The sequence below is a fragment of the Gossypium hirsutum genome, chromosome D03 (assembly GCF_007990345.1).
Source record: "Gossypium hirsutum isolate 1008001.06 chromosome D03, Gossypium_hirsutum_v2.1, whole genome shotgun sequence".
Lineage (NCBI taxonomy): Eukaryota > Viridiplantae > Streptophyta > Magnoliopsida > Malvales > Malvaceae > Gossypium > Gossypium hirsutum.
The window spans coordinates 17,162,284-17,234,372 of NC_053439.1; the positions used below are offsets into that span (position 1 = coordinate 17,162,284).

At 33.6% G+C, this 72,089-nt stretch overlaps 4 protein-coding genes and 1 long non-coding RNA gene across 10 annotated transcripts; 1 reads left to right on the plus strand and 4 right to left on the minus strand.

Moving 5' to 3' along the window:
- The first annotated feature begins 7,237 nt into the window (after nucleotides 1–7,237).
- Nucleotides 7,238–8,882, plus strand: LOC107903979 (1-aminocyclopropane-1-carboxylate oxidase 5). Its single transcript, XM_016830216.2, has 3 exons — nucleotides 7,238–7,639; nucleotides 7,725–7,936; nucleotides 8,015–8,882. Exons 1-3 carry the CDS (start codon nucleotides 7,538–7,540, stop codon nucleotides 8,610–8,612), a joined length of 912 nt encoding a protein of 303 aa, XP_016685705.1. The 5' UTR covers nucleotides 7,238–7,537; the 3' UTR covers nucleotides 8,613–8,882.
- A 974-nt stretch (nucleotides 8,883–9,856) lies between these two features.
- LOC107903980 (NAD kinase 2, chloroplastic) lies at nucleotides 9,857–15,847 on the minus strand. 2 transcript variants are annotated; one of them, XM_016830219.2, is made up of 8 exons: nucleotides 15,515–15,847; nucleotides 12,689–14,611; nucleotides 11,949–12,070; nucleotides 11,727–11,868; nucleotides 11,406–11,630; nucleotides 11,113–11,187; nucleotides 10,904–11,005; nucleotides 9,857–10,344 (listed from the first exon to the last, which is right to left on the minus strand). In XM_016830219.2, the coding sequence occupies exons 1-8, from the start codon at nucleotides 15,731–15,733 to the stop codon at nucleotides 10,141–10,143; spliced, it is 3,012 nt and encodes a 1,003-aa protein (XP_016685708.2). In that variant the 5' UTR covers nucleotides 15,734–15,847; the 3' UTR covers nucleotides 9,857–10,140. The 2 variants fall into 2 exon arrangements, with proteins under 2 accessions (XP_016685708.2, XP_016685707.2); XM_016830218.2 differs by having other exon boundaries at nucleotides 12,689–14,614; nucleotides 15,515–15,801.
- Nucleotides 15,848–17,008: 1,161 nt separating this feature from the next.
- On the minus strand, nucleotides 17,009–24,098 carry LOC107903981 (DNA topoisomerase 2-binding protein 1). Of its 4 annotated transcripts, XR_005911229.1 has the most exons (18): nucleotides 23,768–24,098; nucleotides 23,619–23,661; nucleotides 23,406–23,527; nucleotides 23,194–23,301; nucleotides 22,353–22,497; nucleotides 22,183–22,274; nucleotides 21,770–21,863; nucleotides 21,145–21,640; nucleotides 20,795–20,937; nucleotides 20,268–20,599; nucleotides 19,453–19,620; nucleotides 18,907–19,197; nucleotides 18,326–18,757; nucleotides 18,190–18,234; nucleotides 18,009–18,094; nucleotides 17,835–17,881; nucleotides 17,656–17,749; nucleotides 17,412–17,462 (listed from the first exon to the last, which is right to left on the minus strand). XR_005911229.1 is itself a non-coding variant. In XM_016830220.2 (17 exons), the coding sequence occupies exons 1-17, from the start codon at nucleotides 23,954–23,956 to the stop codon at nucleotides 17,385–17,387; spliced, it is 2,958 nt and encodes a 985-aa protein (XP_016685709.2). In that variant the 5' UTR covers nucleotides 23,957–24,096; the 3' UTR covers nucleotides 17,009–17,384. The 4 variants fall into 4 exon arrangements, 3 of the variants coding, with proteins under 3 accessions (XP_016685709.2, XP_040945771.1, XP_016685711.2); XM_016830220.2 differs by lacking the exon at nucleotides 17,835–17,881 and having other exon boundaries at nucleotides 17,009–17,462; nucleotides 23,768–24,096; XM_041089837.1 differs by lacking the exon at nucleotides 17,835–17,881 and having other exon boundaries at nucleotides 17,009–17,462; nucleotides 23,406–23,490; nucleotides 23,768–23,849.
- A 10,038-nt stretch (nucleotides 24,099–34,136) lies between these two features.
- On the minus strand, nucleotides 34,137–37,234 carry LOC121215381 (uncharacterized). The gene is made up of 2 exons (XR_005911231.1): nucleotides 36,978–37,234; nucleotides 34,137–34,596 (listed from the first exon to the last, which is right to left on the minus strand). It is a non-coding gene; the product is annotated as an uncharacterized lncRNA (long non-coding RNA).
- Nucleotides 37,235–60,868: 23,634 nt separating this feature from the next.
- Nucleotides 60,869–67,808, minus strand: LOC107903983 (ubinuclein-1). Of its 2 annotated transcripts, none has more exons than XM_041089839.1 (13): nucleotides 67,235–67,808; nucleotides 66,860–66,949; nucleotides 66,680–66,772; nucleotides 66,463–66,539; nucleotides 65,342–65,951; nucleotides 64,662–64,761; nucleotides 64,447–64,559; nucleotides 64,237–64,320; nucleotides 63,489–63,614; nucleotides 63,075–63,209; nucleotides 62,932–62,979; nucleotides 62,161–62,262; nucleotides 60,869–61,751 (listed from the first exon to the last, which is right to left on the minus strand). In XM_041089839.1, exons 1-13 carry the CDS (start codon nucleotides 67,493–67,495, stop codon nucleotides 61,281–61,283), a joined length of 2,310 nt encoding a protein of 769 aa, XP_040945773.1. In that variant the 5' UTR covers nucleotides 67,496–67,808; the 3' UTR covers nucleotides 60,869–61,280. The 2 variants fall into 2 exon arrangements, with proteins under 2 accessions (XP_040945773.1, XP_040945772.1); XM_041089838.1 differs by having other exon boundaries at nucleotides 64,237–64,323.
- Nucleotides 67,809–72,089: the final 4,281 nt, after the last annotated feature.

Here is a 72,089-nt window from a genome sequence, read left to right on the forward strand (position 1 = left end):
CCATTAGCTTGTTTTTTTTTCTCAGAAAATGACCATCCTAACTATATTTAGGATGTGAAGTCAATCTTAACTCCAACTCAAAAATCAGTTTTTTAACTGAGAATCTATCAAACAAGATTCCTTAATTTGAGCAAACAAATTAGTGGTCATAATGACACGGGTGCGTTGTTGCAACTAAGAATGACCAAACTTTAAATTCTAAGATGGCACATCTTTCACCACATTGCTAGTACCCTTCATGTAGAAAACTTCATAGCCATAACCAAGCATCTTAGCAACCCATTTTTGTTGAAGTGGAGTAACGGCCTGATTATCATATAAGAATTTTAAAATCTGATGATCAGTTTGAATATTAAAATTTCTTCCAACTAAATATGCACTCTAGTTTTTAACAGCCAGCAACACTACAAGCATCTCTTTGTGATAGATAGAGAGGGCTTGATGCTTAGGTCTAAATTCCTTGCTAAAATAAGCTAATGCTCTCCCCTACTACTGTAAGGCAACTCCAATGGCACAATCATATACATCTCTCTCAATTAAAAATTCAGAAGAGAAATTGGGCAAGGTTAATTACAAATTCAAAAGAGAAACTGGGCAAGGTCAAGTCTGGGGAATAACACGCAGCTTGCTTTAACTTGTCAAAAGCAACACCAGCTTCCTAAGGCCAAGACCATTCACCTTTCTTCAACAAGTTAGTTAGTGATTTAGCAATAATCTAATACAACTTAATAAAATGTATGTAATAACTTAAAAGCCCCAAAAACCTCTTAACTCCTTTACAGAAATAGGAATAGGCCAATTAAGCAGACAATAACTTTTGACATATCCATAGATACCTTCCCTTGTGAAATAATATGACCAATATATTCAATTTTAATAGCCCTAAAGTTTTTTAAACACTGAATTCATCAAAAAAATACTAAGACTAACTTCCTTAAAATCTTTTTAAACACCAAATTCATAAAGGCTTGGAAGCTAGATGGAGAATTTGTCAAACCAAAATGTATGAAAAGAAACTCATAGTGCCCCTCATGGGTTCTAAATGTTGTTTTATGGATATCGAGCTCCTACACCCTAATTTGATGATAGTTAGACCTAAGGTCCAATTTAAAGAAATAAACAACTAATTCATCCAATAATTCATTAATAACAAGGATGGGAAATTTATCCGTCACGGTAATCTGGTTCAGTTGCTCATAATCCCCACAAAGTAGCCACCCTTCTTTTTGACCATGACTATTAGGGAAGCAAATGACCTATTACTTTCTCGAATTATGCTCGCAGTTAACATGTCTTTGACTATTTTATCAATTTCAGCCTTCTGAATGGATGGATACCTATAAGGTCTGATCTTGACAACTTGTGCTTTATTCACCGATGGTATTTTATGATCATAGAGTCTTAAGGGAGGCAGACCAGTATGTCCCCAAAACACATCAACAAATTCATCCAATAATGTTTGCAAATTGTAATAAAGGTGTAAATCTGGTTCTTCTGTTAATATAAGTTGTGCATCACTAGTCATGAAATAGGCACAAGGTTGCTACCACTTAGCCTCAATTGCAGATAAAACTTTAGAGCTAAGCTTGACATCCATCAACTGTAAGGAGCTAGGAATTAATCCTTGCAATACACAAGCTTGATTACCCCAATTGAAATTTCATGGTAAAAACTGTTAGAGTATGCCCAAAGATCAATCATGAGATGGTTGTAATAACATACTTGATTTATCATGTTTATTAATATAAGGCGTTACCATTATTATTTCAGTTTCTTTTCTGTGTATATAAATAAACTGTTTTATAATAATGTCCTGAGAATAATATGATTATTCTTAAAAGTTCCTTAGTCAAGTATTATTGTTGGATAGGACAACGATAATGCATTAAGACTAACGTGTAGTTGATTGATGATAAAGAGTTGTCATTGATATGGAATGTCAGAATCATTACATGAATATGTGTGTTAGAGAACAACATATTGGACTGACCCGTTTTGAGTATGTTTCTTGGATTATTATGTAATTGTCACGACATTACTCATAATGATTAATATTTATATGATCCTCAGGCTTGAGATCATCATAATCCCAACATCATGAGTTGTATATTTTGATACAGTCAAACGTACACCGTAACTGGTTGTGCTATAAAGACTGATGTTGGATATACCACAATCTATGTAGAGGGATATGGTTGGTCGATATAGGATAAGTCCCTCCTACATAATGGGAGTAATATCTTAGGCCACTTGATTAAGTGAGACTAGAAATGCATGGCCATACTCAAATAAGTTGATATTAGATGTCATACTTATTTGTATATCGTAGTCTGCTCAAGATATCAAGGAACATGGAATGGACAATGCAAGTGTGACTATTCCATGACTTGTGTCCAATCCAGAGATAAAGGACTTAAGGATTATTGCATAAAAGGTTAATCATAAAAAGGTTATGTCGAATCATGATCCTTTATGACTTAGGTAGCAATGATGCATTGCTAGATGCCACTCATTGTTCGTAGCATTAGAATCGTTCTAGTGTTACTGCTAATGTTACAAGAACCTACATGGTCACACCCTATAGTTGAAATGAACGGAATAAACCATAGTTGGTATTGTTTTTGGGGTCGCTTGAATTAAATTAATTATAGAATTAATTTAATTCGGTAATCAAATTTCCAACACATTATGTACAAGGTTGTTGTACATATAGTGAGGACATGAATTTGGTTAGCATAAGAATTCAAATAAATATATGGTTTACCGAACTTATATTATAATTAATGTAATTATAATTTTCGAATTAAAATATTATTATATTTATTTAATTCTTAAAAAACCCTAAAACAAAAGGATATATATAATCCTATTTTTCTTTCTTTGAGTCTAGCAGCCTTCAAAGAAAAATAACTCTCAAAACTGTTTTGGGGATTCCTTTCACTCATAGTCAACTGGGTGGATTACGTAGAGGCCGGAATCACGATAGATTGCAATTTGGTTCGACAACAGATCAGACTACTCGTTGTTGAGGTGTTGCTGTCTACTCTGAATAAACATTAGGTAATTTCGCAACCTCTTTCACCCCGATTCGTTCCTCACACATGGATCCCTGGTTAGGATCGCCGAATTTTTATTTTTCGCTGCGCCATAGGGGTGCCGGCGATCCAACAAAAACATGAAAGTCCCACACAATTAGCCCCAACTGTCCCAACCATTGAACACTTAACACCACATCACACCCTTTTAAAGGCAAAACTATGAAATTAGTGGAAAAACAATTACCTTGGGACTCCTACTCTAATTTTTTGCACAACCTTCTAGTACATAAAGCCTCCATCAGCTATGACCACTTTCGACTAATATTGCTTCCAAACCACAACCCCCGTGTTCTTAACAATGGAACTATCCGTGAAATTATTGAAACTACCCAAATAAATGAAGGCTACGACCCATAATGGACAAAGCTTAACCCTTATTATCATAGTTTCACCACTCGTGCCCTGTCGTATGGCATGAAGAAAAAGCATTAATGTTTTCTCTCTAGGTGTCTCATACTCTTGGTGATCCTCACAGTCATGAAATTCATCCACATCACTTTATCTTAAGCAGATTTCACCAAAATATGATAAAGTTATAACCTCGTACATTTCTGGTCAGGAACAAATTTGGCACCAGACCAATAACATAAGCATTTTCTTTTCCTATCTTCAATTTTAGTATGAGAAAGAAATTTGTGAGTTGATTTATTTGAACCTGAAACAGGCCAAGCACTACCAACAATCTGATTGGTATGTATAACCATTAGTAAAGAGGTCTTAGGAGCAAGCATTAAGGTTTTAGGTTTAGTATAGAAAGACATAAAGGGTTTCCTAAGACCAGTAATCATAATATTCTTAACATGTGTGACCATATGAAGCCCTTTTATGAGATTAGTTAGCCTAAAAAATTTAACATACTGAGCTATTTCACCTTTCAAATTGCTAACAAAAATGCTAAAAACATACAATTCAGGTAGTTGCAATTGGTTGAGAATACTTACAAACTCATCATGATACTGCTCAATTGAACTGCACTATTTCATAACAACCAACTCGACCATGGGGTCCTAAAAATGAATATGAGTAAACCTCTCTTGCATGCTCTACCAATAAGTATCCCATTCCAACAAATGTAGAGCTCTCTTCTACTAAACATAAAAATGATGTCAATCCAAGGTTTTTCCCTCCAACTAAAGCATGACTATGTGCACCTTGACATTATCAAGCATGAGCTCACCCTTAAAAAATTATTCCATCTTAGCTTGCCAACCACGAAAATTTTAACCATCAAACTTAGGACACTTTAATTTGTACGCGTGGTTAACTCCATAGATGGAACCACCTTTGCTACCCCCTCGAACCAACATCCTCCATCAAAGCCAAATGAGCATCAACGATAGTCTCCTTAGGTGGAAACCCAGGAGGAGCGCCCAAGATGCTCTTAACCTTGTTCTTGGAGACTGGTGGAACCTTGGTAACAACATCGAATTTGCCCAAGAAGCACTCAAAAAGATATGTCATCATAGATTTAAGTTCAGCACAAAACTCCTCACGAAATCTTTAAAGTTTTGCATCCAGCTTCTTGTCCCATTAGGAAACCTCAGCCTACAACTTGGCCACATCTTAGTGCAGCTGTCTGGCATCCTTTTGGTTGCAAGTAGTAACGTCATCACCAACCATAAGAGAATAATCGAAGACTCTGATACCCAATTGTTACAACCTTAACCTGGAAAAGAAGTAAGAAAGACGAATTGAGAGAAGAATGAATGAAATTCTTAAAAATTTTGGATAATGATCATTAACGAACCCTTTCCTCTTTTATTAACTGAGTAGAAATTTGTTATAACCAAATAGCGACCAATATAACAAAAATGGCAATGTTTTCATAAACCCATTATGACAGCGTTTCACTAACCCCATTTAAGTTCTAAATGACAGTGTTTCCTACCCCACATAACAATTTAACATATATGTTCTAAAATAGTTAGATATAAAATAAAGAATAATTAGTACAAATTGAAACATACAATTAGAACTATGAGTAAAAACTCTTGTAAAAAAAAAAGACCTCTTCAAAATAAGCAAAAAGTTTTCATTCTCTTCATCACAAATAAGTCATATAAATAGTTAAAAATTACCGATTATGATTAGTTTATAACTATCTAATGAATGTAAAAAAGTAATATTTCAGTTAAACGTAACATAAATCTTATCATGTATTGACTTCAAGATTAAAAATATAAGAGAAGTACTAATTGAATTCAAAGTCTATAATACATAAAGGCGTCAAGTAATTTAACAACACCAGCAACAAAACTTTTCTCAATTAACAATAACAACTATAAGAAAAATACAGGAAAAGAAAAAGGGAAACTAGTTAGAATATAATAAGATAAAAGGAGTTGACAAATGCAATAATAAAATGATGATTAATATAATACAAGTGTTTATTGGGTTTGTTTTGCTTAACCCTTATACTATGGGTACTACAACATGTACATTTATAAGAGTGCATTTGGTTGAAGAGCAGCAATTGAGGTGTGGGAGATGATGAGACGGTGATGGATTGGGGGGCTACACCCTTCAACATCTATGCCTAATGTTGGGGAGTCGGCAATGATTTAAATTACAAGTAACATCCTTCCAAAATAAAATTTACAAGCAAGCAACAAATACAAAATCATCTCTAACTTTAATATAGATATAAATCTAGATTATTTTAAGATTAAACTTGAGATTAATATTAACTGAAAATTTAAACATAATTTTTTTATCATTTTATCTATGATTAGTCGACGAGTTTAGTTTAATTGATTCATAAGGATATTTAAAAAAAGAAAAGAAAAGAAAAATATGATATTAATAGATTAAGTGTATGGATCCTAATAATTATAACATTTTTTTATATTATAATCTCTAAATATAGGATGCATATTTTTATTCAAACAAAAGGAGTGTAACTTGAATTTTTTCTCTTAAAAATTTATAAATATTGATATTTAAACTCAATATCTATTAAATATATTTTTTTTAAATTGAAATTGCACGAATGAACCAATATGACTAATCTCAAAACTAATAAAATTGTATATGCCAATTGAATCACTTATGGAGTAGCAAAAAAATATTTTTTTTAAACAATCCTATACCTTATTCCTTACAATAAAAAAAAAGTGCACATGAATGATGAATGGGACTTGGCATGGATTATTTGGGTGTAAAATTCCAATTATGTGGCAGATGAATGAAGCAAGCAATAGCCCATAGGTTCTAACTTATGGAAATCGGAGGCTTATTTGGTGAAAATAACACTTTGGGGTTTAATTAATTGAACATGATTTGGGGGACTAATAATTGAATATTTGAAAGAGATGAGAGCTCATCATCTCATTTGTCTCGAAATTTGAAGGATGATTGGTACGTGGCAGCCATACCAATTAGAGTTTAATTGATAAGTAAAAGAGAGATAACTTTGTTTAATGGAGATCACTAAAGAAAATTGGTTTTTAAGTTATGAAATTTGAACAAAACTCATGCTCCCAATCTTCCAATTCTTTCTATTATCAAAATGTAATAATAAAATTATTAGAAATTTCTTTTACTCTCAACAAGTAATACAAATTGAAGGAATCTGAGCATGCTTTTACTAAACTAATCTAAGGGTAAATTATAAAATTAGTCACTAAAATATTAGTAAATTTATATTTTGGGCATTTAACTTTAAAAAATTATAAAATGATCATCAAAATATTCAAAAATTTTATTTAAGTCACTGGACTGCTTTTTTTTTTAAAAAGTTCGGCTAGCGAGCTCCAAGAAACGATTCATCAATTGATACGGTGGATTAGTACCCATCGACAATTAAACAACATACCTTAAATCTAAGTCGAGCTGATGATCAATGTTGGAGATCGAAGAAGAAAATTTTTGAATTTTAACCCGTAGATTCGTGACGTCCAAAGTTATTGTTTCATGAAGAAAAACTGAACTATAAAAGAGAGAGAAAAGGAGAGCTTTCGATTGGTGTATGCGTTGTTAATAGAAAAGGCCATACAACAGTAATTTTAACAATCCAGTGACTTAAATGAAATCTTTCAAATAATTTAGTGATCATTTTGTAACTTTTTGAAGTTGAGTGACCAAAACATAAACTTACTAATAGTTTAATAAACTTGGGTTTAGTTTACCCATTAATTAATTATCCATAGTTTCACCGTCCCATGGCTCACTCCAACGGCTACTTCGAGAAGCAGGAAAAAGAAAAACAATAAAAAATAAAAAGGTTGACAAATCCATAATGGCGGGAAAGCTTGGTTGTGATTTGCTATAAATAGGGCCAATCCTCTTCCCTTTCTCAACCACAATTAACTGCAAACTTTGCTAACCATTCCCCCACTACTACTCATTAGCTTTTCTTCTTCTTCTTCTTCTTCTTCTTCTTCTTCTTCTTCTTCTTCTTCTTCTTCTTCTTCTTCTTTTTGTATTTGTTTTAGTCTTCAATGGCAATTCCAGTGGTTGATTTCTCTAAGCTCAATGGTGAGGATAGGGCCAAAACAATGGCTCAGATTGCAAATGCATGCCAAGAATGGGGTTTTTTTCAGGTACCCTTTTCTTATCTCTAACTGTATTATAGGAATTAAGATTGTAAAATGATGCAATTATACATATATATATTTGGTGGTGCAGCTGGTGAACCATGGCATCCCAGTGGAGTTGCTGGAGAGGGTGAAGAAGGTCTCATCAGAGTTTTATAAGGGAGAGAGGGAGGAGAATTTCAACAAGTCAAAGGAGGTAGACTTATTGGATGAGAGTAGTGAAAAGTTGGAGAATGTGGATTGGGAAGATGTTATCACTCTCTTGGATGATAATGAATGGCCATCCAAAACTCCTGGCTTCCAGTAAGCTAATTCATATTCATTAATTTGATTGAATATATATATGTATATGGTCTAACTAGTTGTTGATGTTTATGACAGGGAAACCATGAAGGAATACAGGTTTGAGTTGAAGAAATTGGCAGAAAAGGTGATGCAAGTTATGGATGAAAACTTGGGATTACCGAAGGGATACATAAGGAAGGCACTCAATGATGGAGATGGTGATAATGCCTTCTTTGGCACCAAGGTTAGCCACTACCCACCATGTCCTCACCCTGAGAGGGTGAAGGGTCTTCGAGCCCACACAGACGCTGGTGGCGTCATTTTACTCTTCCAAGACGACAAGGTGGGGGGACTTCAAGTCTTGAAAGATGGAGAATGGATTGATGTCCAGCCCTTGCCTAACACCATTGTCATCAACACAGGTGATCAGATTGAGGTCCTCAGCAATGGCCGCTACAAGAGTGCTTGGCACCGAGTCCTGAGCCCCGTCCATGGGATCAGGAGATCCATTGCTTCATTTTACAATCCAAGTCTGAAAGCCACCATTGCTCCTGCACCACAGTTGGTGGAAAAAACAAACCAACAAGTGGAACAAACTTATCCCAAGTTTGTTTTTGGGGATTATATGTCTGTTTATGTTCAGCAGAAGTTCCTTCCCAAGGAACCAAGGTTCCAAGCTGTAAGGGCAGTGTAATACCAAGAAGAAGCTCAAAACCATGAATGATGTTTTTGACTGAAAGAGTAGAGCCCTTTCTTTCCTGGAAAATAAAATTGCAGGGAAGGATATGAAGAGCTCAAGTCAGTATACAAAGTTACTAGGGTGTTTGTTTGTTTGTTTGTTGTGTTTTTTACTTTTTTTTCTTTTCCTTTTTTGGTTGGAGTTTGTGGTGATGAACATGATGAGATGCTCGATCAAATTGCTAAAGTTGGGTGTGTAAATTTGAATCACATATATATTTTATTATGAATTTTCTACTCTTTTATTTTACGAAACAGCTGAGCTTTTGACTTCTTAAAAGTATATTTTTATATTATACATCAGCAGTGCTTGTCGTCCATTTTTATTCCGATTTTCTTCTGTTTCCCTTTATTTTAATATTTAACATTACTTCAGTGAGAACAGGTGCCTCCCTAGAACATGCTCCACATGCATCTCCATACACAATATAGAAAAAGAAGAAAAATCTTTCTGGTTTTTTTTATATAGAACTGGAGTGCATGTTCTGTTCCTATAGAAGAAAAGGAACAAAAACTTTTATCAATCTAATCTCAGATTTTCTGGTTACATTATAAAAATGGAAGACAAAAACACCGAAACATTATTAAATATATGGTGGATGCTTTTCACTGTTTTTTTCAGTCCATTGGCCAGAATATTGATCAGGCAGCAAGATGACATGAAATCCAAGTATATGCCTATAGTCCTTGTAAACTTAGGTGCCTTTATCTGTTTTTATCATTCATAAGTAGTAGAGATAGAAAGCCCTATCAAACATGCATCAATCTCAGTCACTAACAAAGTCATCATATCATATGTCATAAAGCGGAGCTCTGCGTGGACCTTGGGATTATTTTCAACATCAGGAGAACTTGCTCTATAACTTTATACATACTACTACCAGAAAGTAACAGAGAAATACAGGACAGGGGCGAAACTGTGCCCCTAAAATGAAAAATTTTCTATTTAGGTCCTTTAAATTTTTTAAAATTTTAAATTAATAAAGGTAAAATTACATTTTGACCCCCCTAAAAATATAAAAATTTAATTTAATCTTTTAAAAATTATAAAGATATAGGCTATTAAAATGGTGAAATTATATTTTTACTATTGTAAAAATTATAATTTAATTTCGACCCCCTAAAAAAATTTTCTAGTTTCGCCCTTAAGGATAACTTACAGCCTTGATACAGAACACTAACTGATTAGATTCTTTCACAAAATAAAATACTATGAGATCTTTCTTTATTATTATTCAAAGCTGTTGTGAGTACCGTATCTGACAGTATTTGTACAATCTAAGGGTAAAAATTGACCAACACTACTTTTGTGGGGAAGCATATGTTGGTAATGAATAGCATTTCACTCTTTGTATATTAAACTCTTTTTTTCTTTTTCTTTTTTTTCTTTTTCTTTTTTTTTCTCTTTCCAAGTTATAATTTTATATCTGTACATCAATTTACATGAAGGTTCAACCTACCTTGAGAATGAAGCTGTGGGGGCCTTAGAGGGCTTTTTGATCCAATCTCTCATTCCAGTTAAGGCAGCGAATCAAGCTGTGGAACCAATCACCTGTTTGGTCAGATTTATTGACAGTTGGAAGGGGGTGCTGGCTCATAGATATTCTGACAGAGTGCCCTCGAGAGAGTTGTTGCCTTCTCTTCCCATCGAAAGAAACCCATGCGTTACTTCGAGCGTCATCAGGGATCTGTGAAACCAACAACAGCAATGTTCCAATGCTTTATGTAGTGTACATAAAAAAAGGTCACGTAGATAAGAAATTTCCTTCAGATTCCAATACAGTGATGTCATCTCGAAAAACTTATTCGTTACAATTTTTTTATGCTTGGTTTAGTAACAAGTGACCTCAGCTTGTGCAAAAGAAACCCACAACTCTCCACCAAGCTACAAATTTTATGGCAAGATGGGAAGCAGTTTCAGAAATACAACCGCAAACCTAAACCCTAAACTTTAAACCTGAAAAACTAAGATTAGCATATCAAAGAACATAAATTTATTCCTTCCCCATCGACATCTTTAGATGAGCAATGAACCATAATGCACAACAAAATTGGTAATGATTTTTTTTCTAATATATAACATGAGAAATAACATGTCCATCAAAGAAGTAGACTGTTAACCTCGTTTGACCAATTAAAGAAAAAAAACAGTATCCTAGTTTAAAGAAGAATTCCACCAGATTCTTATTAGATGAAGAAAAGTTCTACTACAATGAACTATGAATGGTCATATATGAATAATTTTACCTTCAACTCAAGCTTTGCAGAATCTGGAAGTATGACTGGTCTAAATGAGAGGGAATGAGGGCAGATAGGCGTAAAAAGCATGCAAGGAACATTTGGATGAACCTGCATTAGCAATGGTATGTTGTTACTTGCAAAATAACCATGATTCAAAATGGTCTATATAGAATAAACCTCATATGTATCTCTGAAAACTTGAAAGGACAACCCACCATGGAACCTCCAGCAGCTGTAGAGTAAGCAGTACTTCCAGTAGGTGTAGCTACTATGACTCCATCACCTTGCACCTAAAGGCATATTTTAAGTTAAATAAAAGCATGGGAAAGCAACAAAAGATTTGAACACCTCTAGAGCTATATGAGAGAAGATATTTTAACAGTCACAACCTAGAATAAACTAAGACTTTGTCGGTAACAACAGGTGTGACAGCTAGAACTCACTTGTATCTGACAATGGAGGCTAAATTTTCTTTTTCCTTTCTTTTCATAGAAAATAATTAACTAACCTTTGTTATAAGTCGGTCATGCTCATAACATTCAACCTTAGAAAGGTATGGATTAGAACCACGGTCAACAACAACCTCATTTAGGACATCAAATACTTTTCCTGGAACTGCTTTACCATTTCGAAAAATCTCACATCGTAGGCGCATTCTAAGAGTTATATAAACACCATCTGCTGTATTGTTACCATGGATGACCTGTTTCAAGTCTTCCCTGTAGTCTTCAAACTATCTCAATCAAAAAAGGCGGAAAAAAGTTAAACAAATTGGAAATTGTAAGGACATCCAATATCCAAAACAAAGATCACATACTGAGTAACTTACCGTGTGGGAAGTGAGAAATCCAAGAGATCCAAGATTAAATGATACAACAGGTGGCACAGCACCTCTAAATAAATTTGATGCATGCAATATAACCCCATCTCCACCCAAGCACGCCACGAAATCAACCCTCTCATGCAGATCACTTCATAAGAGCATAAAACAAGTAGGATTCCAATCAGGTTTATTATCAACTCCGTGGGAAAAAAAAATCATAAAGTATACCTGGTATCTTGACTATAAAAGGTTTGAACAAATCCAAATCCAGGGATTCTAGCAAATATGTCATGGACATCAGGTTCAACAAGGACATTCATGTTCTCTTGATAATGCAAGAAAGAAGAAACCTGCACATCAGACAAAATATATATATTTAGAATTGCTAAGATCAAACAAGCGACTTTATATGCTATCAAATGCAGATAAAAAAGAGATGCATTTCCAGCTGGCAGTTCAAGAAACTATCATTGCAAGTTAGACTTGGAGGATGTTTCTTCATTGTGCTTTAGACTGGCTTCCTACCAGATGTTATCCCCACTTTACCTTCAACAAGTCACAAGTTCAAATCACCAGCTCTGTCCCTCCCCCACCCATACACACCTCTCCTTACTAATTCCAGCACTAAATACAGAAATCGTTTAAGAAGTTCCTGATAATTGGAGTAATCAATGCAGCAACAACAGCAACAGGACTTAAAATTGAACCAAATCAAATAAGACCCTAATAAGTGAAACATTTCAAGCATGTACACTTGAGGGCTATATATGTCTATACTCTGCATCATCAAAATGCACATAAACCATAACTGATGATCTCAGTGTGATTCAATTTCAGATTATACAACCATATACACAGACAGAAATGAAAACTTATTGGAATAGGAACATTCTGGTAAGTTATCAAAGTGCAGGGAAGCAATTATTGGCATTACAAACAATTTAACAAATAATAGCTTCAAATGCTACCTCTTTGGCTTCTTGCATTAGTTCAGGCCCCAGCTTCTTTAACAGTAATACAGTCTTTGGTGTAGACTTCCACATAAGCATCTGTTGCTGGGTGCTAGGATGAGTGAATGCCAATGAGGATTCAGTCACCTTCTCCCTGGTACAAGAGAACCCATCCGTCCGCACTAAAAACATCTCGGCTTTCTTCCTTGACTGCACTCTTACGACACCAGTAGCAGAAGCACACATATTTCCCTCCATTGACCCCAATTCGTCATCACTTGAATATGAGGAGGCCTTACCATTGCTATTCTCACTCTTGCTAGACAAGGTAGATGTGCGCTTACTGAAATTACCATCTAAAGTAGCAACTTTGGTTTCAGTCATGGAATGTCCTTGAAGAGATCCATTCATATTTGGGCTACTAGAAGCATAACTAGAACCATTCATGTACTTCCCACTGCCAGCAGCGGTGATCTTATGCTCTTTAGATGGACTTTTATTACTGAATATTCCATCAGAATTTCTTGTCCCTCCAAGCGATGATTCAGTGTTAGCACGAACAACCTCATTTCCCCATGTTTCTGTAATAGAAGTCTCTCTTGGAACAGGTTCCAATCTTTTGAGCTGATGATTTAAATACGATGCAGGAGAAATCTTTTTACACCTCAGAAACCAAGACATCTCTTTTCTGGAGAAAACATTGCAAGGAGGAATCTGAGCGTTTAGAGGATCTGCAGTCTCATAGATGTTAATTACTGCTCCTTCTGCATCGACTGCTTCCCCAGGAGTCATAACTTGGCTGGAAACAAGGTCAATGTCAGTCCCACAAATTTTGTGATCTTCTTTATCATCTGAGGAGGCTTCTTTCTGATGTGCTCCATTCGAACTATGTATCACATTCGAAGTCTCTTGCAATAACTCATTTGTCTCTTGTAACTTGAGCTTTTCTTCAGTACTAGAAGATGCCTGATGATCTCTTGATCCATTTGCATCTTGTGATAATCTATCACTTGCTAACTGAGATGCAAAGCGAGTCATGTACTGCCGCCATCTAGAGACCATTGCAGAAGTTCTCCATACTCCTTCCTTACTATGGAGATAGATGGGCCTTTTGTTACAATCTGAAACTAAAGATGCAAACTTCTCAACCTGTTCCATTGAAGGTGCAGTTCCAACCTCCACTGGAAATCTTATAAATTCAACTTTCCCAGATGAAATAGCATCATTCATGGCAGCTTGATAAAAGTTATCCTTAATAGTCTCAGCTCTTAGATCAACAATGGTTTTAAATCCTCTGTCAACCAACCATGTCAGACCTTCCTCTGTCACTTGACCACCCATCCAAAAGGCTATCTGACAATCTTTAGACTCTATCTCTTCTTTGGAGGTGGACAAACAAACAGACAGCCAATTTGCAAACAATGTCTGGCATGGATGGTCATCCTTGCGAGGAAAACCTAAATCATAACAAGCATTTTTCAACCTTTGCAACCTCCTCCAGACATGCAGGCTTCGAGAATCGTCAGGTGTCAAATAATTCTCAAGAGCAACATGTAAGCTCTCACAACACCTCTTCATCTCACTCCTGAAAAGAGCAAGTGGTGGAAGCTTATCCTCCTCCATTACACTTGCATCTGCTGCACGAAAAGTGTTCATAATTGAGGCTCTTCCAGAAAGAACATCTTCTCTTCCTTTATTCAAAAGAGATAGCAAGCACCCTAGCACAGACACAATCTTATCCTCTACTAATGGTTTTTCCTCTGGTGTGAAATCATATGAAACACTACATTCTCCAGTCAATGGATTGCATAAAGTGTCCATCAAAGCAGCATGTAGCCTTTCAGCCGATCTAAAAATTCTACAATAAGCCTCAACTTCTGCAATATCCCCGGGAACTGGACCAATCCAGCGTAACTGTGACACATCGTATGACTGCGCGATCTTCTAATCCAAATAAAGCAATGTCAGATAATGTAAGAAATTTAATATCTCCTCTTTAAAAAGTAAACATTAAAGGAGCAAGGCCAAACAAGCATCATGAAAGAAGAAAAATGTAGCAACTTAACTCATGTACTTGCTACCAGTCATCATCATTATCATCAGACAGAGACGTGGTAGTAAAAAACAAAAAGCCTTGAGAAGGATAATCTTGAGCAATTATTATCGCTGACGAGAATAGAGTTAACTTGCTGGAAGACATAGTTTGATGTCATAATGGAATCTCAATAATCAGTGTATCCAATTTAGTATAAGTTCAATAAATTGCGTAAGAGAATCAAGAGACCTCGTCCTTCTTATAGAGCTATTCTTCATTCATATACTAAAAAATATACCCTAATGAAACATTCAAAAAAAAGTATTGATAGTGTGCCTTTTAACAAACACAATAAACAAAAAAAAAAAAAAGAACAAAACCAGCCAACTCGGTGAAACTAAAGAATCACACGGCTTTCTTTTGGCTGGTATTTTTGAGAAATTGCACAAGCAAGGATCAATACGACAGAAACCCAGCCATTGAGCTCGTTCAAAACATATTTTTTTAAAAATACAAAATAGACAGAAAGGTACTGAAGTTTGAGATGAGTATAGTCCCTAAGGATGCCTAAAACATTATCAACGTATAATTGCAATGTGTTGATCAAAACACCCCAGAATCATATCAGCAGAAACAATAGTATTACAAAGAAATTCGATAACATCAAACCAACACCCTATGCTGGTCATTTCGTCGAACAGTAATTGTTTAAATAACACAGTGAACTTGAAACTGAAATAAGTTGAAAAGAAAAAAGAAAAAAAGATATAAAGGCCAAGTGAAAGAGAACGAAGTGAATGAAAATAAACCTGAGAATCCAAACCCAGATTGAGAGAGAAAGACTTGGATAGCTCCGCCTTTACTACAAGCTTCACCCTTTTCCTTACCACCACTTTACGCTTCAACCCAAACCCAAGAGCCTTGCTGCTTTTGCCATCGATTTTGAAGGGCGAGAAATATCCGGCCACCGGAGACAACCTACTCATGCCGACGATCGCCACGTGGCACGCAGAGAGACATTCCACCATAGGGAAGTTTAGTTTCACTATTTGTTTCTGTTTTTCTTTTATATTTAAAGTTGAAAAGAATAATGTGGATAATGAGAAATAATTTAATTGTTGTGTGGATAATAAAGGAAGAGAAGACCAAAATGTTGAGATTTTGGAGTGATTTTATTGGCTCTTCTTCTGCTTCTGCTGCTTTCTTTTCTTTTTCTTTTTTCTTTTTTTTTTTTTGGTTTTGAATTTCTTGATGTGATGTCTCTACATTTATTTTATTTTATAACATTTAATTCTGATTATTCCTAAATAAATAAATAAAAAGAATTTTAAAATTATGTGTTTAAAATTAATAAAACTTTTGAAACTAATAATAATATACAAAATTAAAATAAATAAATAAAGTTTAGATAAAGATATCATTATAATAAATGTACAACGTGTATAAAAATATAAAACAAAATTTTAATTGATTTTTTTAAATAAGAAAAATATAATAATGTCATTGTAATAATTAACTTATATCTAAGGTTATTTTAGTAATTTTGTTATTGAGTTAATTTATGATACTAACTTAATCAGATAAATAATCTAGTAATTTAATTTAAATAGCATTATGTGTCAAAACTGTCATTTACCTCATAAAATTTTGTTTCATCTTTCGATTGAGTATTTAGGTTATTTTTCCCATTGAATGTATTGATAAAAAAACCAACTTAAACTTGTGGCGTCTGTTGGAATGAAAGATTTTTAATTTTATCAAAATTTTTAAATTTCTAAAAATATAAAGAATTTTAAAATAACTTTTTAATAACTCAAATTCCACCTAAATTTTCAAAATCCTTTTCTTTTAATTAATATAGTTCCAACAATAAAACAGAATAAAATAAAAAATCCGAACTTTAAAATGCAATGTTAATTTCATTCTTATATATATTTACTATTTTATATTATTAAAATAATTATATATTTTAATCAACATAATGATTGCATACTTTTTATATGTTAAATTATTTTCTCCTTTTGTAATTTTTTTTTTAATTTAGGAAACCAGTGACCTAAGTTTTCTTCAAAAATTATTTATCAAAACAAAATAATCATAAATACTAACATTTTACAATAATGTATTTTAAAATACTAACATTTTGAAAATGTCCAAAATCTTAAAATTGCCCGTTTTGAAAGCATTATTTTTAAATTGCATTTTACACGAATTATAAATATAAATTTATATAAATATAAAATATCTTAAATACAATTCTGACATGAAAAAAATACACAAGCACATGGATACACGAATCAACAGGTCTTAATACTCGGTCATTTTGAAGTTTCCATCAGAGCATCAAATCATAAAGTTAACATAGTTGAAAAAAATTCAAAAAAAAAAAAACAATTATAGAATACACAAAATTAGCACAATGTTTATCCACAGCGAAAATTGATTTACAGGCTCAAAATTACAAGCATATATAAGTGTTACAATTTCCATAACATTATCTCCCCCTTCAGAACTTACATACATAACACACACACATATATATATGCATGTATTTATGTATATAAGCTGATGGCTTCATAACTTGATTGATGCATAGTAAGGCCTGAAAGCAGTATACCTGAGTGGCTGAGTTTAAACCATCAAGTTGCATCTGGTAGGCAAAGGCGGGCCTGAGTGCTTTCAAGTCATGCTACTTCGGGTCCGAACTCGGTCTATAAGCATTTGCCTGCCTGACAAATCTTCTTCGTAACCCACAACCTGCATTTTCCAAATAATTGATAGATGAAGAGGCTTCAGCCTGAAAGTTGGGATTACTAATCATAGATGATTTACAGATTTAAAATTCATTAAACTGTTGAAGCATATGTTGCTCCCACTTTTCATTTTTCTCGATCGAGTCTGAATAACATAGGATGGAAATGGAACTTCTTAGACAAGTAAGATCTGAAACCTGAGACTCTGTTTGCGTTTCACTGAAACCACCATATAGGCTTCCCGCATTCACATCTCTGGAATGACTGCTGATTTCATCTTTTCTCACATTCCTGGAAAGAAAAAAAAATTAGGTCAATGGGAGATGAGAATGAAATGATTTTTGCTTGCTATAATGAAATATAATTCCCCACTGGCCTTGCAATTGTCCCAAAATTCAGTAGGTTCTTTCTTGATTAAGCTTTCTGGCAAATGCAAGGCAGTCAACTAAAGTTCAGATATTAATACTTTACTTTTTTTGGTTCAACTAAGACAGTAATATTAAAATGTTAAAAGGGAGAGCAATTATTTGGTAATCGTATAACATGGTACCGGTTTAACCAGTGTCGAGATAACCCAATAACAGAATGAGAATCGGTATGATCTTGACGAAGGCCAGTACAATCAGATAAAAATACCTGCTCCACATCAAGGATTGATAACATAAAGAAACTTATATAAGAGATAAAGAGTAGACATCTAGACATTGAAAACTCAACAAATACAAGGATACACTTCTGTCACACCCATTCCTCTCTGGTGACTTCTGATCATGAATCTTGAAAAGAAGCATAGATAATTGAGTCAGCCAACCAGCTATCTTGAACAATAAAACAATTAGGTGATACAGTTAGAGGAACAATATTCACCTTACTAGTTTGCTCCAGTAAGTCTATAACAGTATCTACATCAGGCAAAACTTGAGCAGCTTCACCTGCATTTTTTAATTTGTTGTTTCCAGTAGAATTTTCATTCAGAAAAGGCTCGCATAAATGCACTCGAGAAGCAAGCAGATCATTCTGGTCATCATCTTCTAAGTGCCTTGCCCTTTTAAAATGATCATTTGATTGTTCGGCCTCATCTCTAGAGCCATCATTTCTATCACCAGTAATGCTTCCCATTTTAACACCAAGATCTTGTGTTCTCAGACCCTGAGGTTGACTTGTAAACTGAGAGGGAACATCTACAGCAATCATTTTAGCAGCTTGAGTCGGAAACTGGCTCACAGTGCATAATCCTGCTTCTTGGTCTTGAGCAGTAACTTCTTTAGGGCAAAATGGATCCAGAGATACTACTTTATTCTACGAGATTTAAATTGAACACATGAATTTTGTTGATCTTATCATTTCTAAGGAAAAACAACAAAAATTCAGGGCAGACATGATTGGAAATGCATAACTGCGCAGATGAGCGCAGAGAGAGAGAGAGAGAGAAAGAATCAGAACCTTACCTGCCTTAAACATTCATAAATCCACTCTGATGTAACTGACCGTATTCCCCATTTACAAGCAGCCTCATATTTCGGTCCACTAGTAAACTTACACAACAAATGAGTCACCTTTTTTGTAAGTTTTTCCACAAACTTAGCTCCAAGAATAAAACATAGATTTCTTAATAGCAATCTATCCTTCTCTTCATATTGTGAAACACAAAAGCGGAAGTTTTTGAACCCAGGAAATGGAATTTGACAGGGAAGTGGCGAATAGAGAATATGTCTTCCAACATCCAGCAAGCATCCATCCTAGAATACCAGTTCTCCATCAGCATTGACAAGATTATGAAAACACATATAATCCAACCAGATATTATTCAGACCCAATTACTACTTTCAGTTAAAAGAAATATCAATGCATGATGGTTTAGAGTAAAGAAGAAACCAAAGGAAGCAGCAGTGGTAGCTGTAGCAACAGTATTAGACAAGTACACATATTGTACTATGCACTATATGTAACCAGAAAAAGGCATATCATGACCAAAGAGGAAGTTTTAAGCATACCTCTAAACAAGACCTGACCCAGTGAGTAGAAACATAAGTAATCTGGGAATCAGCAATACAACTGGGTATCACACCATGACACTCAATAATAAAATTCACATTCTTTTTCACTTGATCCTCAACAACCTGTCCACCGCCTTGATCCACCCATTCAACAATTTCAGCTCTCTGGCAGAAGAAATTGAAAGAATATTAAGGAGGAAATAGCACTAGAAACAGTAACCATCAGAACTAAGATAGATAGCAATACATAGAGCCAACGTAAGAAATATATCAGATACAAATAAATACGACATGCTAAAACAGTTCAAAAGCAGTTAAATATCTGAGATGTTAGACAGCAACAACACGGGGGTTTTAAATGGTTATCAAATCATTGTTATGGGCAGGTGCCTCTTACTTTGAGGCAGGGGCTTTAGTTACAAGATTAGGGCATCCCAAATTGACCAATGGAAAATAAATTGCCCTTTGTTCCTCCAGAGCCCTTCTCCAGTCTAAAATTTTAGTTACAGGGAAAACAAGGCAATTCCCTTCTTCAGTTGGGTGAGTCAGTTGCTAGGCCAAAAAAAATCTCAACAAGGAGGATGGATTCAGGTGGTTATTTTAGCAAGCATAAAGTCTTTTGGCAACTTTCAAGCATCCTGTTGCATACTTATGGTGAGTGTAGTACTAGTAAAATTTTTGCCAAGTTTACTTGAGTATATTTCTTCTTGAAAGTCATATGTCCATATCAACGTTTTCAAGTTGAACCATCTCAAAAATTCACAACCAAATACTCATGCAGGGTCAAAATATTCATAGCGCAAGATTCTTACCCTATCTTCAGGAAAGGAAACTGAAAAACAAAATGTTTTCCCCTTAAATACAGCTGATGAAATCCCATTCTTAGGATTTTGGACTACAGAGTCAGATTGCTGCTTCTGCCAAAAATTACTTGTACTATTTATTGTAGGAAGTAGACCTTGCTTGGATGATCCTACAGTAGCTTTCAAACAGCTTCCCCCATTCATGTTGATTTTAGGTTTATCATCTAGACTTTTCCCAAATGATGAAGGCATTCCAGTTCCAGAGTTTGTAGGAACTGAGGATTTACTTTGATTTGAATTGATAATTCCCGTCACTGCTCCTCTGACAGAGTGCGCAGAATCTGTCCAAGCATGATGATCAGTTAAACGCATGAAAAATAATTCATACCAGAAGCTATAAAGAACTTACTGACGATACCTGTTAATTCCAGAACAAGATCTCTATCTTTTTATTGTAAGAGAATGTCAAAAACAAAATACATCCAGCATGAACATGAATTCAAGATGAAGACTGATTTCAGAGAATAATTGGCAACCTTTAGGAAGAAGTAAGTCGTATGCAACATGCCTCTGATGAACGGGGATTTCTTTCTTTTGACGATCACAGTCCTCAAGCCAGCTGGTCTTTACCACATGGATAACACCTGAAGCAGCAATGCTTCGTACCTCTTTCTTTTCCCTAGACAAAAGGACAAACATACGAAAGAGAAAGCTTTATGAAAACAGGGGGAAACAGTCAATGTAACAAATGTATCAGTACATTGAGGCCAGAAGATGAAAACCCATAGCTTGCAAAGCACAATTTGGAAAGAACTCAAAGGAAGAAACTCATGGGAGAAAAAAAAAAACTCACAACATTGTTTGCACAAAAAGAAGAAATACTTACAATTCAGATGGTGCCCCAACAACTATGTGCGTCAATTTTTCATTACATGACATATACCGGGATGCACCACCTCTACGCACCATGGTAACCAGCTTACGCATTTCAGAAGCTTCAAAGCCTACAAGTGAAATTTTACAATCTGACAAGTATAGATCATTATCTTCAGATTGAGAATCATTGGCAACACAACCATCAAGCTTTGTTTCAGTAGAGGGCTTCAAATTTGGTGCTTCACCACCATCCTCTTCAAAAATGGCCTGAGCATCTGATAACACAGAAGGTGTATTCTGAGAATGAGCAGCTTCAAGATCTGGATCTCCCAATCCGGTAGAAGGCACTGTGGACATATTAAATTCAGGAACCACCAAGGAGGTTGCAGACACTGAACTTGCCCTAAACTTGTCTTGACTATGCTGTGCTGACAAGGAACCACTCACACTTTTCTTTGAAGATGCACTGCCACCTTGGACAGGATAGGACTCCTCATTAAGGCATGCTATCCACCAGGGACAAAGGATTATTCATGGTCAGATACAATTTGAAGTCATTGATAATACATGGTAGTACAAATACTCCAGATATCATAACTCAGGAATACTAGACATTACTAACAACAAAGCATTACCTCTTCTGGCAATACATTGATCAAACCATTTCCGAACAATGATATGAACGTGACCCCATCTTCGGGCAACTTTATACTTGTCACCTTCAGGAACTTATGGAAAGTCAAGATCACAAATGAATACTCAGAATAGGCCATGGATGGTTATTCTGAGGAGAGGAAAGGATGGAAGTAAAACATTTATTGAGGTGCAACGCATAAACATCAAAAAGATGTAAGAAAATTTGCAAATGGCTCAAGAACTGAATAACATTCCTTGAACAGAAATGAATAGACAACTGAAGTTTAAATAAGTAGATGTAACAGTGATCATAAATTAGAGGTATGTTGCTTGTGGAGTGAAAGTGTAGAACCTAAGAATACGCAACTAATAACAACAATTCTTAGATCTTAAGGAACAATGTAAAGGATATATCACAAATCAAATGTGTGCACTTCTTGGTGAGTTCAGCAGAATATTTTCCACCATTTTGTATGATAAGCTTTTCAATCTCCTTTCGCTCATCTGAGAGGAAGAGAAAATTAGAATTCAATGATTAAGTAGTCTGCCACAAGCAGAACCAATATGATTGACATAATAAACCTGCACGAATTCCGGTAACAGATATTGTCAATCCAGTAAAAGGAAGAACCCTGTATGACTCCTGAGGAACAACACGGTGCTCGCTCCAACACTGATACAACCATTGAATAGTAACAATAGGTTTCTTCAGAACATTTAAAGCCCACTGCACAGACAGAAAATAATTATAAGAATCAGTGATAGTATATAACAAAGTGATGTGCAACCATTAGCTTCTTTCTGATCATATCTTCTCCAAGAAACTCCAAAGACAATTATTCTCAATTTCACAGTCCAATAAAAAGGGTTAATAGAAACTCCAACTCAAAGCCAGATGTGCACAAAATTCAAAAATTTATTACTAAATATTCCACAATGGGAACATTCATTTCCTGCAAGGACTACCAGGATTGTTTTCAAGTTTTTCCTCCCACATGCATGCCGATCTCCAAATATGCGAGGATAGGGATCAAATAGCAGTTTCTTACACCTTCTCACCTAACTCAAGTTGGAAAAGACCTTTAATAATATTATTTTTTTCTGATTTCACTATGATGTATTCTAAGTTCATAAAACCAGCTATCTTTTATGTTGGAATCCCTATAATTAAGGATAGAAATCTTACCTTATTACTAGTAGTTCCCTTGTAAATAGAAACTAATCTCAGTTACTGATTCTTAGGAAATTAGGAATTGTTTCCTTTAAAATAATTATTCCTCTCTTTATAATCTGTAAACTAAAGCAGTAGAAGTCCTAACAATGATGAGTTCATAAAAACACCAATTAAACAATATTTGCACACTTAAACACAACAAATTCAGGCAGCTGAGAGAGAGAATCATTTTACAAGAATCACACGTACCTTATACTTTGCAGCCAAGACGTTCTTTACAATGACGAAGCTAACATCTAGAGATGCTTTAGTATGCAAAACTCCCCCCATGGCTATAACTAATTTTTCAATCTTAACCTACGAGCAAAAATCATCAGAAGAAACCATAGAAACTCGGGGTTCATATAAGTCACCCGAGTAGATAAAAATGAACGCATTTGTATGAACCTTAATTGCAATACCTTCTCATCCATGTCGAAACCGGATGCCAGCACTTTGAGACCGTCCATTGCAAGACAGCAACTAAATCCTTGTTTAGGTAGAGCTCTATTTTCATTTGCACAAGAAATCACACATTGAGGACCTATGACCCAAAAAATAAAACGAAAATAAAAACTCCCATAAATTACCAGCATGGTAAATTTAAGAAGAATTCTACAACTGGAGAACATTACCTATCAAATTACAGCCTTTAGTTCTAAGATCCTCAAATTTCTCCTGAAAAAAAAAAGTAAAATAACTAAATAAAAAAGAAGACATTTAAGAAAGATCCCAAAAATATCGTAAAATGCAACAAAAAATGGAGGGAAAAAGAGGGGAGTACGTGATCGAAGGAGGAGATAACGTGGAAATCATCGGGGCCATTGCGAGAAGGGTCGCTACAGAGGAAGACTTGGGCACCGTTATCCTTGAGAACGCCGTGAAGCTTGTCGAATACTTCGGGAGGGACGAGGTTTCGCGACATGAAGACGTTCGATCCCATGAACGCTTTTGCCTTCGTCGTCATCATCATCTCCACTTGATTCCTCAACCTTTATCCCTGAAATTTTGTCAATGATAACTGGCGAGGGTTGAACTTGACGAGTGTTGGACTTAGGGACTGTGGGAATGGTGGTAGTGTTGGTATGTTTGCAACTTCTGAAATTGGGGAAAAATATTTGGAAGGGCTGAAAAAAAACCGCCAAGAAAATTGGGAAAAAAAAAAAAAGCTCCAAACCATTTTTTGGCCATTTTACCAAAAAAACCCTTTTTTTTGTAAAATTTACCGAAATAGGCCACTTTTTTAATTATTTACCGGAATGGGCCATTTCCGCGAAATCGCTGCCACGTAAGCGCGATGTCAGGGTACATGACAGATCATCGCGTCCACGTCAGCGTGACCTGCTGACGTGGAAGGAAATCGCTTCCTTGAGCTAACGTGGACGCGATGACACGCGCGCGTGAACAGTGGCCCAACGGTCAAAAAGAAGACATTTAAGAAAGATCCCAAAAATATCGTAAAATGCAACAAAAAATGGAGGGAAAAAGAGGGGAGTACGTGATCGAAGGAGGAGATAACGTGGAAATCATCGGGGCCATTGCGAGAAGGGTCGCAACAGAGGAAGACTTGGGCACCGTTATCCTTGAGAACGCCGTGAAGCTTGTCGAATACTTCGGGAGGGACGAGGTTTCACAACATGAAGCCGTTCGATCCCATGAACGTCTTTGCCTTCGTCATCATCATCTTCTCCACTTGATTCCTCAACCTTTATCCTTGAAATTTTGTCAATGATAACTGGTGAGGGTTGAACTTGAAGAGTGTTGGACTTAGGGACTGTGGGAATGGTGGTACTGTTGGTATGTTTGCAACTTTTGAAATTGGGGAAAAATATTTGGTAGGGCTGAAAAAAACCGCTAAGAAAATTGGGGAAAAAAAAGCTCCAAACCATTTTTTGGCCATTTTACCAAAAAAAGCCTTTTTTTTGCAAAATTTACCGAAATGGGCCACTTTTTTAATTATTTACCGGAATGGGCCATTTCCGCGAAATCGCTGCCACGTAAGCGCGATGTTAGGGTACATAACAGATCATCGCGTCTACGTCAGCGCGACCTGCTGACGTGGAAGGAAATCGCGTCCTCAAGGAAGCGATTTCCTTCCACGTCAGCAGGTCGCACTGACGTGGATGCGATCACACGCGTGCGTGAACAGTGGCCCAACGGTCAAAAATTTGGCCGTTGCCCCCCCAACAGTCACAATTTTTTTACTATAAAACCCCCTACCCCTTATTTTTTCACAAACAAATATTCTCTCAATTTCCTTCCAAAATTCTCTCAATTTCCTTCCAAAATTCTCTTAAACTCTCAAATTCCTTCCAAAATCCTCTCAATTTCCTTCAAAAAATCTCTCAAATCCATATTTAATTTCTTTTTCCATTCAATTTCATTTTTTTAAGAAAATTTTAAATATTTTTATTTTTTTAAAAATAATTTTAAAATTTTTAATATTTTCAACAATGGCCGGATCATTGATTCGTCTTGATAGGAATCACATATCGGTGGAGCAAATGAAAATGGTAAGTATTAAATTTAAATTTTAAATTTTATTTAAGATATTTTTATTTATTTATTTTTAGATAATTATTAATTTATTTTTTGTTATAAAAGTCTAAAGATCGGGTATTGGAATGCAATATTCGGAATATGCATGGTCCTCCATCACCGTTAGTAGAGAACTACCTGCAGGAAGCGGGATTTTGGCACGTGGCGACGATAGGCCGGGGATGCAAGTTGGAGCCGAAACTGATCAGTGCGTTAATCGAGAGGTGGAGACCCGAGACGCACACATTTCATCTTCCATGTGGAGAGTGCACTATCACTCTAGAAGATGTCTATCTGCATTTGGGATTACCGGTGGACGGGCACCCAGTCACCGGGTCTGCCCAATCTAGCAATTGGGAGGCGGTGTGCTACGAGCTTTTGGGCGCTGTTCCGGATAAAATGGATGGAGGTAAGGTGGAAATGGGCTAGTTACGTGCCACCTTCCCCGATCTGAATGCAAATTCAACCGAAATTGAAAGAATCCGATATGCTCGATCATACATTCTTCAAATAATTGGAGGCTATCTGATGGCCAACATGTCACGGAGCCGTGTACATCTAAGGTGGCTGCTAAAACTCGTTGATTTTAGAGCAGTCGGTGAATTAAGTTGGGGGTCTGCCGTCTTGGCAACATTATATCGGGAGATGTGCGGGGCGACCAAACCGAGGAGAGCAAAAATCGGAGGTTGCCTGTCACTACTGCAATCATGGGCACGGTTTCGCTTTCCATTTCTACGTCCTCGAGTGAACCACCCATATACATTCCCACTCGTAACGAGGTAAATTTTATATTACATTTTGAAATTGTTATGTAGATTTTGTAAAAATAAAAGTATGCTAAAAATTTATTTAATTAGGTGGAACCATCCGGCAAGTTATCGTAGATTACCGTCTGAACTTGAAGATATACGGCTTCTATTGGAGCAACGGTCGGAAGCAGAAGTAAGTATTATTGCAAATAGATATTTCCATACATTCGCTAGTGGATTGATATTTAGTATTTAGTATTTAGTATTATGTATATAAGTAATATTTCTATCATGTTCATGTAGTTTCAATGGACACCATACGAGGATCCGGCAGTCCGGGCAGTAATCTCGAAAGAGTTTTTACAAAATCCGAATGCTTGGCACGTGAAAGTGGTGTTGATCAACTATGCAACCGTGGAGCCCCACCAGACAAACAGAGTCCTACGACAGTTTGGATGTAGACAACCGATCTCTGCAGACCCTGAGGTGTTTGACGAGCACCACAAAATCGACCTTCGGCTATTAGGTACGGATTGGACTAGATACTGGTCAGAGTACACAGAAATGTGGGAAAATCGGCATGAATATCTACCTACTCCGGAACAAATCATCGTTCTCGAGTTAGCATGCATTCCAGAATACATGTCATGGTTTAGGATCCATGGGAAGCCGTATTTACTTATGCCAGAGGAGAGGTAGCGGCAAATACGTGTCGGAAGGGAAAGGCGCGGGATTCTAAATCCAAGGGGACAAGACTACGATGGCAGCCCCTCAACGAGGCCCAGACATTCACCCGGTTCATCATCAACGGCCATGCAATCACCGTCCCCAACGAGAGCACCGACGCAGTCACCTGACGCAGCAATTCAACAGATGATACCCACGCATTCGCCTTTCCGTATGATGCCAGGTATGTTTCCTAGCCCTTATATGTACACTAACCCATACATGTATCCTTTTCCTAATCCTATGGCAGGTTGGAGCCAAATGCCCGGATCAGCTCCATTTCCTGTAATGCCGAGCGGACCACCGATAACTAGGCCAGTGGTGCAGGAGGGGTCGCAAGGGGGACCGTCGGGGAGCTCTCCTTTTTACCAATCCCCAGCAACGCATGGCTTTCAAACTCCGTCGCCGTTCATGATGCAAACACCTCCACATACACTATTCTTTGAAGGTGGATCATCGTCCCAAGTCCGACAACCAGATGCCGAACCGGAAGAACAACAATCACCACCGGAGGAAGAAAAACCACCGCCGGAAGCTAGAGGAAGGAGGAATCCAACGCGTAACCGTCGACGGCCGCCATGTGGAACCGAATCCCCCGGTCATAAACATTGATTACCGTATTAAAATTTATCATTTGATGTAATGAAATACAAGTTTATGACGATGTAATACACATAGAAATTTTTCCAAGTTATTTTGATATTATTTGATTAAAAACCCTAACCTAATTTAATTTTAATTAAAAACCCTAACCCTAATTTAATTTAATTAAAAACCCTAAACCCCAACCTAATTTAATTTATTTAAAAACCCTAACCTAATTTAATTTTAATTAAAAACCCGAACTTGTACGATCGCGCAACCGGTGTGGTAGATCTGGAAACTCTAACGCATCATCTGCTGACAGATCGACATATGCATGTGGGCTGGAGGTGAGTATGCTCTGAATCGTGGATTTTCTTCATCATCTGCACTCCTATCACCATCTTCACCTTCTGTTGGAATAGGCTCCGGTTCAGAAAATAATCCCACCTCTGCACCATCCGGCCCGGGCTCTTGAGGTGGATCCACATCGGACTCATCTTCTAACCCACAATCATCTGCAGCGTACGACGTCCCCTCACCGGTTGATGTCGTAGGTAGTACGTCATCCCTTCTTCTGGGAATTTGGTAACGTCCCCAATTGGATGTAGATTGCCATCCACTAGAACTTGATGCAATTCCCCAGCTCGTATTTCCAGCGTCAAATGTCGAGCCACCGACGTACATGTCCCATCCACCGACAGAGTGTCTTGGTGGGGATGTGCATTGTAACACCCACTAACCCTTATCCGTCGCCGGACTGGGGTTACGAGGCATTACTGAACAAAACATACCTCAATACAAACGTTCAATAGAATTTAAGAATTTAACATTGATATGCAATTCGTTTGAATACATGTTTAAATCAACTATTTCTAAATCAAAATATAAGCATTGTATATATATATAAATGGAAATATATTAAGCTTAGCCAAATTTTAAGTAAGTATAATTATAAATTCTACTTTAACCTTTTTAAAGCAAAACATAACAATTTGATCCCGTTAAACCATAAGAAAATAAGCCATTTTCGTATGGCTATTAATTTCATATACAATATATCAAAGTACGACTTTCCAAAACAATTATCTAACCTGTACATGCCAAAGTTAAAATTTAAACAGTTTAATACCGAGACAGTAGATAGAGTGATGAACTTGCTGACGATCCTCGAGCTTGAAGCTTGATCTTAAGTCTAAAAATCAGAAAGACATGAACAAACAAAGTAAGCTTTTATAGCTTAGTAAGTCTATAGCATAACAGAAATTATAAAAATAATTATGTAATTTCCTGATACACTTAATGAATTCGCAAATACTATATATGTTAACTATTACATATAGTCAAAAGCATACTTAATTATCAACTCTTAAAACCGAATGTAAATTCACCATAAACATGAATAGCCGAATGCTTATATACATATATGCTTAACAAATATTAGCTCCAAATGTATATACACGTATTATAACTAAATGTATATATGTATTTATCACCTGCATATATCTAAACGCATATATGTGCTTATCGCTTGCACTTCATCGAATGCATATATATATTATTCAAATACATATGCCAAAAGCATATACTTATTCTTATCAACCACATGTGCCGAATGCACATATATATTTTTACTATAATCCACATATGTCGAGTGCATACACATATATATATCCAACAATTTCATGATAACCAACATATATATATACTCACTAAACACAAAGATTCGAACGTTTATATGCTCATCAAATACTTAGAAACAAATGTTCATATATTTATCCATTTTATATAACCAAAATCATATATATACCCAATGCAAATAATCACTTAATATAAACAGATTCACTAGCACTTAGCTTGTTAGGCTTAAAGCCTGATTCAGATCACCAGCACTTAGCCTGCTAGGCTTATAGCCTAATCCAGTTCACCGACACTTAGCCTGCTAGGTTTATAGCCTAATTCAGATCACCGGCACTTAGCCTGCTAGGCTTATAGCCTGATTCAAATCACCGGCACTTAGCCTGCTAGGCTTATAGCCTGATTTAGATCACCGGCACTTAGCCTGCTAGGTTTTAAAACCTGAAAATCTCAATTTCTCATATACAGAATAATTCCTCAAATATTTATTAACAGCAAACACATATTCACCGTAGTCCATGCTCAAACATAAATGAGTTTGCAAATCATATTTTCAATCCAAATCAAGTACTAATAACTTATAATCATATAAATATATATTCGAACCTCATTTATAAAAACATAAACTTTTATGTATTTAATTCAATCTAAAAACTTGTACACAAATGTACATATAGATATATATTCAAACTCCCGTATACATATTTAACATTTATACCTTTTAAATAAAAATTAAAAGCCCATACAAGTATGTTTATTTATATTTGAACCTATATGAATTTATATATATACACATTTTGCCTTTACCTAAGTTCACAACTTATTCATGTATATATAAATATACTTAACTAAATTTAATACAAATAATTTACATGTACTTATGTATACACACCTATTCGAGCATAATATATATATTTGTATCTAAGCTCAATATGAAAACATATTTACGTACATCCATACATATTCAAAACTATATATACATGCTTAACATTCATATCTTATAATATAATCAATACTTAATTATATATATAAATGTTCCATCTCACATATAATCACCTTATTTAAAAAATTTACCTATACAATTACAATATACATATCACTAATCAAACCCAAAGTTTTTTTTTACATATATATATGTATATTCGAAAATCCATGCATACATGAGTATAATATGTACCTTTTATCAAAGCAAGAATTTATACATGTGTTTAGTTTCTCATATTCGAATCTTATGTGTATATATATATATAACCTTCAAACAATCAATTAAATTCAGAACATATTCATATAGGTACATATATAAATATTAATACATTATATATTTATATATATATGCTTTTATAGCATTCTTACTTTAACTTAATTCAAAAATTTATATAAGCATATATATATTCGAACACTTTATACACATATATATACCATTTATAATTCTAATTTATTCAATAAAATTACTTCAAATTAAAGCTCAACAACAACTACAATCGATATACATAAATATATACTAATTTAATATCATTAAATAGCTATTAGACTTACCTCGGATATAGACGGAGACGTTCGACTATTCGACTACTTTTGTTTTTCCCCGATCGAAATTCGACTTCTTTAATTATTGATCTAAATAAATTCAAATTAAACTTATTTAAACATTATTCCATCAAATTTAGCCTAAATTCGCATAAATAGGAAAATTACAATTTTGCCCCTAACATTTTACATTTTTCACAATTTAGTCCTTTTTTTTTGCACAAAACACAAAATATTCCAAATTAATTTTACTATAGTATGGCCGAATACTCCTAATCTCATATAGGTCCTTGCATGTCATTTATTTCACATTCTAGTCCCTCAATTTAATATTTTCTTAATTTAGTCCTTCATACACATTTTTATCAAAAATTACTAATTATAACACGAAAATCTAACAACATATATTTATTTTCCACCTATTAACATCATAAAACTCAAGCATTCATCAATGGCACATTTCAAAATTATCCACAATTCACAAAATTAAGACATGTGTTTTAAAGTATACTAAGCAACGATCTCAGAAACGTAAAAATTATCAAAAGCCAAGCAAAATACATACCAAATTTTAGCTTCCTAACTGCCGAATGTTTAAAACACCAAAGGTGCTCTTTGTTCTTCAATTTTCGGCAAAACAAAGCCAAATGCATGACCACTTTCATGTTTTATTTTATTTAATACATATAAATACCTAATTTACTATTTTAACTTTTATTTATTCATTTAAAATCCACTAACATTTGTCTATAATAGTCCACTCATAATTTATTTGGTATAATATCAACATAAGGACCCCACATTAGAAAAAACCATAGCAATAAAGTACTTTAACAACTAACTAGCCACTTTTACATTTTACGTAATTAAGTCCTTTTATCAAATTAAACACACAAATAGTCAAATTAATTTACGAAAATTTGACACAATCAAATTCAAATATCACAGACACAGAAAATAATACTAAAATATTTTTTTAGACTCGGATTTGTGGTCCCGAAACCACTGTTCTGATTAGGGTCAAAAATTAGGCTGTTACATGCATTCGACACCGCTACTGAACATGGGCTGTTCCGTATTTTGTAACCCGCTAACCGAGTGTCGGCCAGGGGTCGTGTATACATCTCGAACACTGGACGAAAGTACATCAGTTGGCGATGTAAATTGTACATATAACTCAATATAAGTTGCTCCGCTAGCAAGATGAGTCTGCACCATTGCCTCCAAGCTACGAGCACCTTTTATGTTGAACGAGTCATATGTCACTGGATCAACAGAAGAACAAAATCGATACGTGATTGACAGAACTTTCATTGGCATCGTTCCAAAGATTTTACGCCTAATTCTTTTACGAAGTTCTGTCAAATCTATGTTTTGGCTAAATGACATTCGCACCGTATTCTCCGACAAAAAAACAACACCATTCTCGGTGTGGCAAACCTCTCCATCGTAGTAAATAACAGCACTAATACGTTCACTCATTTTGAAACTCTAACTTTCTTAGCCTCTCTAAAATGTTTCTGCTATGACTTATGCATTCTAAGAACATTTTCTACCTAATTTATAGCCTCAGCCCAAACTTACTACTGTAGCAAAATCGCGTCCACGAGGGCGCGATTTGACACTATTTGCTCAGAAACGTGAAAAATAATTATTTCCTACATGACCAACTGTAGCGAAATCGCGTCCACGAGGGTGCGATTTCACAATTTCTTCTCATATAGCATCCTGGTATCAGCGATTTTATACTATTTGCTCAGAAAACGTCAAAAAAATTATTTCTTACATGACCAACTGTACCAAAATTGCGTCCACGAGGGCACGATTTTACAATTTCTTCTTTGATAGCATCCTGGTAGAAGCGATTTTATACTATTTGACCAGAAACGTCAACTCGAAATAATTTTTCCCGGGACCCCTAAACCCTAAAAAGCCTGCACCCTAAACCCTAAAACCCAGAAAAACCCAAACGTAAAATCAACGTCAAAATCGCGTCCCCGAAAACGCGCTATGTGAAGATCATCGCGTCCACTTCAGCGCGACTTGCTGACGTGGAAGGAAATCGCTTCCTTGAGGACGCGATTTCTTTCCACGTCAGCAGGTCGCGCTGACATGGACGCGATGATCTGTCATATACCCTGACATCGCGCTTACGTGGTAGCCATTCCGTGGAAATGGCCCATTCCGATAAATAATTAAAAAAGTGGCCCATTTCGGTAAATTTTGAGAAAAAAGGGCTTTTTTTGGTAAAATGGCCCCATTTTTTAGTTTATATTTTATATATTCAAGGTGAAAAAACATTATATTACTTTTTCTTTTTTGTTACAAATGAACAAATATGAAGGTGGTACAATAGGGGTTTTCAATCGGTTAATTGATCTGAATAAGTATTAATCGAATCCATTAATTTTTTTAAACTTTAATCATTGATCAAACTGAAATTTAAAAAAAATTAATTGAACCAAACTTTTTTGATTAATTCAATCGATTAACTGAATTAATCGAAATTTATATGTTTTTATTTTTATTTTTGGTTAAAACAAGTATAAAAGATTTCAAAAATTAATTTAATTAACCGATGAATCAACCTTAGCTAGTAAAAAACTTCAATTACCGAATTGCACAAAATTCTAACTTAGGGTCCGTTTGATTGCCAGTAAATGTCTTCCGTAAAATGATTTCTAGAAAATGTTTTACTTTTCTATAAAATGATTTACTGGAAAATATTTTCTGGTGTTTGATTGAATCTGTGTAAAATATTTTCTGTTGTTTGGCAGATTTCCTGAAAATATTTTCTGAAAAAGTTGTTTTTACATATATTAATAAATTTATATACATATTAATAAATTTTTATATTTTAAATTATTTTTACATATATTGCAATGATTTATTTCTAAATAATTAAATTAAATTAAATATATAATAATACTCAATTATTAAAATATAAAAGCATTGCAAACTACTTCCGAAATTTACTAATTAGTAGTGAATCAATTGTAGTGATCTCCTGATGAAATTACGCTCAGCATAAAAGAAATTTTTTTGTTGTCTTACAAACAACACAGATAGCATCATTATCAAGTTTCAGCCACTCTCAAGTATAACCAATTCCTTAGCCAACCAATCTACATCGTAACACAAAGCTAACTCCTATAAAATTTATCCCAATGCACACATTTACAGACATAAATATGTATATATGTATGCATTCAACAAATATATAACCCTGGAATAATTTGAAATAAAGCACATATGACTGCCTTCTACAATATACTTGTATTGAAATGACAAAAATTGAGGCACAAGGTGATAAGAGCTACAAAGGGGTGCAAGTGATAATAGGCATTAACATGTCCTTACCTTCCAATAAATTTAAAATGGCATATCCAACGCAAGAATTTTTATGATTTATACCCTCGACAACATTGGTAAAGAACAACACAACCTATAAAGTTGTTATGAGTATCCTAAATTGTTATCAGTATGTTGTGCAATGATTGAAGCTTCATTCCATATCCCTCCAAAGCTTCTTTTTTATTGCTACATTACAAATGAAGCCAATAAATATAAGAGGGCAATCTTCTAAGATAAAAAAGAAACTGAAGCTTGAATACACAACGGTAATAATTTCTCGGCCTTTTTAAATCCATATGTTTGATACGGTTCAACTTTGTGGTTTAGTTGTCTTGGAAGATGCTAACTGCAATTAGAGTGTGAAACTAACAACAGTTTTCGACCAGCTTGTTTAACCATCCGCTCACCTTCAAAACAAGTACTTGAAATTGTCCTACTATACATCATCATAGTAGAGCCCAAGATATCATCTCTGAATCCACATGCTTTGAAGAAGAACCTGAAATAAGCTATACATATCATGCTTTTCAAGAACAATTAATACAAATCATTTCATCGATGACCCTGCCAAAGTAACCTCATATATATGTATGTATATATATAAATATTTCAATCCCAACTTTCCATGTAACCAAGCCACTGGTGTAGTAGTAACTGAGAAATGACTTATGTTGCTTTCAAGTTTTGGTTGACACTAAGTCGAAGATTCAAACCTTGACAACTCCCTTTCCCTTGATTATCTCAAGTTTCTACATAACTTATTTGCAACTAGTCTATATGATGATGTTTATTGAATGAGATAAACTATGCAGTTCAATGAAAGAATGAAAGCACCTATCTAATAAAATTTAAGGCCCTTTTAGATTTAGTGTGAAGGTAGCAGAAGAAAGCCATTGAGCCAGATATCATAAAAACCAATCAGAAAGATGCCAGGCAATTGTAATACACTTACTTCAGTTAAAAGTTTCAGAATTAGTAGAAACATAAGAGTAACAAACCTTACAATCCTTTTAACTATTATTGTCCCAATTCCCATGCCTTGAAAAGTAGGAACAACTTGGAATGCAGAAAACAACAATTATAAGAATATAAACAAAATGCCATTTACTTAAACCAAAGGAACTCAGAGTACCTTAGAAATTCTTCATATGAATCATTAAACTTGTTTTCTAAAATTCTCCAGTCATTGGGATGTAAAATTCATCAACCACCAAGAAAAATAATCCAGAACTACTTTTTCCTACATAAAATTCTATTTGCCTGCTTAAACTTGACGAAAAATGTTTTTATTACCATTACAAAGAATATGGTTTCATAGAAATATTCTAAATACAAACACATTGTTCAACCAACAAGAGATAAACATCACAAAAACTATGAAGGACATGGTCACTCAGACTTTTAATTCCAAAAATTATAAACATGAAAACTTGAACAAAATGGCAAAATGAAATTGCAGAAAGACTATAGATAGAAAACCCGATATTTAATGTATACGACATAGACATTATCCTCATAATCATGGAAAAATTAGTAGCATAAATTCAATCATCAACCATAAAGCATAAAACCCTTTACTAACCAATAATTCAAGGACAAAAAGAAGCAAACTCAAAGAAATAGAAAAAATGAAGTGATACCCAGAATCGATGAGACACATGCTGAGGTGAAGAAAAAGAAAAAGAAGAGGAGGAGGAAACTCTGTTGGTGTTAGCATCAGAATTAAAATCCAATAAGTTGGAATCAGTAGCAGAAGCAACCAGCGAAGAAACCCGCAAACCCAACGCCAACTAAAATTGGTAACTCTCTTCGGTCTGTTGAGCCCAGCTTCTATTGAAGGACTGATTTGCAACCCAAAGGGAAAGGGAATATGAAGGGAAAGGGGTAGAGGAAAATGGAGAAGAATGAGTCAATTCCCCTGTTTTGGAAAATGTCTTATCGAAAAAAAAAGTGTAAGACATTTTCCCAGAAAAAGGCGTTATTTTCCCGTCTTTTGGAAAAGCTTTTACAGTGGGAATTTGTTTTCCACCAAACAAACAGTGGAAAATGATGAAAATATTTTCCAGAAAACAAAATACAAGTAATCAAACGGACCCTTAAATTCAAATGCAGCAACCAAAATCCCTCACCAATCCAGAATATCAATAAATCTCAATTCAAACCCAAAAATAATCGGTGAAAAAAAGTTGAACCCATAATTATAGACCAAAAAGGGAATTTTGAAAAACTTACCACCATTCCCCTATTAGAAAATCTTACCCACAGTCAACAATTAGAAATCAGAACTCACCAGAATGTTTATTATTTTCAATTTGAACCAACTCTATAGTCACTTATTGCCCATGATCATCATCCTATAAACCCATGAGCATTATTAACTTCAAAACCCAAAACACTTATATCAACATCCAACCCTACAATGATAGTCTTATCGACTCAATTAAACAAGTTTCCTTTGTCAATCTATATCAAGAAACTAAGCTTGGTGTTAACAGAAGCAAGATGTTTACTTCTAAGTTTTAGGCATTGTTTTTGTGATTGTTGATCATTACTATTACAATGAAGAGATGAATAATTAATCCTTTGCCGCATAAGAAATACATTCCCACTTGATTATTATCACAATGAAAGAATAATATAATAACAGTAGTGCCATTTATGGTCCTCATTGAACTACTACCTAGCCGCATACGAAACAAACACCCTCACACTTCATTATCATTACTACATATATACATCACACAATATCTTAGTGCTAAAACCTATATTATCCACTTCTTAGTTAAAGATGTGGGTGGTTGGTATTGAACAACCATGGATTGTTCACCACTCGAGTCCTAGTAACAAAGCTTCAAAGAAAAGAACTTTAACAAAACACACCTGAAAAATCCAAAGTGAGTGCCGACGGTGGTGATTGAAGTCCAAATCGAAGGTATGTCACTGCGATGACCGATGGCAGACAAACGTCAAACGATGATGGTGACCGGGTGGACATCGGACGGTGTGACTAGTGGACATCAGAAGGTTCACAAAGGTGACTAGCACTGGTAGTAGAGATTTTGAGAGATTTCAAATTAAGGATTTTGAATTTTGAGGGTTAGGAATTTCTCATTTCTGTGACTGTGCGTGATTTTTAGTTTTAGGATTTTCATTTTTATTTATTAAATTATTAATTAATTTAAATTATTTGTACTTTTTAGGATTGGGTTGGGTTGGGTTTATATATATTGGATTGGGTTTATATTGGGTAGGACTTTGTATGAGGCGGTTAAGTCAATCCTGACTTCAATTGAATGACTTCTCTGCAATTCTTGAACGACGAATTACTTTGAGAGTGACCTCAAACAACATGAACCAATAACATAGAATGAAAAATTTTATTAACTTTCAGTAGGAAAGCTAATTCTCTCTTTAACTAGAAACTATGTGTTTTCCCCATAAAATAGAATTTATTCTGTACAATAAATTTTCATTATTTTCTAACGGAATAATGATGCAAATAATGTGAGTGCATAGTTCAACATATCGTTCCTATTTATAGAGAATTTGTATAAGAGTTCTATTCGAATAAGGTCTAATTAAATAATAATATTTTAATAGAAAATATAGCTTCTACTTTAAGTAGAAGAGCTACGGGTGACAACATGCCCTAAAATACACTAAGGTTTGCTGCCTCATGTATTTCACAAGGCTTAATTAGAGCTTTTATGTATTAGGTCCAATTATATGTATTATCTGGACTTTTATCTAACACTAATAATTTATCTAACCCAATAAATATTTTCTATTTCCCAAACATTATTTATTTAACCAATTAATTTAATTAATTAAGGAACCCCTTGGATGGGCGTTTACCTCAAGTGCGATGCGTTTAGCTTTCTTTTTGTCTCAAACTACAGTATCGCTACAGTATCTAATCTCACCGCCACCGTTGTTTTTACACTAACCGTAGGTAAAAGCACCGCCTATCCAAAGGGGCCCTAACAACGTTAATTTCTCAACCCAATTCTCATTCCATTGAAGTCATGATAATTTTACCATACTAGAATTTATGAGGAAATATATTTAATTGCATTATTCGACAAATCCATTACGACTAATTAATTTAGTTCTTACTTTGAACTTTAATCATTTAATTACAATTAATCAAATAATAATTTGAATAAATTAAATTAATTTCTAAGTCATCTTTTGTACTTAGCAAGAAAATGGATTCATTACGAATAGTGATACTATTGGAAAATTGGGTTTGGAAAACGCAACGAAAAATAGATTTAAGGAAAAATCAGAGTTTTAATTTTGTTTTCAAAACTAGAACTTGGTTATGTTATCTAAAGTAATAAACATTTAATCAAAATCATACATTTTTTATTTGTCTAGGATGAATGCTTCGACCGAGTAGTTGATATGCTATAATTTGATACGTCAAATTAGGCCTTCTCGGTATACTTAAGGAGCTTATTCTCAAGCAAAGTAGCTTCTTTTTCATATTTTTTAGATTTTAATTTAATAAGTATAAATATATCGTTTTTACTCATTTTGTAACTCAATTTGGCCAATAGTGCCATTAGGGGGCCTAACCTGTGGTTGAGTGGTGTAGGGACGTGTCGAAGGTTGAAAACGAGTGAAAATGACACCAAAAGAAAGGGTATCACGATATCCATACATTAGAATCACAATATCTCCAATAGTATGGAAGATTGGAGACCACCCTTCAATGGTATCACGATATCCACCCTTCAAAGAATACCCCAAGGCTCGAAACTGCTTGAGGTATCGCTATATCCTCTTCTGGGTATTGCGCCACAAACATCGTGAGGGGGACAAAATTGGACAAAAATGGTAGTCTTTGTCCACCCGATCCACCAATCATCCAAGGCCTGTATGGCACCCCAAACTCGATTCGATGAATCGAATCTGAATCTTGGGTGTTACCACATTAAAAGAAATGAAACTTAACTCTACTTACACAAATTAAAATTGATTTGAACTACTTAACTGCAAGACTTATTAAAATAATACATAAGTATAAACATTAAAGAATTCTAGTTATAATCCTAGGAAATTTGATTACAAGTATTACTGAAATGATGTCCTAATCTAACGTAGTTATCTCGATTCAAGGGTTTCTAAGTGTCAAACAGGCTCGATCACGCCATCAAAGCTTGCTCTGTATGCATAGTAATCCAATACGCCACTCTTTGGGTGTAGTCACAGCATCATTTCCCTCAGACGTAGCCTTACATTCAACTTAAAATGGAGAACACAATCCATGTAAGTTCATAAGAACTTAATGAGATAAACACCTATTTACCTAAATCGTTATGCATTTCACATCTGATAATTTAATTCGCCACCTCGTTGCCCTTTGTTCTTCAACTTGTCTCTAGCGAATACCTTCTTAGAATGCCATTCTTCATACCATAGATGTTACCTTGACTTTAAAATCATGATTTACCTTCCGCATCTTGGATATATTACTCACGTTCTTCGCGCTGCACTTTCGTGATTCCCTAACCATACCCCATTCTAGGGGCCCATATAGACATGATACAATGATTCTTACATACATACTTTAAGCCGTCATTTCTTCAAAATCTATGAAATGATTTCGTACTTAGATAGAAGATACATTCTTTAATTATATGATTTGATCCTTTCTAAAAACTACCATTTTTATTCTAATACTTACAGACAGATAACCTTCTTCAATTTACCAGACATAGCCATTCCTCAAGTTTGTTCTTCAAGTCTAATTAACTCATACTTTAAACTCGTCACATTCTCTGGTGCATTCCAGTTTCTTTGTTCTTGTCTTAAAACTATGCAGGATACACCATAACATTTCATACGAAACTCGCTATAAATGAAGCTAATTAGAATACCTCATCGAAGATGTAACATGATACGCCACAGGGGCTTTTCCTTCAGAGTTTATTACAACCATTGTTCCTTCAGTGTTTGTCGTGAATACCATTTCTTTTCTCAGGGTTTGCCACAGAGGTGTTGCCTTTAGATGATTGTCAAAAGGGTCATTTTTTAAGGTGCACCAAAAAGGCTTTCTTTCCATAGATTGCCATAAAGGCTTCCTTTTTCTGGCATGTTCATGATAGGTATTCGCCTAGACTCACATTTTGTGAGGGTTACCCCTCATCGACCTAGGTCACACAAAAAACCTCTTTAGGTAATCACCTTTCTTTAGTTCTTTTCCATATGATGCCATAGCCCAGCTATGGTCTTAAACGATATGATGTCATGGCCATGGACTTTTCCTTTCCAGAGATTCATATCAAAGATTGTGTTTTTAGTCCCAACGGACCCCTTTAGACTTCACCACAGTGAATAGCCATAAACTCACATAACAGACCTTTCATGCATTAGCACCAAACTTAACATACAACTCAGACATGCTCTTGCAGTCATATTTTCGACTCCAGATTTCTTATCACATACTCTATACTTGACATATTTATACAAACTATACATGCTAATCCTATCCACATTCATATATCAGCATACTCATCATACCATCCTCTTCTAATCTCAGCTAATAGTTCATATGATTCTACACAAAGATATCTAGAATAAACCAGTATACATATATAAGAGCCAGCTTAGGAACTTACTTGACAACCACGAACAACAACTTGAACTTTAGATCTAGCATCCAATTAGGGATTACAACAACTACTACCTTAAAAGACAGAAAATCACCATTAAAACTCATTCAATTAACCTTTCCATCATCTCTAACCCAGATAACCCACATATAATACCTTACTTCTTCATCTTACAATTCATGCATTCATACAAGCCTAATCCTTCATAACACACAATGTCATAAAACTTACCTTGAAATGGAGAATCATTGATAAAATCTAGGGTTTCATCTCCAACTCAAAGAAATGCCTTTTTGTTTCTCAATCTCCATATAATAATATTCTACAATAAGGAAAAAGAGAACTCCCTTATCCAAATCTTGAATATCCATTAATATAATCTAAGTCTTTATCGGAACATGACAAGTGTCACATTTTACTATATTATTTTATCCAAAAGTTCACAAACTTTCAAGAAACCTACTGGACCTTTATCTTTTAATTATTTCGGTTCACATTTAATTGGTTTCTAACCAATTTACCTTGCAACATAACTTGCACAGTACCACGATTAAAGGCGCACTATTCTTCTGACGTGAACTCACACTCAATATTCTTCCACTTGGTCACTATCTTATTCCAATCGGCATAGCATTTTTATTAACTAAAACACATAATTGTATCCATCCACTTTATATGCCCAAAATGTACCTGGGTGAATACCACTCCATCAGTTATAATACCTTAGAACTATTCATCAAACCTTGTACCCTCCAGAACTGGGGCGTTACAGCCCGTGTAAGGGTAATTTTGGCAATAAAAATTCATCAACATTCAGCCTAAAACAACCAATTTTTCCTGAAGAGGAGAGAGAGATACATTAATTTAGATTTAGCCTTAGTTTAATTTAGATTTTCTCTTAGTTTTTTCTACAACTTTTCTAGGGTTTTCATTTTCTCTTCTCCCTTCTTAGTTTCAGAGTTTATTTTTCTACATTTACTTCTTGTTCTTAATGTTCTCAATTTTAGTTAAGTTAATTATCACTATAAGTTAGGTTTATTTACATTTTCAGTATATGTACCTTGGTTGTAAGACAATTCTAGCTTTAGTTTAGTTTAATTTATTTTAGTTTCTTTTACTTTAAGTCAGCTAAAGTTTGTTCATTTCATGTTTATTGCTTTAGATTTTCTTGTTGAATGGCTTTAGTTTGATGTTCTTTAAGTTTTATTACATAAAAATCCAAACTTTTTTTATTTTTCTTATGCTTTACTTTAATGGCTTCTTTGCTTTTCATTACTATGTCCATTCTCTTTATTTTTAGCATGAGTAGCTAAACCTAAAAAAGGGGTTGGTTGATGGAGATGTGGGTAAGTTGATTTTTTGGACAAGGGACTAAATTGTAATAAATTGGACTAAATCGAATAGACCTAAAAACTTAAGAAGTGACGCCCCTAAGGGAATATCTAGGCAAGTGAGACCGAGAGGTAATCTTGTTGTGCTCTCATTCATTAGTCCCAAGAGGTAATCAATAAGATCGAGAGATAAATCAGATTCATTCATCTAAGTCGGTAAAGTTGAGATCGAAAGATAAAATAGAGCCACTTAGTAATTTAAGTGATTTAAGTCCCTCATTCGAGGACCGACGAACCACATCAAAATCAATCAACCACCATTAGTCGTTTATTAGTTAATTTCTTAATTTTGTACTCTTTGCAATTTAGTCTTTAGATTAGCATATTTAATTTTCTTGCAAAACTTTCTTGTTATAATTTGCCATACTATAAAACCATATCAGTAGCCGCTTAGACTCTATAGTGCATGCTATTTATTACTCAATCGCCATCTCCTTTGGGTTCGATCATTAGAATACTCTAGTGTTCCATTGTAACACTACAAATATTACAACTGACCTCTATGCTTGCAATAAAACCACATTTTAAAATTGTTTTAGAACATTGTTTGTTTTATAGGCACATGCGAACATGGTCAGTAGTCTTCTCTGCTATTCTTAAGCTCACGTCTGCTGAACGTGGGCTCACTTCAAATCAGAAAATTTTCTACAAAATTTCCAGTGAAGCAATTTCATTATTTCTCTAAACTTCTGGGTCAAGTTGTAAAAAAGAAAAATATCTCTAAAAATTTTCTGAAATAATTTCTTTTGAGAATTTTCTCTCAACAACTTTCTCTTAAATTCAAGTGAGTGAAAAACAATGACCCAATGTTTTTTTTATATAGGGAGAGTTTAGAGAGTTCAAATCTTATTAAAGTTAATATTAAGTTAATATAATACTTATCAAGATAAATATTAGATTAAATTTAATATTAAACCTATTAAATTAATAGAATATTTATCTATAAGATAAATATTTAATTTAATTTAATATTAAGATAAATACTTTAATATTAAATTAATAAAAATACTATCAAAATAAGTATTAAATTAAAGCTAATATTAAATCTTATTAAAATAATATTATTTTTGGAATAATTAATCTGGAATTAAATTATCAGGCAGAGTCTTAATAGGAGTGTAATTCTTCCACTGCTCAACCATCGAAAAACCACCATCACCGACCATCTGTCAACCACCAGAATGCCACCGCCAGCATGGTACGACACCCTCACGACACCCTAAGATGGTTTGGCTATTACCAGTTCAGTCCAGGCTATTGGCGGCCTGACTGGTCCTATCTAACCGGTGATCCGGTTTCACATATTAGACCCAGTTCGACTAGTTTTTTTTATCTCGATCTCGATTTTGTGTTCTTGAGCCCAATTTTCGATCTCAGGTCAAATTTTCAAGTTCAATTACCCATTAGGCCAATGGTCTGACTTGAAAATTAATTTCCAAAAATATCATAATTATTTTAATTGATTTGAATAATTTAATTTTGCTTTATCAAAATTAATTTTCTCAAAAATCACTTAGATTTTTCAAAATTAATTTTTCAAGAAAATTCTTTAATCAAATTCTCTAGTTGAACTACTCTCACGACTGTCCAATTTAATTCCACATCGAATAAATCGAGTCAATTAAATTATTTCCAAAGTCGTAGAATTTTCTTCTGATTCAAATGCAGTTTGATCGAGCTTTAGTTGAACTAGCAGAGGGACTAATTAGACATATGCAATTAGGCTCGAGTAATTGCAATTATGCCTAAAAGTATCATTAAAATAATTCGCAATTACTTAATTATGGAGTCAATCCACAAAAAATACTATGATTGAAAACTCATTATTGTATACTATTTATGAAAGTAATTCATCCAACTGCTTTGTCTAATGACCTCACCATGTGTGTGTTACCCTCATATGATATCCTTAATTCTTTTGAGTTAAATCCGTTCACTCAATACAATCTTATTTTATCTCACTGTCACCATTGTGTCTTCTTAATGATTAATATGATCGCTGCTAACAAATAACTGTGATAAATTGCTTATTCGAGAATAAGCAATTTGTGGCCACATTCTATATTTATCTATCCTCACAATGTCAATGAAAAATATTGTTAACTCTTTAATCGAACTATGAATTCCATTGTTGCTAATAAAGTCATGCCATACACAAGTCATGTACCCAACATACCAATTATGGGCTCGATTATCTTTATAACATAAGCCTCCACTTATGTCATAACGTTGCCTACATAAGAGTAAGGGGGCCTAGTTAGCAAAGCTAGACATGGAGGGCCTAAATTAATGTAGAGTCGCCACTAATCAATTAGGGCTAGGTTGGTTAGCCACCTATCGTCTAAAAGTCTAGAATTAATACTACGAAAAATCTTAAAAGTCTAGACTCGATCTCATCACTAAATTTTGGGTTCAGGAGTACGAATACGTGTGGGAAGGTTATAGCACCCCCACAGCGCCTATCCGGGGATAGTCATATGGGGTCTTGAGAGCTAGGTTTTTTATTTAAGCATATTAATGTCTTAATCTAGGCTAAAATCTTATGGAGATCTTAAATAAAAACTCTAAAAAAATTCCTCCTATTTACTTGTAACTCGATTAAGATGTGTTCACCAAACTTATCTAATTTGAAATTTAAATTAGAGATTTTTACTTTTAACGGGAACCCTAAAGGATACCTAAATAATTCTAGTAAAATACCTTCAATTCCTAAAATTAATTCTATTTTAGAATTCTAAAAAAAACTAGAAATTACCAATGAATTAAGAGAAATATTAAAATCCATTTACAACTTAAACTAGAAATTACCAATGAATTAAGAGAAATATTAAAATCCATTTACAACTTATTTGATCTTTTATTATTATTATTTAAAATATTTAATTAATAACGTTGTATCTATCAAGATCTTAAGAAAGTATCCTATGTCAGGTTTATGACTGATCTTGCTTTAAAATTCTTGATCTAAAGTTGAAATTCGTCAAAATCCTAAAATAATATATCTTAGCTTTCTTAAAAAGTTTCTAAAATAAAATACTTAAAAATACCTACTCATGATTTACAATTCACCTACAAAAATATTGAGTTTTAAATTTGAACAAAGTCCTAAAGAATATTTACATATTAATTTAAGATTCTAAAGAGAAATCTTATACAATATTTAATTTTTTAGGGTAAATGGTAGATAAGATCTTAAAGACTAACCTAAATTCAAATGTAAAAAACCTTATGGTTTCATTAAAATGTAACACCTACTTAACTAACTTCATGTCAACATTTATAGGATGAAAAATGACCTAAAGTTCCCTATTTTAAAACGAATAGTAATAAAATGGGAAAATTAATTAAATTGACTAAAGTTAATGAAAAGTTAAAACTATTTCAAAAATGACAATAATAAAAAGAAAACTTAAATAAATGAAATAAATAAGACATTGACATGATGATGATGATGATAATAATAACAATAATACACCTTATTCATAATACAATAAAAGAATCAAAGTAACATAAACAAATAATATTAAAATGTATGTCAGGGAATGTGTAAATAAAACATAAATATAAATAGACATGAAAATAAATAAAGACAAAATAAGAATAAATAAAAATTATTTAAGTGTGAATAAATATAAAATATTAAAATAAAGCGTATAATTGACATTAAATATATAAGGTATAAATGCAAATGAAATGGAAGATATAAGTATAAATAATTTATTAAAGATGGAAACAAAATGACGTAGCTTGATTTGGGGACTAAAAGATAAAAAATGTGGAAGACAAAGTATTGATGTAGCAATTAATTTGCTTTTAATTTTTAAATTTTGGATTAAATTGAAGGTTTGAATAAATAAAAGGGTTACGGATGTAAATAAGCCAGAGAGTGAGGGCGGTGTTGCAAAAAACAAGGTATTTTTTGTAAATTTAAAAAGTACGGGGGAGAGAATAAATTAGTCATTTTTGACACCTATAAATGGGAAAAACTATTCATTCTTTCATTTTTAATCTCATTAAAAAAAACGCTTTCTCCTTCTCTTCCTCCTTCTATGTTGGCCATGGCTCTACCACCAGAAAGCCCAACGGCTCTCCGACCTCCAGTGGTGGAGCTGCCGCATATGGTGGCGAAATTTTTTTTTTTTTGCAAAATCAAATCTTTCTTTTAAAAAAAATCACTACTTTTCTTAAATATCAAAACTTTATTTCGAAATAATTGAAAAACATCAAAACTTTGTTTTAAAATTTTAAACTTTTCCTTTAAAATGACTAAAAAATAGATTTTTAAGAATAAAAATCTAAACTTTCTCTTTTTTTCTTTTAAAAAATCACTACTTTTCTTAAAGATCAAAACTTTAATTTCTAAATAGTTGACAAAAATCAAAATTTTGTTTTAAAATTTTAAAATTTCCTTTAAAATGACTCAAAAAAATAGATTTTTATTTTTACAATATAAACTTTCTCTTTTTAAAAAAAAATCAAAACTTTCCCAAGATCAAACCTATTTTCTAAAGAAACATTTATTTTAGAAAGGGGAAGGGAAAAAACAGGATTTTTGGGGCTCCTAAGGGTGAAGGACCGACGGTCCAATGACATCTCCTTCATCGGATCCCAAAACTCGATCCCTCATGACATGTCTATAGCAAAAAAAAAAGATAGAAGAAAAGAAAAAAAAATAGAATGCTTGTTTTTGTTGTTGTTCTTTTTTACCCTTTTTTTAAGAATAAAATAAGAAAAACCTCCTCCATTTCTTTCTTTCATTTCATTTCAAGTATATATATTGTTTTTTAATCTTGTTTATTTGTAAAAAAAAAGATAATAATATTTAATAATAGTAGTAGTAATGATAATAATAATAATTTGGGCCTTTGACAGACCCAAAAAGGAAAGAAAAAGAAAATAAAAACAAAAGCCTCCATTTGAATAAAATCGGGTGGGCTTCGAACGGGGCCAGGAGAGAATAGATATACAAATGGGCCTCCAATTGGGCTCGGACAAATATGGGTGTCTACAACTTATATCAAAGCACACGAGTTACATACTCATGGTTAGTGGCTAACTCAAGATTTAGGTAAATCACACCATGAATGTCACAAGTGAATTAATTCAAAAACATATTCAGAATTAATTTATCTTGGGTATAGTCTAATGTATCATTCTTCCAATAAGCACATCTATGTCTCTACCCGTGGATTCAACTGTTTCGATAGCCAAGACTAGCCATCCCCGAATTGGAATTGTAGACGACGTAATAATTCTTCCAAGTATTTGAATCAAATGCTCACTTTGATTCTTTTACGGGATTACAGACTCATTTAGATTACCTATTGAAGTAAGTTGTCTTTCTCACAATGTAAACGTTCTTATAGTGTCACTTACCATAAGTTTGAAATTAGGCAATCAATGAGCTAATATTTGTTTGTCATAATTTCGCTATGCATTCAAAACATGAAAGATAGAAACACAAAAGACATAATAGTGAAATGTCCCACAAATCTCCAGCTTGAATCGTATTTGGACCAACTCCCTTGCTGAGCCTTGTTGCAAGCTTAATTGATTCTTCGTCGGATACTCACCAAGTCCAAGTAATGCTCGAACTTTGAAACTAAAAGACTCTTTGTCAACATGTCGGTCAGATTATATTCTGTGCCAATTTTAAGAATCCGAATATTCCCTTGAATGATTAACTTTTGAACAAAATGATAATGAATAACTATGTGCCTCGTTCTCTAGTGATGCATTTGACTTTGGTGAGACGTATGACACTTTGACTATCACAATATAGGATAGTTTCCCCCTTTTTCACTTATCGATTCACTGAACAGGCCCCTTAACCAAATTGCTTATTTTATTACTTCTGTAATTGCCATGTATTCCGCTTCAGTAGTAGACAAAGCCATGTAGCTTGAAGTGTCACTTTCCAACTAATGGCACAATTCACAAAAGCAAATAGGTAACCTGTGAGAGACCTTATTCGATCTAAGTCTCCTACATAATCAGAATCAACATATCTGACCAACCCTTTTGAGTTCTTCCAATCTCTAAGCATATGTTAGAAGTACCTCGTAAATATTTGAAAATCCACTTAAATGCATTCCAGTGTAACTTACTAGGATTGGTTATGTATCAGCTAACAACACTAACAACATGTGAAATACCGGGACGAGTGTATACCATTGCATACATCAAACTTCCAATTACACTTGAATAAGGTACTTTTGACATGTACCTTTCATCTTTTTCATTCTGTGGGGAAACTAAAATTGAGAGTTTAAAGTGTGCAACTAAAGGAGTACTTACACCGGTTTTGCATTTTACATCTCAAATCGCTCAAGGATCTTCTTGATGTACCTTTGTTGTGATAAAAGTAATTTCCCAGAATGTCTATCTCTCAAAATTTCCATCCCCAAAATTTTCTTTGTTGCACCTAAATCCTTCATCTCCAACTTAGTGTTAAGCATGGTTTTAAGACGGTCATATCAGATGGATTCTTAGCCGTAATTAACATACCATCAACATAAATTAGCAAATATATAAAAGAATCATCATTAAGACACTGTGGATAAACACAATTGTCATACTGACTTCGAGAAAAATCAATACTCAACACGAGGGAGTCAAACTTTTTACACCACTGTCGAGGAGACTGCTTCAAACCGTACAAAGACTTTTGTAAGAAACAAACATAATCTTCTTTACCTTTAAATTTGAACCCGTCCAGTTGTTGCATGTAGATGTCCTCCTCAAGAAAACCATGAAGGAAAAAAATCTTTACATTTAACTACTCAAACTCAAGATTATTTGATGCAACAACGGCCAAAAGTGCCCGAATGGACGTATGTTTCACAACGGGAGAGAAAACATCATGAAAATCAACTCCCTCCGCTTGATTGTAGCCTTTTGCAACCAGTATTGCCTTGTACCTAATGTCGTTAGGACCTGAACCTTTCTTCTTTTTAAACACTCATTTGAAACCAACGATTCTTTTACCGATGGGTGGTTTAACTAGCCTCCAAGTCTAGTTATTTTGAAGCAATTCCATCTCTTCTTCCATTACAATGAGCCAGTTGCTAGAATCATAGGCTTGGACTGCCTCATAATAACACGAAGGATCAGTTAAATCTGAAACAGCCCGATTCTGGGTCTAGTCGGAACAATGGTTTCGGGACCACAAATCCGAAGAGGCAAAATATTATTATCATTATATTTTTATGGTCTACAATTTCATGGAAAAATTTTGTGAAAATTTTGTTCGAAAATTTCAACGTGTGGGCACTCAATTTAGTCAAAAGGACTAAATTGTAAAAAGTGCAAAAGTTGAGTTCTACATGTTAGAGGTGTCCAATTGTTATGAAATTTTAAATTGGAGGTCCTTATGTGGTAATTAGACTATTAGTTGATTGAAGGACAAAAATGGGCATAGGATTAGTAAAATAGATTTTTTTAAGTAAGGTCATTTTAGTCATTAGTAAATAAATAGAATTAAAATGGGAAAAAGATGGAAAAATGGTGTCCATCTTCATAACTTGTTGCTGAAATTTGAAGGAAGCCATAGCTAGGGTTTCTTCACTTTCTCAAGCTCATAGTAAGTGCATCCTAGCCCCGTTTTTAATGTTCTTCGCATTTTTGAGATCCTTGTAGCTCGGTTTAGCTTATTCTACCATTAATTCATGTTAGGGTTCATATTTGGAAAAATAACCATATTATTTTTCTATTTTATGGTAGAATATGAAGCTAGAAATTATGTTAAACAACTTTTGCTAAGCGATCTTAAGCGGAAACGGGTAAATTGACATAACTGGTAAAATATTTAATGTTCAAAAGTTCATGTTAGAGTGAGAATTTGATGTTTCCATAGAAGGAAAAAGTGTTTAGCATGTTGTAAAACATAAGAATAAGGAGTGAAATTTAATTTTCGAGCTTTGGGACAAAAATGTAAATATGCAAAAATTTAGGGATAAAATCGTAATTTTTGTAAAAAGTTGAGTTGAGGACCGTTTTAATAAATGTGAATATTAAATAAGCTAAATTTTCTATTTTAGATCAAGAAAGACAAGAGGACAACCTCAATCGGGGAAAGGAAAAAATCGTGGAGTAAATTGCAAAATTACAATATTTTGCACCGAGGTAAGTATGCATGTGAATTAATGCATTATTTTAATGTTATTCAATATATTGTTGAGATTTGATTGAATATAGAATAAATATTTGATGTAGATCATAAAAATGTGGTTAAGTTTGAGAAAGGTAGTAAAATGTTAAAAAACAAGGTTTTCGAATGAACACTCGGAATAGACCGGAAAACATTGAATAAAAATGGGTTGCTAAGTGATGATTCCCTGAATTATTGACTTTAAAGATGGTTGCTAAGTGCCGATTCCACTGTATCTTTGATTGTTAAAGGGGTTGCTATGTGCTGATTACCCGTATTACTGAATATAAAGGTGGTTGCTAAGTGTTGATTCCACCGTATCTTTGACTGTGAAAGGGGTTGCTATGTGCTGATTCCCCGTATCACTGAATTTAAGGTGGTTGCTAAGTGCTGAATCCACCGAGTAACGAATAATATTCTGAGTGTTCAACAGAGAAATTGGAAAGGTGAATGTACATATGAAATGGATAAGATTATGTGAGGAATATTGGGTTTGATATTTAATTGACCCATGTGTAAGATGGTATGAAATATCAAAACTACAAAAAAATAAATCTAGAAATAAAACAGTTTTAAACAACAGTAGTTGAGAAACTTTGAAAAATCACCATAAATGGTGGAAATTGAATTAGAGAGTGAATAATATATGAAATTGAATCTGGGTGAGTCTATTTTCACATGAAAGAAACAGAGCAAGCAAAAGAGTTAGATATTTTGAAATATTTAAATTTTAGTGAGATATGGTAGAATTTATTGTGAAATCCCCTGTTTCAAATTTGGAAAATCACCAAAAATTGTAAAAAAATGATTATGTCTTGTAATTTACATTTTTGAATTTATCAATGATTCTATTTTCAATAGAAACAAACAAGAACATCGTTTGAGTTCTGTACAAAGAATTAAGTAAATTTTAGTAAAGAGAGGTCAGAGCTATCGAGCAGTGAAACAGGGGAAGGTTTAAAGAATAAACTGTATTAATTGGCTAAACCAAAAATTCTGAAAATTTTATGGAAGAAATATATACGAGTCTAGTTTCAAGGAAAATTTACAGAACTTAATTTGGATCCCTGTATCTCTAGATAAAAATTAATTAGTGACCGTGACGCAGAAAAACAACTTGCTGGAAATTGAACAAACAATGAAATTTATGTGTGAATAAAATTTTGTTTCTATGAAATCATGTTGGAAATTTGTTTATTTGTCATATGTTTACTTACTAAGCTATATGCTTACTCCTCTTTATTTTCCCTTGTTTTATAGTGACATCAATCAGCTCAAAAATTGGACGACGTCAGAACATCATCCACACTATCATCATCATCTTTTGGGTATTTGGCAACCAATACTTTTGAAATATGGCATGTATAGATGACTTAATGTAATGTGGTATAAATATATATAAAATATTGTTTGCTTTAAAATGTTGGTGTATATTAATTGATAAATTGTTTTCTTAAAACTACTAACAAAGTATTTATAATGTTGTGGATGGATAAATTGTGTCTAAACATATAACTATATTTGGTTGAAATATTGAAGTTATTTGAAATTGTGTTTCGAAAAAAAATGTATTAGTAATGATGTATCTCAATTGTAACAATTACAAGTGTTTGAGTTCTAGTAATACCTCGCACCCTGTTCCGGCAATGGACTTGGGTAAGGGGTGTTACAAAATCAATGTTCTCAACAACACTTAGAGCATAAGCCACTAGGTTTCCTTCATAATATTTCTGTGGTGGTTGTATTTCTCATCTTTTCCTATCATGAGCCAACTTATAATTGGTTAACTAAGATGGTGAGGGTACTTGAGGGTTGGATAGAACTACAAACAGATCCAAAACAACTTCAAACTTGAAAGAATTAGAATTTCGTCGTGTCGTTGCGACGTCATGAGACTCTTCATCGGGACGAGACCTCTATTCAATGTGTTATTACGACTTTGGGAATTCGCTCATTGTGACGTCGCCACCTGTTCGAATTTTGACTCCACCTTGCTTAAGACACTTTGATTTGTTGTGTTTTTAAAAGTAAAAGTCCCTTTTTCTGATCAAAACATGGTAAATTCATCAAATGTAACATCTCTGCTAACAATTATTTCATCGAATTCTGAACACCACAACTTAAAACCTTTTGTACCAACAGAGTATCCCAAAAAGATGCATTTAATGACCCTTGGTTCAAACTTTCCCTGGCTAACTTTAGCATAAGTAGGACAACCAAAAATTCTAATGTTAGAATAATTGGGAGGATTACTTTACCATATCTCCTCTAGAACTTTACCGTTCAATGATCGATGAGGAGATCAATTTACCAAATAACTTACTAGGTTTATGGTTTCAGCCCAAAATTCCTTCCCTAAGCTTGCATTAGAAAGCATGCATCAAGCCTTTTCTAGTAAGGTTATGTTCATTCTTTCTACAACTCCATTCTGTTGTAGAGTTCCAACAATGGTTTGATGTCTTTCAATTCCTTCCCGTTTGTAGAAATCATTAAACTCTAACAAACAGAACTCAAGACCATATTCGTTCTCAACCGCTTCACGAATTTTCCAGTTTATTTTTCTAACAATGTCTTCTACTGTTTGAAGATTCTGAAAACTTCACTTTTCTGTTTCAAGAAATAAACTTAAACTTTTCTAGAGTGGTCATCAATAAAAGTTAGGAAATATTTATTACCTCCTTTTAAGATGTCAAAAGATGGACCCCATAAATCAGAATGAATGTAATCTAGAGTCCCTTTTGTTCTGTACACTATTGAATCGAAACTGACTTAGGTTTGTTTCTCAAAAACATAATTCTCATAGAAACCTAACTTACCAACTCCAATATCTTTGAGAAAACCTCTATTGCATAAGACTGTCATACCTTTCTCAATCATATGACCCAATCGCATATGCCAAAGTTTGGTTGAGTCAGAATTGATGGAGAAAGAGTCATTTCGTGTCATCGTGACGTTAGGTTGATTCTTGTTGCGATGTGGTGGCAATTTCAGCTTTTCTTTGGTAATTGTTGCAGCACTAGTAATTGTTGACCTTTGCAGAACATATAAGCTACCCTTTTTCTGTCTTCTTATCACAACAAGAGCCCCACAAGAAATTTTTAAGCCATTTGACTCAATGACTATCTTACAATCATTAGAATCCAAAATTCCTAATGAGGTAAGATTTTTCTTTAGATCAGGAACATACCTAACATCTGGAAGTGTCCGAATAATTTTGTCGTGCATCCTAATTTGTACTATTTCAATTTTGGATATGTTACATGGAGAGTTATTCCTCATTAGCACAACTCCACCTTCAATTGAACTTTACGTGGAGAAGCAGTCCCTGTTGGGACACATGTGATTGGAGCACCCTAAATCTAAGATCCATTCGGAAGTAAGATGAGAGCTTTCGCTCGTTGACACCGACAAGAATCATCACCTCTGTCATCGCATTAACAACTTCGAATTTCTATTTATCTTTCTCGTCATTTTTGGCATCCCTTTTTATTTTATTTTGATGTTTCCAACATTCTGCCTTAACATGACCCACCTTTTAAAATAGCTACAATATTTGTCACGATTTTTGAATTTGGACCTTGCTTTAGACCTGTTTCGATCTGTCTTTCTAGTTTGTTGTCTGCCTCTTACAACTAGAACTGAGGCTTGCTCATCTGATTTTTTTGCTTGGGTCTAACTTATTGTCAAGTTTATCCTTACTCAGAATATTTCTCTTCACATCCTTGAACGAGAGATGACCTCTCCCATAAATTAGAGTTTTCTAAAAAGTTTTATAAGAAGAGGGCAAAGAGCATAACAAAAACACGGTTTGGTCCTCGTATCTAATCTCAGCTTTAAAATTCTTTAAGTCATTAAGAAGGGTAACAAGCTCGCTAATATGAGTTCTGATGGACTCACCTTCAGCCATTTTGAATGTGTAGAGACGTTGTTTTAATATTAACCTATTGGCCAGAGATTTCGTCATATACAAGGCTTCTAGTTTATTTCATAACACAGATGTTGTTTTCTCCTTCAAAACATCCCTAACACATTATTTGTGAGGTATAATTGAATAGTGGATAGAGCCTTTTCATCGAGCTCTTCCCATTCTGACTAATCCATATCTACGGGTTTCTTCCTTGTAACGACTTTTTTTAGACTGTTATGAACCAGTATTACTGTCATCCAAACTTGCCATAAACTAAAATTTACAATTCCGTCAAACTTCTTAATATTCAACTTTGACATTGCCATCTTTGAACGAGTTGACTACGAAAATTAAACTAGCTCTGATACCAATTTTTTAAGGGATAAACCCGATTAAACAACGAACAAAGTGAATAATATAAGAATTGAAAAGATTGAACATACAAATTTTATGTGGAAAAACTCCTCAAAAGAGGATAAAAAACCACGGGCAGGAGAAGATTTCACTATGATAAAGGAGAGTGCAAAAGATGGAGAAAATTAAAAGAAAACACGAAGCCCCGCAAGAAAAATCCTTCGAAATAAAGAACAAAATTCTCTCAATTTAAATACTTTTTTGTGTAAAACCTAGCGTAACTAAGGCCTATTTATAGGCTAAAATTCATAGCATATATGACTACAACAACTTTAGGTTAATTAGAGTTTAAGTGGGAAACTAAAAACAGAGTTTAACTAGGAGAAGAAAAGTCAAAATAAATTTTGGTCAAAGTAAGAGACATTCTCCCACAAGGACAATATATAAAAGATATTAAAGATTCTAATTGATTTTTTTTTGTGTAAAAAAGCTTGACAAATTTTAAAAAAAAATCCTAAAAGAAACTATTACTACAAATTTATCCTAATACTTTTCCTACTAATTGCTCGGACTCCAAATTTGGTTCTTTGGATGGGTCCAACCTATGACTAACGTTATACTGCTTTGCCTAGCAAATTGATATCTTAATGGTTTCAGTAAAACTCCATGAAAGGCCTTGGAAGACAAATAAATTCCTATTCTTCTATAGGCGCCATGCTATCAAACCAAAAAGAGTGGCCCAGAGAACCCTAACCCTTGGCAACCTCTCATGATTTCCTAGATTTGACCCAATCCAATCTAAGATACTCTTTTAAAAGCGTTGAGGGTGGTGACTCGTAGGTACAAGGCGCCAAACCTCATTGGCGGTCCAACAATCCCTAAGGACATGTAGAATATCTTCTGTATTATGATGACAGACTAGACAAGATGTGTTTTGGCTTAAACCTCTTCGCACACGCTCAAGGTTAGTGAGTAGTTGTTGCTTGCATACCAGCCATAAGAAGAAACTAATTTGTTCAAAAAATTACAAGTACATAGACAAAATCACTACATTAAGGGCACTAAGATCTCAACAATAAGTTCTTTAATGCAAATATGCCATTTAGCAAATCTCAACATGTTGTCTATACATCATGTTCATAAATATATATTCATTTGGCATCCATTCACTTTTTATTTCCAATGTTTAACTCTTTTACTCTTATGTTCAATATAGAAGTCACAATATGAACATTTATGGCTTATTCCACTAATTTCAAATATGTTATACACTTTATCATACAAATCGTAAAAGTTCCATGAGTTTTCATTCATTCCATTTTAGCAATTTGTCATTCTATTATATGTTTCACACAATATTTCATTTCCTACTTTTTATTATTAAATTTCTCAACACATTGTTATCTATTCTTCACATTTGTACACCAATTCACTTAATGATACATTTGATGCCATAATTAACTCTTTTATTCACAAAGTAATCAACTTCCTTTAAAGTTTCTATTTTTCACCATTTAAGTCAATTTTTCATTTCAATGTTCATCAAAGTACCATAAAACACAATCTTTCACATTTTAGTCTAAGGCCATGTTACATTCCTATTTATCTATACTTCCATTTTCATTAAACTAATTTCCTTTACTTATGAACATTAACATCTAATAACATATTACCATTTAGTCATTTAAACTTTAAGATTTATCAATTTTAATTTAACAAAGCAAAGATGGTTCCTTGAGAACTTACCTTCCTTTTAATGAACAATCCACTAAGCTTTCTACTTTCACTAATCCAAGTCTTCTATTTGCTCAAAGCTCCATCACTCACTTGTCAACTCTTCATCAACAACAACACTTATAACACATAATACTAAAAATCATATTCATGAAAAACTAATGTAAAATAACCTTGAAGAATTATATTAGAGGTGATAAAAAATTCACTACCATACATTGTTCTTCACTTTCTTAGTCTAACCCAAGTTTTCTCTCTCTAGCTCATGAAAACCCATGCTTTCCATGAAAAAAAAATGATGGAACTAAGCCTAAAATTATGTTTTCTTCAAGGGATTAGCAAGAAAATAGCTTTTGTTTTCTTCAATGGGAGGGATGACACAACAAGGAAAAGATGAAAGCTTTTCTATATTCTCTTTCTTTTATTCCCAAAAACATTCAAGTCAAAGTCAAATAAAATTCAAATGTGTGGCCCACCATTTTCTATGCTTTAAAAATTCTAATTTTATGGCCATTAATAAGTCTCATCTCTACACAAACAAAATAAATTCTAAAGTACTGGATATAATATTCATGAGATGTCCATAATATCTTTTAATAGAGAATTTACACTTTTAACCCTTTTTTTCTTATCACTTCACTATATTATACCAAATATAGAGCTTAACACTTTAATTCTTCTCATAACACATAAAATCCATAATGCTATCCAACTAAGTAAAAATAGATTTTAATTCTTTCTCAACCAAAAATGGAAAATTTACAATTTGGTCATTGTAAATTTTATTTTATTTAATTTAGTCCAAACTTGCCCCTCTTAATACAATAACATATCTTATATCAACTTAATATTAACAAATAATTATCAATCCATAATTTCTCAAATTGGTCACTTTACACTTTAGTCCTCATACTTTTCCAATTTTTGATTTAATCTTTTTCCATATTTTAACATCCATAATTTTTCTTCATTAATTTCTAACTTCAAATTAATTTAATTTCTTAATAATTCCTTTTATTAGTCTCATTTCTGAATTTCCTTAGAATTTTACTGTAATAGTTCCCGAAAAAATGCCACTAATTGTACTAAAAAATTTTAGGGGTGTTACATTAGTAAACTCTAGTAAAATAAGACTCAAACACTCAGGACACCCACTCAAACTCCTCACATATTGCACAAGACGTGCATTCACCCTAACACGAATCATATTTATGTAAAGTGCCCAAATAGTGCAACTAAGTGTTGTGCCAAATAGGCACCATATCATATCATTGTTCTGTATCATACCGTTGTTTCAAAGCGTGCAATCTTGCCCTATTAGCATGACAACCATATCCTAATATTCTACTAAGTTTACAAGGGCAAGACTTTTATCAAATATCTATTTTATGTTAAAAATCAGTTTAGAAAACATGTTTGTTAGCACAACAAAAATTTAATATTTTCTAAAATTCGAACCATTTGTGTTATTTTTACCAATAAAATTTATCAAATTAGTACTTGTGTTTTTCGCTTAGTGGGGCTTGTTGATTCCTGGTTTTCAACTAAGACGTTTGTCTCCGCTATTCTCGAACCCTTAGTTAGCTTAGAACGCAGGCTCTAATTCATGATACGATCACATAATGAAAACTATAACTTTCCAGTGAGAAAGTTAAATTCTTTATGTGTAAGAAACCAAAATCAAGTTCTCATGAAAAATAGGAATTATTTGGGAAAAATAAATGTCACTAATTTTCAGCAGAGTAACTATGGTTAGAGTTTTGTGTATTTTGACTTAATCCATAATTCCTATTTATAGGGAAAAAAATCATAAGAGTTCTACTTGAATAAAAAGAAAGAAAATAATAATATTTTAATAGAAAATATTGAGTCTTATTGGGAATCACATGGTGGGAGACACGAATATCCTATTGTGCCATCCACCCTAATACAAGTGGGTTTTATTGGATCTTTCATGTATTAGATATCATTATATGGGTAATCCAATCTTTATTATATAATTTATTTAACCAAATAATTATTTTTCTATTCCAAAATTTATTTATTTAATTAATTAAAATAAATTTAATCAATTATTTTAATTAAATTATTTTCTCAACTCAATTTTAATCCTGTTAAAATTATGACGACTTTATCATACTAGAATCCATTAGTAAATAAATTTAATTGTCTCGTTCTGTAAAAATAAGATAATTACTTAATTTAATTTTCACTTTGAACTTCAATTATTTAATTACAATCAATTAAATAAAGAATTAAAAGAAATTAAATGAATTTGTAAGTCATCTCTTGTCATTTGCAAGAATTTGCATTTACTATATATAGTAATACATGCAATGTATTTCTCTTTTTTTCCGTTTTCATTCGTTCAACGTATCGGCTCTAAATACAATCCATAAAGGGTTGCGTTGAGCTAGCAGAAGGACTCATATACCATTACGAAAGTGACTTATAAGTTTGCTCGTCCAGTGATCTTGTCATTGTGTACTACCCTCAAAGGATATGCTCTATCCCTTTAGGTTAAATTCGTTCACCCAATATGATTATATTTTGTTTTATGGTAACCACTGCATCTTCTTCTATGCAAAAATATATTACTAACATATGGTAATAAAACCATTCATCCTAAACAAATGACCCGTAGTCATGTTTCTTTTTTCACGAGCCATGCAATGTAATGAGAGATGTTTATTCATCTTGATTACACTATGAGTTTCACTATTGTAGGGAAAGTTATGGCATCCAAAAACTAAAGTACCGAGGTAGTAAAATTACAAAGCTTAGCAGTGACTTGATACCTTGATATCTTGGTAAGGTTAGTAATCCCTTATGAAGCTTTTATTGTACTATAGCTGAGTATTGGCACCCAAGATAGGGGTATCAATACTTTAAATTTAGTATCTGAATGAATATTTGAGAGCAATGTGGTATCGATACATAGGATTTTGATATCGGTACCTTGACTTTAAGTATTGATATCTTGATAAGGGGATATCAGTACCCAAAATTAGTAGCTAATTAAAGTTCTTAGAAAGATTTAATATTGATACTTGATATTTTTTAATATTAAAATAAACAAAATAATAAATATTTATATTGAAACAACATTTTTTATACATTTAAATTTGTAAGAGTATTATCCAAGTTGAGTTAAAGTATTTTTCAATATTAAAATTTTGATGGAATGTGATTCAAAGGTGATTGCTAAAAGTTTGATTATCACAAAACTAACAATTACAACATTTATTATACTTGAAAAAGTACTTTTGATATGTTTAGTTCACCAAACACTTGATTAATTTTAACATGCAATTTAATATGCTTGTTTTTAGATGATATTAATATATTAATCTGAAATAAAAATAAACGTCATCTCAAAATTAATATATGATTAGATATAAAATAGAATAAATTTTATGATTTTGAAGTTAGAAAAAATATTATATAAAATTATTTATATATGCTTGGTGCCAAATGCATATGTAAACTCTTCAATTTCATAATAAAGTTACTTTCTAACGTTATTTTCCACTCTCCAATGTTTAGTATGCTACATGTAATCATGATTTTTTCTTAGAATAGAGTTATGTGATTGGTAGAAAAATACAAAGAAAACCCTTTTGATTTGATGCACTTCAATTGATTCATTCAAGGTAAGATATTGTTTATTGGAATCTCATCTCTTCATAGTAATTTCTTTTTTATTTTTGGTAAAAATCAATAGTTACTCTTAACCTCTATGTTTTGGTTTCATGTTGCTACTTATAATTATATTGTATTGCACATTTAGGTTTTTTAATTACTAGTGTTTTAAAAAAAATTATGATTTATTTATATAGTAAGTAAATTTAAATTTTATTAATTATTAATTATTTTTAAAATATTGTCAATAATAGGATTCAGTCAATCATTTAAAAAATAAAAGATATTAAATTAATATAATTATTCTATCCACAATTAATAAAAAAAAACTCCACAAATTGATTTAAGATAATGTGGAGTATTTTTTAATTATTTTATTATTATTTTACTATATAGGATAATAACGAAAAATTGTTTTATACACCCTTTTTTATCACATCACTTATAGGTCCAGCCAATTAAATTTCTGTTTTGACTAAATTAATTGTATAGAAATGGTAGGAGGGATTTATATAATAGTTTCTCCTTTTAATTTAAAATAATTATTTTTAACTACTTTTTAAATTATTTTCCTTAATTGATGAATTGTGAATTCTAAATCTATTTTTGAGTTGAAAAATAAAATAAAAACAATTAAGTAGTAAATATTTCTTAAAAAACGAATTTAAGTTTTTTTAATTTCTTAAGAAGTTATTGACAACGAAAATAATTTGAACAAATAAATTTTAAGCATATAGAATAAAAAAAATTAAAAAAAAGATAATATTTATATTTATAAATACTTTAAGAAAGACAATGTTAAATATTATTCTCTTTCCCTTCCCTACCTTGTATTTTTCCTTTTGCCCTTCACCGAAATCACCCAAAACCTAAAAAAGTAAGAAAATGTGAAAAGCTTGGCATTCAATAATAAAAACATTTGATGTGTAATGAGATCCAGGTGGACAAATAATGTTCAACCACAGCTAAATGAATGCAATAAAAGGATGGGAGCTTAATTTAATCATTGCTACTGTTTAATGATCTTTTATACCATTTAACCAATAATAAATGAAAAACAATAAAACTAACTAAGTGGGGAAAGAAATGAGAAGCACTACTGGTTTGGGAAAGATCTAAAGGCAAAAAGAGTTGCTACAAATACATTAGCATCACTACCCTTCTTTTTTTTGCCGTCTCCTACTTACAGCTCTTCACTCTGCAACTGCAACACAAAGAGCTTTTTAACTACAAAAATGGTACTCAGTAGGTCAGATCGGACAAAAGATGAAAATATCACTCCCATTTTTCTACACTAAATGGATGACATGATGTTAGCTTTCACTGCTTCAAACTTCAGAACCTGACATGGACATGATAATTTTGTAGCCCAAAATAGACATGATGTCAGCTTGACTGTTCGAAACTTGTAGTAGTCGGCAGAAGGCTTGATTTCGGGGTAACATTCACAGGCTGCTTCATGGACTTGTGCCTGTCGTCACCTGGCTGCAAAGATGACTTCTCTGGACAGAAATGAGCAGCATCCAACTCCGTTTCAGGCTTCCTTTTTACCTTTTTCTTTGGAAGCGAGCTATCTGCCACTTTTATTTCCTCCATGGCATTGCTTGAAATGCCCTTTAATTTCTCCTGCTTTACCCTGTCCAAACTGGAACCATTTGTAGAGGGACCGGGAATTTGGACAGCAGCGGCTGTTGTGCTTGATGTTAATTTATTAGTTGAAGGTAAAACCTGACTAGCAGAATCAGTAGCCAACCTCTCTCGAGTATGCTGTGGCTGCGCACTCAATGCAGACTCCACTCGAACACTCTCCTCCAATCCCAGTGCCACTATTTTTTTCCCCTTGACTTTCTCTTGTTCCTTGATAGAAAGACAAAAATGAACACAATAAGCAAACAGCAACGGACAAATCATAGAAAATAAGCATCTTTGTCTACAGAGAAATGGCAAGTCCGTCATCTCATCTCATTACCAACAAGAAATAAATTTGGATACACTGTAAAGAATAGAGAACATGGGCCAGAAAAACACCCAGCATCCACCAAATACTGGTCTGAGACCCTAAAGATAACAAAAAGACAGGCTAGGTTGCCTAACATGTTTAGAAAATAAAGATTTTTGGTTTCCAAGCCCAAGGAAACTTCAAATACTGTGGATTAGATCCAGTCTGTATAAGCCATACGGATTAATTTGAAAACATAGACATGCCAATAAATAAAATAAATACACCTGACACAGGAACCAAAAATGGGAAAGCGATTTTACATACCTTACATCTATTGTACCTTGCTTTTCGTCTTTCCTTTTCCCTACAAATTGCACGTTTGATCTCATGGTTGTCCATCATACCATTTGGCCACAGCTGTGCAAGCTGCTCACAGATTAGTTCCAAATGTAAGATAACAATGTAACATAGAAAATAGCACCATGCTTAAGCATTAACAACAATGAATCAATAGTTTCATCACCAATGAATTAATACAGAAGGAATATGTCCAAGACAAAGAAAAAGAGATCTGTTAAAGGTAACGTCAGAAAATGAGCTCAAGAAGAAACATGAAAAGATGATTCAAATTATTTGAAAAGGAACAACAATGAAATGCAGGACAAACTCTATGGATTTTTGCTGAGAAACAAGAAGTGTTAAGGTTTTTTTCAGTCATAAAAAGAGGAGATGCACTTAAAGGGGAAGAGAATGCAAAGAGAGTACATAAAAGTGAGACACAACAATCTTATGCACGCTTCTCCTACAAAACCAAAAGGCGAGAGAGTGATACTATCAAAAGATATGTGAAAACAGTAACTGCAGAAACATATTTGTCACCCTCATAGATGCCTAATGCCAGCAATATAAAGAAATTCATTATGACTATGATAACTTCAGGAAAAAGGCGAGAGAGTGATACTATCAAAAGATACGTGAAAACAGGAACTGCAGAAACATATTTGTCACCCTCATAGATGCCTAATGCCAGCAATATAAAGAAATTCATTATGACTATGATAACTTCAGGAGTAGTGAGAGAAGCAATAAGTCAACCTCCACATAAAGCTTTCGAATTTGAGGACCTGCATCTTCATCCAATCCCTGCAATAAATAAACAATAAAACTTAAGATTCGTTAAGTAGAGAAATTTCCCAAAACCGAGCTGAAAATTTTCAAAGGTTAGGACATATGGTTACATCAACATAGAGGTCATAAAGGTCACAAATCTTGTTCTCCAATGTTGCATCCATGCCAAATTTCCTTCTATTAACTCTTTCTTCAGAACCAGTTTCTTGAAAATCATCAGAAGCTCCAGGTGGAGGCTCTAATATCTGAAAAACAGTTATGAACTTTTTTATCAAGAGCAGCAAAATTCTAACTTTAGTTGATAATACAAGGGTAACAATGAACAAGATCAAAGATCATTGATCTTATATAGCAGGATCAAAAAAAAAAAAAGGGCGAAAACAGTCATGGAATCTGCAATGACAGTATTTAAACTAAACAATCCACATGAAAATAAAAAGGGATACAAGATGAAGTACAATAGCATGGGACGAGAAGGTGAGAAAAGGCATAATGAAGGGAGAGGGATGGAAGAGTAAATAAACCTTTGTCTCAAAAGAAGGAATTCTTGTCTTTATCATCTCAATGACTTCCTTCTTTATCTGTTGAAATCTAGCATCTTTTTCTTGCTTTGCCGAGACACCCATACTAATCATGACTTTGAGGTTCCTCTGCACCCAAAATATTGTCTCAATATTCATAGATATGTAATCTACACAGATGATACAAATTGATACTCAGTATTGGAAAGGATCATTAAGAGCAAACAAGAAGGTTTAGTCTCTCATAAAAGCAAAAAATAGTAATGCACAAATTTTACATAGTTTTGTCATGCTCCATTAATTCTCTTGCCAGATCTGCAATTTAATAAGATGATAACTGATATAAAAGACAGGAGTTTCATCTAAAAGTCAAAAGACTTGGTCACATATTTGGCAGTCAACAAACAAACCTCAAGATCTGAAAAGCTTGATTGTATGATTCAAAACCTGATATATATGCACTAAATTACAGTAAAATGTGACCATAGTAGCAGTTACAACAGTTGCAAGTAATCAAACATAAGATGGAAACTTTCCTCATTGAAACAAAAGCTACATCACATGAACTACAAGCCAAAGGTCCATAAGTAGAAAAGGGAGAGTAGGCAGAAACTATTTTTAGGCTTCGGAGTTATTAGCATGTTGACACGCAATCATAACAAGATATTATTCCAAGCCCTTTTCAAGCTTTGATTTAGTAAGTGTAAAGAGTTGGTGGGTATCCTACTCATTGATAAAAAAAGAAAGATACCTTAAGTGTTCTTAGTTGCATTAAATGACCAAGGATGCTCATGAGGCGATTTAGTAACTCCTTAGAAACTTTCCCCTGGCTGGCCTGCTACAAATATCAAATAGAAATGAAAAACTTAATTTTTTTTCAACCGCAATCAATCTATTTGGAAAAGACAGTTGGAAAATGAGTTATTTTACAGGACATAAACTGCTCAAAAGAGTCCCATACCGCCGCTAATCTAGCAACTTTAGCAAGCTTGACCTTTATTTCTCTAGGCAATCTCCTCTTAATACCCTGAGATGAAGCATCAGCTTCTTGATTTTCAACAGCAGGTGGCCTTGCTGTAATATATGGACAGGAGGAATAAGAACGTTACTTTCAAAGAAATCATTTACAATTACAGAATTACATAATTACATTGCACAAGACACATATAAACTTACATTCTGCAACCAACTTCTCTAGCTCCCTAATGGCCTTTTCAAGAATGGAACTTTTGGGCCTAAGTGTAGAACCATCCTTTTTTGACATGTGAGAAGATTTCTGCAAGATATATTACACATAAAATCAAAACCAGTATGATAACATTAATATCTAATGCAAAAATAATTTCTCACGTCTCTCTGATGAGCAATAATTTGGAATATAGCAGAAACCTCTACTCTAATATCTTGGACTACATGCGGATGCACACGCACTGACAAAGAAAGGTCTATGAGATCCTTAAACTTCGCAGTGTGTTTTCCAGCAATCCGCATTCTGTTCAAATGAAATTTGAGGGACTATGATTTCCAAAAGAGAGAGTGAAAAAAAGAGAGACTATAAAGATTAAAGCAGATCCGTTTCAATTCTATCTTTAATACTTAGCACCCTCTTTCAGTTAATAAGATGTCATGTAAATGTATGTTCGAGCTTTTCTTATTGTATTAAACACACAAAGGTATTGAACTCCTACTGTTTCCAGATGTTGTAGGTTGTCATTAACAGAAGCCTGTGTTCGTGTCAAAACTCAAACTAGGTCATGTAGCTACTAACTATTACTAATAAGAACAAACCAGCCAAAGTAAAACTGAGAAAAGGAGCAACTTCTCAAAAAATAAGTTGAGACAAAATGGTAACATACTGCAGTCTGCATAGCATGTTTGCCATCAGAAATATTAGCGTCTGGCAGTTCACGGATGCCACTTTTCTCTCTTGGTCGAAATGATTGTTCAAGCTCATCAGCATTGCTAATTCGTTTTCCATGTTGGGATTTGGATTGTGCATAAGCATTCTTATCATGGTATTTCTGCTGCAAAACATCAGAGGAACCGGTTGCATCTTTCAATTTATTACTGACAACATTTTTTGACTGCACAAATCCCATCTTTGACTTTTCAGTATCCTTCACATCTGCCAAGGGTACAGAAGTATCCCCATTCGGAACTTTCAAAAATGCAGAAGAATCCAATGCTACTCTTGTCTCAGAAGATTTCTTCTTGGAAGGAACACCAGAAACTGATAATTGGTTCTGAGCTTTTACATCTCCATGTTGTTCACTTAATGTAGTCAAATTCTGAGCAGAATTAGAATTATTCTTCCCATGAGATGGTTCAACCCTCCCAGCAGTCACCTTTACTGTCTTTACATGTTTATTTGACACATGGCCATCATCACTCTCACTAGGAGGTTTTGAAGTATCTTTTCTTCGCCTTTTTTTTGGCTGCTGGTTAGGTATCGCAGGAGGTTCATTTCTTGAAAAAAGGAACAAAAAATAAAGAAGAAATTAGTTAAGCTTAAATGGATGAAATCAACTAATAGTACTGCAACATGAAAAAGAAATATAAAATTAATATGATAAATCAAGAATACTAGCTTCATCTGCATTGCAATGAGAAAAGAAGCAAAAAATTAAAATGATATAAGGTTATTTCTTACAAGACAAGCAAGGGGTCGTTGACACCCATTACAGTACAAAGAATAAGTGTAGCAATGTTCATAATATTATCAGGAGTCAAAGTTGCATTGCATACATAACTGTGGATCCCCTTTTGTTTTAGTCTTCAAGCTGAATTTGCCTCCATTTAAGAGAGAAAATAAATTCATTAATTAACCTAGCTTTAACTGATAAGAAATGTATGGTTGCTTCTGGTATGTTATAGGATACATATGAATAGCCATAAGAAAAGAATTATTACTAAAGTGTTCTCACCAACCAATGCAGAAGAAGAAGAAAGAATGGAACAGAAGTCCAAAGAAACTCACACTCTTTCCAACATTCCCCTATTAACAAAGAATCCATCATGTTTTATGGCTGAATTATCAACTTCAAAATACTCATCCTGCACAACAAGCAATGAAGCAACATAACAAAGCAGTAAAACTACAATGCACAGTCCTTGTAACAAGAAGAATAATCCTACTACTGCTGAGTAAAAACCAACATAGGCTAAAAATAGAAGTAATAGATTTTAGAACTAACCAGCTCTGCATCATCAATAAAAGAATCTTCTGTATCATACTGATCATCATCCGGAGTTTCATCCAATTCTTCCTCATCACTGCTATCTCTACCCTGATAAAGAATTCCACTTCTCATTCATAAATGATGCAAAGGGCATCTCTTAATGCTAGCAAACACAATAATAAAACGTAGAAATACCATGTAAAGACGTTCAATCTTCTCAATAACAGCACTGAAACGATTTGGACCTGGTGCTTCATCTTTGGCTTCTTTTTCAGCAGCTTGTCCCTAAATATTGTCAAGCATGATTATGGCGGAGAAGTAATTAAAAAAACACGATTAGCAGAATTTCTTTCACTTTCCCACATTTGCTTGGCAGCCAAAAAATAATAACACATTCAAATATACCAAAATATTCAAGCACGCTTTCTTAAATAAAACGCCACCAAAACAACTAAGTTAAACATCATATGCGCATGCATGTATAAGAAAATTAAAGTTACTAATGATTATTAAAAAAAAAAAAACAGAATGCAATAACAACTGAATAGGGATTGAAGAAGCGGGTCTTACTGGGGCGATGCGAGACTGGAGATTAGGGTGGGCATTAGGAGGCGGCTCAGGAGCTGGCGCAGTCAAGACAGATGCAGCGGCAGAAGACCCATTGGCCCGGTTGGCGTCTTTAACAAGCTTCCTCCACGAAACATACGTGGTCTCACCTGGCCGGAGTTCAACGGTGAAAACTTGACGGTCACCGGACTTCATGACCTTGGGCGCAACCAGTCTCGAGGACTCAGCAGTACCACCGGCAGCGCCACCAGTTTTATCGTCCATGAAGGAAGCAGGGTCGGGTCGGGTCAGCCGATTGGGATTGCTAGGGTTAATTAAAAGGAAAGAACATAGAATAATCAGTGAAAGAAGGGAGTAATTAGGGGAATTTGATTGGGAAAGAAGAGTGAAAAGAAGTTGCGCGGGATAAAAGCAAAAAAAGGGAAAAGGGTATTTTCTTTTCTTTTTAATTTTTATTTTATTTTTCTTGCGGTTTCTTTATCTTTTTGGAGGAGGAAAGGGAGATGGTTAAAAGGGTGGGTGGAGTCACATGCCATGAGATAAGATCATCCCAGTCCAGATCCGTTTAAGCCTTCGTGGTTTGCTTTTGTTTTGCGACCAGACTAGGGCTTTTAAGTCCATCCACCATCATTCTTAGGTCAGTTAAAAGTAGGTTGAATATTTACTTTTAGAATTTAATCTCTTGAATTTAGTTATTTTATTTTAAAAAAAAAATTAAAATTTAAGTTTTATTGTTAAATTTAAGTTCATTACAATACTAATTCTTTGTCACATGGCTACCTAACGAGTGTTTTATCATTTTAAAGTGTGACACCAACAAATTGAATAGTAAAGGTATTAATTGAGTTTGAATTTTAAAATCTAAAAAAATAGATGGATTAAATTTTTACAAATGAAAGTAAAGAGACTAAATTTCAAAAACACGAAGACTCCATAAACTTGGAGTATATTTTAATATTTTTAGGCACAAAAATAGTTTAATTTACAGTGCGTTTGGTTCGCTGTATTGGATTAGAGGTGTATTGGATTAGAGATGTATTGGATTAGAGGTGTATTGGATTAGAGGTGTAAGAGCAAATCAACTGTTTGGTTGAATGTAATGGAATAGAGGCGTAATAGTAATCTTGTGTTTGGTTGAATGGAATAGAGGTGTAATAGCATAATGGAAAAAACTAAAATGACTAGAATACCCTTAGCATAAATTTGTTTTGGTAAATGATTATTGTTATTGTTATTTAAATTATAATAAGATTATTATTATCAATAATAAACAATTTAATCATATTTAAACATAATTATTATTAAATATATTTTAATTAAAATATATAATTTAATAAAATTCTTAATAATTAATATTCTTATATTAATTTACTGAAATCATAATATATGATACTGTAAAATATAAATTAACATAATTATTATTAAATATATTTTAATTAAAATATATAATTTAATAAAATTCTTAATAATTAATATTCTTATATTAATTTACTCAAATCATAATATATGATACTGTAAAATATAAATTAACATAATTATTATTAAATATATTTTAATTAAACTATATAATTTAATAAAATTCTTAATAATTAATATTCTTATATTAATTTACTCAAATCATAATATATGATACTGTAAAATATAAATTAACATAATTATTATTAAATATATTTTAATTAAACTATATAATTTAATAAAATTCTTAATAATTAATATTCTTATATTAATTTACTCAAATCATAATATATGATACTGTAAAATATAAATTAACATAATTATTATTAAATATATTTTAATTAAACTATATAATTTAATAAAATTCTTAATAATTAATATTCTTATATTAATTTACTCAAATCATAATATATGATACTGTAAAATATAAATTAACATAATTATTATTAAATATATAACTTGAAAATTATATTCTGCATAAACATAATTAACTTATACTAAGAAAAAGTTAGATGAAAATGAAATTGTACATCATAATCAATATGTTCAAAAGTTTTACAACATCAAAAAGTTTGAACATTGATATTTAATGGTGAGAAAGAAATCTTCTGACCCATTCTAATCGGGCAACAGAAGGTAAACTGAAGAAAACGATCATTTGAGTTGGATGATCGGGAATTTTACTCAAAGCATCATACCGCTGATCGTCGGTTAAACCTTCAATTGACCATAAGGCTGAATATAAATTTGAAGCTTTCTCTTCCATCTTTTCTTCAGACTTCTGCTGAACTACCACCTCGGAGGCAATACTCATACTGATTCTATCGCCAACGGCCTGGATTTTTTCCCCCAACAAGGTGGCAGCCTCCTCAAATGAAGCATACACATTATCACGAGCATCATATTTCTTTTTTCTCTTGTTTGAAGATGAGGAACCCCCTTGATCTCTATCTCCTCGAGGATCCATACCGGAAACATCCATGTCGTCTAAAGAGACATCAGCTTCGCAGTCATAGAATGTGTTTCTCTCTTCATTCATATCTGCAGTACGATCATCCTCAGCATGTATTTCTTCAAGAACATCAGCAGCTATTTGAGCGTCTTTCCCAGTCGCCCGATCTCTTGCGTATATGACAGTAAGCTGGTTGTAGTAAGGGAAAGAACGATGTCTGAACTGAGAGGCTTCTTTGTGACTCTGAAAAAAACGAGGAAATCATATTAGTTATAAGTTTTGTAAAAAAGCAAATAAATACTTGAAATACATTTTACCTTAACATAGGATTCCCAAACTGCATCTTCAGCAACAACGAGCTGCCTATGCTCGTCCCAACCAAAACCGCTGTTGTTTTGACCATTAAGCATGTCGTAGACGACTGACCATTCCCTTTTTAAGCACCTAATCCGAGATTCAATATTTGGTCTCGCTTTCAACATTGCTCCTGGTAAAGCCTTTTCTAGCATTTTCTCTAGCTCGTTCAAATAACCGGCTTTGAATCCGGTATCAGCATTAAATGTTCCTACATTGTGCAAATCCATCATGCAAGAAACCAAGGCTGCATCCTCTTCTGGAACCCATTTTCTCTTGCTTCCTCGAGAAGCTTGAGAAGAAGCACCCGTTGGTGGAACACCTGACATATTGTTCTTAAGAAAAAAAAACAAATTAACATTATTTACTATTTTGAATATCATGAATCAAAAGGTGAACAATTTATAATATTATATCGGTAGTTCAATACTAAATTTAAATTTATAACACATGCTGAATGAAAAGATAATTAAATTATAATTCAACAAAGTTTAGTACAATACAGAATTTTAATCAAAGACCACCAAAGTTTCATAAACTAGATACATAAAATAACATCAACAAATCAATTCAAACTCAATTTGTCCCTAAACCTAACTAATTTCTAGATGTTTGCCATTCATCGAACATTTGGTTGGCTAGTTCCATCCTCCAAGTTGCCCAAGCATCCGATGGATGAATATTTGTGATATTCGGTTCATCGTCATCCACCACATTAGTAGGTAATCCTTCTCCCACCTCCGCTTCAATGGGATCAATACTCATATGGGTTCGAATAAAATTATGGAGCAAACAACATGCAATAATAATTCTATTGTGCACCCTTACAGGATAAAACGATGGACTCCTAAGTATTCCCCATCTAAGTTTTAATAAGCCAAAGCATCTTTCAATGACATTACGTGCTGAGGCATGTTTCATATTAAAAAAACTCTTGCGGAGAACTTGGCTGATAACCCTGACGCCACTCGTTCAAATGATATCGCTGTCCTCTAAATGGTGCAAGAAATCCCTCACAATTTGTGTATCCAGCATCAACTAGATAATAACAACCTATAAAATAATTTTTTTTAAAAATGATTAATTCAGCAAACAAATTTTGATCTCAATGAATAATTCAAATTCCTCTAACTATACACTGTACCACGAGGAACTTTTAGTCCATATCTTCTACTAATGGCATCTCGAAGCACCCGTCCATCGGCAACTGAACCTTCCCAACCAGGAAGAACATAAACAAATTGCATCTCAGGTGTACAAACACCTAGCATATTTGTTGCTATGTCACCTTTTCGGGTTCGATATCTAGGTTTATCAACTGTTGGCACCCTAATCTTGATGTGGGTTCCATCAAGAGCACCTAAGCAATTCTATATCACATGATATAAAACCTTGAGTTAGAATACTAATTTAATTCTAAGTCAACTAAATGTCGTACAAGCTATATATAAAACTCAGTCTAATACCTTAAACCATTTCCACCTTGTGTCAGAAGAATCGGCTGTAATTGGCTCCGGCTTTTTAAATAAGATATCTTGTAAGCGTATGACAGCATTTAAAACACTATGAAAAGCTCTGCTTACAGTTTCCCCGGACCTTCTAAAGTGATGCTTGATAACTCGATTTTTCAGGTGATGGGAGATGATATGTAAAAACATTGCTACTTGCTCATCAACAAGCATGAACCTTGACGACTTCAATCCCCTATCGATTCTAACATCTCACATAGTTTAAAAAGGCAGTTCTATTCATCCTAACTTGTTCAATACAAGTCTCGTCACTAGCATATACAAGCCTCTTCACATAATCCCGTTTTGCATAAAAATCTAAGGTATAGGACCTAATCCTTGGTCTATAAGTCTGTAGGCTAAGGCTGGCACCCATTCTAAACAAGAACCAAATCGCAATTCTACAGATTTCCAACCATATTGTCAATACAAGACCAATTCTTTTACGCCTCACACTTTGTGCAATTAAAGGCAGACGAGCCATTACTGCAACATATTAAAATTAGAACACACTATCAATGAATTGAAGTTGCAATTACACATTATCAAATAAAATAAACAATACAAATTTAGAACACACGAAGCAAAA

Excerpts from the sequence above, each read along its gene's own strand:
- LOC107903979 (XM_016830216.2), top strand. The coding sequence starts at position 7,538 with ATGGCAATTCCAGTGGTTGATTTCTCTAAGCTCAATGGTGAGGATAGG. Across the intron at positions 7,640-7,724 it reads AAGAATGGGGTTTTTTTCAG|CTGGTGAACCATGGCATCCC; the intron begins GTACCCTTTTCT and ends TTGGTGGTGCAG. Across the intron at positions 7,937-8,014 it reads TCCAAAACTCCTGGCTTCCA|GGAAACCATGAAGGAATACA; the intron begins GTAAGCTAATTC and ends TGTTTATGACAG.
- LOC107903980 (XM_016830218.2), bottom strand. The coding sequence starts at position 15,733 with ATGGTGGAATGTCTCTCTGCGTGCCACGTGGCGATCGTCGGCATGAGT. Across the intron at positions 14,615-15,514 it reads ATCTGGGTTTGGATTCTCAG|AAGATCGCGCAGTCATACGA; the intron begins GTTTATTTTCAT and ends TATTTGGATTAG. Across the intron at positions 12,071-12,688 it reads TAATGCAAGAAGCCAAAGAG|GTTTCTTCTTTCTTGCATTA; the intron begins GTAGCATTTGAA and ends TCTGATGTGCAG.
- LOC107903981 (XM_016830220.2), bottom strand. The coding sequence starts at position 23,956 with ATGATGATGACGACGAAGGCAAAAGCGTTCATGGGATCGAACGTCTTC. Across the intron at positions 21,641-21,769 it reads TCAATGTATTGCCAGAAGAG|CATGCCTTAATGAGGAGTCC; the intron begins GTAATGCTTTGT and ends CCTGGTGGATAG. Across the intron at positions 17,463-17,655 it reads AAACGCAAACAGAGTCTCAG|GTTGTGGGTTACGAAGAAGA; the intron begins GTTTCAGATCTT and ends TGGAAAATGCAG.
- LOC107903983 (XM_041089838.1), bottom strand. The coding sequence starts at position 67,495 with ATGGACGATAAAACTGGTGGCGCTGCCGGTGGTACTGCTGAGTCCTCG. Across the intron at positions 65,952-66,462 it reads AGGGGAATGTTGGAAAGAGT|AAATGAACCTCCTGCGATAC; the intron begins GTGAGTTTCTTT and ends CCTTTTTTCAAG. Across the intron at positions 62,980-63,074 it reads TTTATGACCTCTATGTTGAT|GGATTGGATGAAGATGCAGG; the intron begins GTAACCATATGT and ends TATTTATTGCAG.